At 41.8% G+C, this 66,906-nt stretch overlaps 1 protein-coding gene across 1 annotated transcript; it reads right to left on the bottom strand.

Annotated features, from left to right (window-relative positions):
• Positions 1 to 27,210: 27,210 nt before the first annotated feature.
• On the bottom strand, positions 27,211 to 61,055 carry LOC136876935 (uncharacterized). The gene is made up of 4 exons (XM_067150698.2): positions 60,910 to 61,055; positions 49,878 to 49,995; positions 33,239 to 33,403; positions 27,211 to 27,459 (listed from the first exon to the last, which is right to left on the bottom strand). Exons 1-4 carry the CDS (start codon positions 61,020 to 61,022, stop codon positions 27,211 to 27,213), a joined length of 645 nt encoding a protein of 214 aa, XP_067006799.2. The 5' UTR covers positions 61,023 to 61,055.
• Between the last annotated feature and the right edge of the window lie 5,851 nt (positions 61,056 to 66,906).

The raw sequence follows: 66,906 nt of genomic DNA, 5'->3' as shown, positions 1-66,906 counted from the left end.
GCCATCTTGCATCGCAAACCTCAGTGCTGCACTCTATGTAGTGACGACAAATTCCACGTGCTCTTGTTTGGAAACAAACCTATGCGCTTTTTTGTCAGCTATCATCCGCCATCTTTAATCTAGAGAGCACCGTGCTGCCCTCTATGTGGTGGTGGTAAATTCTACACCCTTTACAAACCCATGTGCTTTTCTGACAGCTGTCATCCGCCATCTTTAATCCAGAGAGAACAGTGCTACCCGGTGGCGGCAAATTCCACGTGCTCTTGTTTGGAAACAAAGCCACGTGCTTTTTTTGACAGCAGCCATCTTTAATCACCGTGCTGCCCTCTTTGTGGTGGCGGTAAATTCCACGTGCTTTACAAACCCATGTGATTTTCTGACAGCTATCATCCGCCATCTTTAATCCAGAGAGAACAGTGCTGCCCTCTTTATGGCTACTACCTTAAGCACGTAGTAGCGGGCAATTTGAAAAGTTCTGTTAGCTATCATCCGTCATCTTTGAGCGCCGTGCTGCCATCTTTAGTTGAAATGTGGTGGCGGATAATTTGAAAAATGCTTTTTTGACAGCAGCTATCTTTGAGCCCCGTGCTACCCTCTATGTGGTGGCGGCAAATTCTACATGCTTTACAAACCCACGCGCTTTTTTGACAGCTATCTTTAAGCAACAGAGTACAGTGCTGCCCTCTTTGTTGTGACGGCAAATTCCACGTGCTCTACAAAGCTACATGCTCTTTTGACAGCTGTCACCCGCCCTCTTTGAGCACTATGCTGCGGGCAATTTCGTTAGCTGTCATCCGCCATCTTTAATCAACAGAGCACCGTGCTGCGGGCAATTTCGTTAGCTGTCATCCGCCATCTTTAATCCACAGAACACCGTGCTGCCCTCTGTAGTAGCGGGCAATTTGAAAAGCTCTGTTAGCTATCATCCGCCATCTTTGAGCACCGTGCTGCCCTCTTTAGCTAGATACCTTCGAACTGTGGTGGCGGCAAATTCCACGTGCTCTTGTTAAGTAAACAAAGCCACGTGCTTTTTTTTGACAGCTGTCAACCACCATCTTTAATCAATAGAGCACTGCGCTGCAGACAATTTCGTCAGCTGTCATCCGCCATCTTTAATCTACAGTGCACCGTGCTGCCCTCTGTAGTAGCGGGCAATTTGAAAAGTTCTGTTAGCTGTCATCCGCCGTCTTTGAGCACCGTGCTGCCCTCTTTAGCTAGATACCTTTGAAAATGTGGTGGTGGCAAATTGAAAAATTCCACGCGCTCTTGTTTAGTAAACAAACTCACGCGCTTTTTTGTCAGCTGTCATCCGCCATCTTATATCGCAAACCTCAGTGCTACACTCTATGTGGTAGCGGATAATTTTAAAAAGAAAAATTCTACAGCAGCCATCTCTCGACGCTAATTGCACAAGATGGTGGCTATACATGACTCCTTAAAGGTGCTCATGCAAGATGATCGCTATACATAGACGCCCTTAGGATGCTTGCGCAAGATGGCGGTTATACAAGGCTCCTTATGAGGGATGCTTGCGCGAGATGGTGGTTGCTCTTATGAGGCGGCTTAAGGATCCATGGCTAGAGACGCCCTAAGGATGCTTGCGCAAGATGGCGGATGCAAGATGGCGGCTATACATAGCTCCTTATGAGACAGCCAGTACAACATGTGATCAGAACATTGATTGATGTGTTCAGAACACAAAATAAGTAGAATCGAACACTGTACTCGATACAACATGTGATTAAAACATTGTCTGGTGTGCTCAGAACACTACATAAGTAGAATCGAACGCTGTATTAGGGGGTACCTTTGTTTAGATTGAAACATAACAAGACTAGAATTGAACACTGCACATTGATTGATGTGTTCAGAACACAAAATAAGTAGAATCGAACACTGTACTCGATGTCGTTAACTTCAACATGTGATTAAAACATTGGCTGGTGTGTTCAGAACACTACATAAGTAGAATCGAACGCTGTATTAGGGGATACCTTTGTTTAGATTGAAACATAACAAGACTAGAATTGAACACTGCACTCGATGTCGGAAGATCAGATTGAAGCATAACAAGACTAGAATTGAACACTGCACATTGATTGATGTGTTCAGAACACAAAATAAGTAGAATCGAACACTGTACTCGATGTCGTTAACTTCAACATGTGATTAAAACATTGGCTGGTGTGTTCAGAACACTACATAAGTAGAATCGAACGCTGTATTAGGGGATACCTTTGTTTAGATTGAAACATAACAAGACTAGAATTGAACACTGCACTCGATGTCGGAAGATCAGATTGAAAACATAACAAGACTAGAATTGAACACTGTACATTGATTGATGTGTTCAGAACACAAAATAAGTAGAATCGAACACTGTACTCGATGTCGTTAACTTCAACATGTGATTAAAACATTGTCTGGTGTGTTCAGAACACTACATAAGTAGAATCGAACGCTGTACTCGATGTCGTTACATGTGACCCGATACAACATGTTAGGGGATACCTTTATCCTAAGAACCGAACACTGTACAACATGTTAGGGGATACCTCTGTTTAGATTGAAACTAACAAGACTAGAATCGAACACTGCACTCGATGTCGTTACATGTGATCCGATACAACATGTTAGGGGATACCTTTGTTTAGATTGAAACATAGCAAGCCTAGAATCGAACATTGTTTGATGTGTTCAGTACAACTTCAATGATTAACATACACACTGTGCATATATCGCATAGCTAAAAACACACTGTGCACATATCGCATACCTAACACTTCAAATGATTTGCTTAGTACGAAAATAAAAATAAAAAATCTATACCGCGTAGCTAACTCGTTCATCACACTGCTAAGACGCTTAGTAATTGTGAATACACTCATACGAAAATCAAGAAAGCACACTGCGTAGCCAACTCGCTCGGCACGAAAAAAATCTATACCGCGTAGCTAACTCGTTCATCACACTGCTAAGACGCTTAGTAATTGTGAATACACTCATACGAAAATCAAGAAAGCACACTGCGTAGCCAACTCGCTCGACTCACTCGCTTAGTAATTGCAACACACACGGATAAGAATGTTCCGAGATACTTACATGTTTTTTAAGGGGAGGGTGAAAGATCATAAATTATATGTACACACATGTTGTCTCCTCCAAGTTGTAAGATGAAATAGACGCAGTACTGCGAGTTTCCGCTCTAGCTGGCGAACGGAAGTAGCATGATATCTCAGCAAAAAATAAAAATACGCGTGAGCTTGCAAGTCAGACACAATGATGGATACCGCGATTCAAATCCTGGTAACTTATGCCGTCGGGAAGGGCATCCGGTGAGCATCTAGCTGTAAATCCCCGATTCTCGACAGATTCTTAATCCGAGTTCTTTGACGTCAGGAAGGGCAGCCGGTTAACAACAATTATCAAACACGCATCGCGAAGGTAGGAGTGTGCAGCGATATGCATGTTTAGACTTGCAGATTACGAAAGAAACATAACAAGACTTGAGTCTTAAAACAAATTCTTGCGATTTAAAATCTTAGTCGGGAAGGGCATCCGGCAGTAAAACAATAGTTCGTGATTTAAAATCTAAGAAGAGCATCTAGCTGAAAAACCCCCCGATTCTCGACAGATTCTTAATCCGAGTTCTTTGACGTCAGGAAGGGCAGCCGGTTAACAACAATTATCGAACACGCATCGCGAAGGCAGGAGTGTGCAGCGATATGCATGTTAGACTTGCAGATTACGAAAGAAACATAACAAGACTTGAGTCTTAAAACAAAATTCTTGCGATTTAAAATCTTAGTCGGGAAGGGCATCCGGCAGTAAAACAATAGTTCGTGATTTAAAATCTAAGAAGAGCATCTAGCTGAAAAACCCCCCGATTCTCGACAGATTCTTAATCCGAGTTCTTTGACGTCAGGAAGGGCAGCCGGTTAACAACAATTATCGAACACGCATCGCGAAGGCAGGAGTGTGCAGCGATATGCATGTTTAGACTTGCAGATTATGAAAGAAACATAACAAGACTCGAGTCTTAAAACAAATTCTTGCGATTTAAAATCTTAGTCAGGAAGGGCATCCGGCAGTAAAACAATAGTTCGTGATTTAAAATCTAAGAAGAGCATCTAGCTGAAAAACCCCCCGATTCTCGACAGATTCTTAATCCGAGTTCTTTGACGTCAGGAAGGGCAGCCGGTTAACAACAATAGCGTATGATGTAAGAGCTTAGATACTACCAGTTTTGCGTTAGGAAGGACAACTAGTCTTAAAACAAAACAGATTCTTAACCCGAGTTGTCAGGAAGGGCAACCGGTTAAAAAACTATAGTGTATGAGGTTAGATACTGCTAGTTTTACGTTAGGAAGGACAACTCAACACATTCATGCGATTTAAACACATTTTTATTCCCAAGAGAATCGAACCCGAGACTACTGGGTGAGAGGCATGCATACTGTAGGCTATAGATTTGTTCTACAGTCCATGAAGTCGTATCAGCGCAGAGCGAGCAGCGGAATGCGTATGTTAGCTGAAATTGTACACGTATCTTCCGGCTCGGCCTGAACGAGGACACTGATAAGCGACTTGTAACTCGCGAACGTCTTCTCAGCTGAGTCCCATGTAAGCTCTTAAAACACAGTACTAATTAAGGTTGTAAAATATTCTGAAATAGCCCTCCTCTGTAGTGCAGTAGTTAGCTGCTACCCTCGGAGGTCCGAGTTCGATTCCCGGCTCTGCCACGGAATGTGTAGCATTTAGCCTATGTAAGTTCCTAACGTAAACTATCATGATTGTACGGAGAGGTTAAAACACACACAGTACCTACTCCTATCGAAAGAACCTGCACGGTACCGGCATGTAGGCTTCTCCTGGTGAAGGAGCCTGCACATAGTTTAACGCCTCCTATCAACAGCCCTTACTTATTGCTAGCTTTTTTGCACACCCCGCCTCACACCATACGACCGGCTGCCCTTCCTGACTAGGATTTTAAATCGCAGTATACGTGATAAATTTGTTGTAGCGGGTTTTATAACTAGATATCCCGGTACCGATACATAGCCTACTCGACTGAAGAAGCCTGCACAAGGCTTATTGCCTCCATCCGACAAATAAATCAGGATCAACACGCTTGTACTCAAAAAATCATTTTCGAAGGAGTCTGCACAAGGTTTAACGTCCCCATCAACAGCCCTTACTTATTGCTAGCTTTTTTGCACACCCCGCCTCACACCATACGACCGGCTGCCCTTCCTGACTAGGATTTTAAATCGCAGTATACGTGATAAATTTGTTGTAGCGGGTTTTATAACTAGATATCCCGGTACCGATACATAGCCTACTCCACTGAAGAAGCCTGCACAAGGCTTATTGCCTCCATCCGACAAATGAATCAGCATCAACACTCTTGTACTCAAAAAATCATTTTCGAAGGAGTCTGCACAAGGATTAACGTCCCCATCAACAGCCCTTACTTATTGCTAGCTTTTTTGCACACCCCGCCTCACACCATACGACCGGCTGCCCTTCCTGACTAGGATTTTAAATCGCAGTATACGTGATAAATTTGTTGTAGCGGGTTTTATAACTAGATATCCCGGTACCGATACATAGCCTACTCGACTGAAGAAGCCTGCACAAGGCTTATTGCCTCCATCCGACAAATAAATCAGCATCAACACACTTGTACTCAAAAAATCATTTTCGAAGGAGTCTGCACAAGGTTTAACGCCCCCATCAACAGCCCTTACTTATTGCTAGCTTTTTTGCACACCCCGCCTCACACCATAGTTTTATACGACCGGCTGCCCTTCCTGACTAGGATTTTAAATCGCAGTATACGTGATAAATTTGTTGTAGCGGGTTTTATAACTAGATATCCCGGTACCGATACATAGCCTACTCCACTGAAGAAGCCTGCACAAGGCTTATTGCCTCCATCCGACAGATAAATCAGCATCAACACACTTGTACTCAAAAAATAATTTTCGAAGGAGTCTGCACAAGGTTTAACGCCCCCATCAACAGCCCTTACTTATTGCTAGCTTTTTTGCACACCCCGCCTCACACCATACGACCGGCTGCCCTTCCTGACTAGGATTTTAAATCGCAGTATACGTGATAAATTTGTTGTAGCGGGTTTTATAACTAGATATCCCGGTACCGATACATAGCCTACTCGACTGAAGAAGCCTGCACAAGGCTTATCACCTCCATCCGACAAATAAATCAGCATCAACACACTTGTACTCAAAAAATCATTTTCGAAGGAGTCTGCGCAAGGTTTAACGCCCCCATCAACAGCCCTTACTTATTGCTAGCTTTTTTGCACACCCCGCCTCACACCATAGTTTTATACGACCGGCTGCCCTTCCTGACTAGGATTTTAAATCGATATCCCGACATAGCCTACTCCTACCGAAGAAGGCAGCTTAACGCCTCCATCCAACAAATGAATCACACTAAAACACTCTTCAATCATTCTCGCTACTTCGGATGATAGCGGGTTCGAACTGGAAGCTGTAAATGCTAGGCGTGGGACCTGTGCGATCATCATTACATGATCTAGCCGGATGCCCTTCCCGACGGCATAAGTTACCAGGATTTGAATCGCGGTATCCATCATTGTGTCTGACTTGCAAGCTCACGCGTATTTTTATTTTTTGCTGAGATATCATGCTACTTCCGTTCGCCAGCTAGAGCGGAAACTCGCAGTACTGCGTCTATTTCATCTTACAACTTGGAGGAGACAACATGTGTGTACATATAATTTATGATCTTTCACCCTCCCCTTAAAAAACATGTAAGTATCTCGGAACATTCTTATCCGTGTGTGTTGCAATTACTAAGCGAGTGAGTCGAGCGAGTTGGCTACGCAGTGTGCTTTCTTGATTTTCGTATGAGTGTATTCACAATTACTAAGCGTCTTAGCAGTGTGATGAACGAGTTAGCTACGCGGTATAGATTTTTTCGTGCCGAGCGAGTTGGCTACGCAGTGTGCTTTCTTGATTTTCGTATGAGTGTATTCACAATTACTAAGCGTCTTAGCAGTGTGATGAACGAGTTAGCTACGCGGTATAGATTTTTTATTTTTATTTTCGTACTAAGCAAATCATTTGAAGTGTTAGGTATGCGATATGTGCACAGTGTGTTTTTAGCTATGCGATATGTGCACAGTGTGTATGTTAATCATTGAAGTTGTACTGAACACATCAAACAATGTTCGATTCTAGGCTTGCTATGTTTCAATCTAAACAAAGGTATCCCCTAACATGTTGTATCGGATCACATGTAACGACATCGAGTGCAGTGTTCGATTCTAGTCTTGTTAGTTTCAATCTAAACAAAGGTATCCCCTAACATGTTGTACAGTGTTCGGTTCTTAGGATAAAGGTATCCCCTAACATGTTGTATCGGGTCACATGTAACGACATCGAGTACAGCGTTCGATTCTACTTATGTAGTGTTCTGAACACACCAGACAATGTTTTAATCACATGTTGAAGTTAACGACATCGAGTACAGTGTTCGATTCTACTTATTTTGTGTTCTGAACACATCAATCAATGTACAGTGTTCAATTCTAGTCTTGTTATGTTTTCAATCTGATCTTCCGACATCGAGTGCAGTGTTCAATTCTAGTCTTGTTATGTTTCAATCTAAACAAAGGTATCCCCTAATACAGCGTTCGATTCTACTTATGTAGTGTTCTGAACACACCAGCCAATGTTTTAATCACATGTTGAAGTTAACGGCATCGAGTACAGTGTTCGATTCTACTTATTTTGTGTTCTGAACACATCAATCAATGTGCAGTGTTCAATTCTAGTCTTGTTATGCTTCAATCTGATCTTCCGACATCGAGTGCAGTGTTCAATTCTAGTCTTGTTATGTTTCAATCTAAACAAAGGTATCCCCTAATACAGCGTTCGATTCTACTTATGTAGTGTTCTGAACACACCAGCCAATGTTTTAATCACATGTTGAAGTTAACGACATCGAGTACAGTGTTCGATTCTACTTATTTTGTGTTCTGAACACATCAATCAATGTGCAGTGTTCAATTCTAGTCTTGTTATGTTTCAATCTAAACAAAGGTACCCCCTAATACAGCGTTCGATTCTACTTATGTAGTGTTCTGAGCACACCAGACAATGTTTTAATCACATGTTGTATCGAGTACAGTGTTCGATTCTACTTATTTTGTGTTCTGAACACATCAATCAATGTTCTGATCACATGTTGTACTGGCTGTCTCATAAGGAGCTATGTATAGCCGCCATCTTGCATCCGCCATCTTGCGCAAGCATCCTTAGGGCGTCTCTAGCCATGGATCCTTAAGCCGCCTCATAAGAGCAACCACCATCTCGCGCAAGCATCCCTCATAAGGAGCCTTGTATAACCGCCATCTTGCGCAAGCATCCTAAGGGCGTCTATGTATAGCGATCATCTTGCATGAGCACCTTTAAGGAGTCATGTATAGCCACCATCTTGTGCAATTAGCGTCGAGAGATGGCTGCTGTAGAATTTTTCTTTTTAAAATTATCCGCTACCACATAGAGTGTAGCACTGAGGTTTGCGATATAAGATGGCGGATGACAGCTGACAAAAAAGCGCGTGAGTTTGTTTACTAAACAAGAGCGCGTGGAATTTTTCAATTTGCCACCACCACATTTTCAAAGGTATCTAGCTAAAGAGGGCAGCACGGTGCTCAAAGACGGCGGATGACAGCTAACAGAACTTTTCAAATTGCCCGCTACTACAGAGGGCAGCACGGTGCACTGTAGATTAAAGATGGCGGATGACAGCTGACGAAATTGTCTGCAGCGCAGTGCTCTATTGATTAAAGATGGTGGTTGACAGCTGTCAAAAAAAAAGCACGTGGCTTTGTTTACTTAACAAGAGCACGTGGAATTTGCCGCCACCACAGTTCGAAGGTATCTAGCTAAAGAGGGCAGCACGGTGCTCAAAGATGGCGGATGATAGCTAACAGAACTTTTCAAATTGCCCGCTACTACAGAGGGCAGCACGGTGTTCTGTGGATTAAAGATGGCGGATGACAGCTAACGAAATTGCCCGCAGCACGGTGCTCTGTTGATTAAAGATGGCGGATGACAGCTAACGAAATTGCCCGCAGCATAGTGCTCAAAGAGGGCGGGTGACAGCTGTCAAAAGAGCATGTAGCTTTGTAGAGCACGTGGAATTTGCCGTCACAACAAAGAGGGCAGCACTGTACTCTGTTGCTTAAAGATAGCTGTCAAAAAAGCGCGTGGGTTTGTAAAGCATGTAGAATTTGCCGCCACCACATAGAGGGTAGCACGGGGCTCAAAGATAGCTGCTGTCAAAAAAGCATTTTTCAAATTATCCGCCACCACATTTCAACTAAAGATGGCAGCACGGCGCTCAAAGATGACGGATGATAGCTAACAGAACTTTTCAAATTGCCCGCTACTACGTGCTTAAGGTAGTAGCCATAAAGAGGGCAGCACTGTTCTCTCTGGATTAAAGATGGCGGATGATAGCTGTCAGAAAATCACATGGGTTTGTAAAGCACGTGGAATTTACCGCCACCACAAAGAGGGCAGCACGGTGATTAAAGATGGCTGCTGTCAAAAAAAGCACGTGGCTTTGTTTCCAAACAAGAGCACGTGGAATTTGCCGCCACCGGGTAGCACTGTTCTCTCTGGATTAAAGATGGCGGATGACAGCTGTCAGAAAAGCACATGGGTTTGTAAAGCGTGTAGAATTTACCACCACCACATAGAGGGCAGCACGGTGCTCTCTAGATTAAAGATGGCGGATGATAGCTGACAAAAAAGCGCATAGGTTTGTTTCCAAACAAGAGCACGTGGAATTTGTCGTCACTACATAGAGTGCAGCACTGAGGTTTGCGATGCAAGATGGCGGATGACGTACCACATTTCAAAGGTAAGTAGCTAAAGAGGGCAGCACGGTGCTCAAAGATGGCGGATGACAGCTGCACGTGGCTTTGTTTCCAAACAAGAGCACGTGGAATTTACCGTCACTACATAGAGTGCAGCACTGAGGTTTCGGATGCAAGATGGCGGATGACAGCTGTGACGTACCACATTTCAAAGGTAAGTAGCTAAAGAGGGCAGCACTGTGCTCTATGGATTAAAGATGGCGGATGACGGCTGTCAAAAAACACGTGGCTTTGTTCACCTCGCGCTAGTTAGGTTAAGTTGGTAGCACTAAGGTTTAGACCCGTCAAGATGGCAGCACTGCCGATGACAGGTGACGAAAGAGGGCAGCACGGTGCTCAAAGATGGCGGATGGCAGCTGTCAAAAAGCATGTGGCTGTCAAAAAGCACGTGGCTTTGTTTACCTCGCGCTAGTTAGGTTAAGTTGGTACCACCGAGGTTTATTCCCGTCAAGATAGCAGAACTGAGGTTTGCGATGCGTTGTTGTCTGTCAAAAAGCACGTGGCTTTGTTTACAAATCTGTCAAAAAGCACGTGGCTTTGTTTATCTCGAGCTAGTTAGGTTACGTTGGCACTACTGAGGTTTAGGCCCGTCAAGATGGCAGTACTGAGGTTAGCGATGCGTTGTTGTCGATGACAGCTGTCAAAAAGCACGTGGCTTTGTTTACAAATTCAAATTTCGCGCTAGTTAGGTTAAGTTGGCAGTACTGTCGCGCTAGTTAGGTTAAGTTGGCAGTACTGGAAGAGGCCACTGGCTGAGGTGGAGGCGGCCACTGGGAGCCGGAGGTGGCGGTGGCGCCAGAACTGTCCAATTATACTACTCTCCTATTATGGTTATATTGATTATGTCAGCTAATCTTCTGGTCAGGTAATTGCAATTCACAGTCCGTTTACGACGAAAATCTTCTTGCCAAAGTAGATAATAATAGACCGTTTTTCAATTATTTTTTTACGTATAATGGTTCATTTCTCATAGAGTTTCCTTTCCATCTCGCCAGGCACTGCCTCCTAATTGCGGTCAACTTGTCACAAAAAGTTATTCCGTGCATTCTTAACGCTTGAAGCTGATCTGCGCCATTTTTCTTCCGATTTATTTTCATGCCAACTGACGTCAAAATGTAACGTAATGGTACAGTACGTACATATATTAAACAGTGTTGGAATGAGGCAACAGCTTTGGACAACTAATGGATGATACGCATTACTTCACTTAATTTGTATCCCAGATCTACAGCAATTGTTATGCTCTTGAATACGTCCCAATCAGGTTTGTAAATTTCTCGGACGTTATTCTAAACCTGTATTTCACTTTCTTCTTCTTCTTTATTATTATTATTATTATTATTATTATTATTATTATTATTATTATTATTATTATTATTATCTATACATATAAAATCGTAACGAGCGTGTGTCTGTGCATTGACTATTTTGGCGAAATTTTCATTCATTTATCCGTTTCAGGTGTAATAATGACCATCTGCATATTTTTTAGCGTTGGTGTCTGTTTGTCAGAGTTCTTATAACTTGAAAACTATTGGGGATATTTCTACCAAACTTCATATTTAGAATCCACCTGTCCTTGGGTAGGTTTTAGGGCCGGTATTGTTTTTAAATCCCTGAACTGACTGGGGGTTTATACGAAACCGAAAACGGAATTTCGCCCGCTGGAGTTTTGGTAAGGTTCAGAAAAGCAGCAACATAGAGTAGTCACATTTATGCACCTCCAGATACCATCTATCTCAGCTGGAATCAATCCCCCTCCCTTCCCCTATTTTTGGTAGGGTGCCGGGAGGTGGTCCTCTCCACTCTCCCAAAAAAACCGGTTGCTAACCAGACCCAGTGAGGTTAGGTTACCGTCCGTGTTTGCAGGGTTAGGTTAAGACGTCATCATGACGTCATAACCTCACCTGTGTGAGGTCAGGCCAGCTTACTTAGGTAAAGTTTGACGTTATGATGATGTCATTGACTACGGGTCAATGACCTTTCCTGCACCTGAAAAATTCTGACTCCGCAAAAATTTAAATTTCCCACCAAAAGCATAAGTAAACGCTGACGCAGTACCGATTGTTTTAGAACATACTTTACTATTCTACTGACGTGAACATCCGTGACATGATGTGCAATATGATCGCTGTCTATTTCGTACAGTGTGGAAAAGGCATAGAACATCTTTCTGGACAGGTTGGAATGCGACACGGTAAGTGTGAGCTCATGGAACGTGATGGTGTGTTTACACCTTAAGATTGAAAAAATGTGTGTGATCACATAAATGAGTGGTTCATTAACCAACTGGTAATTGAGAGAATGATAGAGTTGTGAGAAATTAGGAATATATGTACATTTAGTACATTCTTATAGATGTGTTTTGTAAACTAGGTGAATATTGTGAATACTATCTAATTTTAAGCATAGATCTATAGGTCGGCCGGCGTAAGGTTGCACATGACAGCTGCGCACAATATTGGTGTCACTGCAATGGCGCACGAAGCGATGTTGCCGCCGTAACAACAGCTGATTGCACGACACATGTGTTTTTAAAAACACGGGAGAAATGTTTTAATGGCATCGCGATGATGCACAATACAAATGAAATCTGCCGACAAAAATTGAACTTTCAACCCACCGATTATTCATCACACAAAATTATACGAGATAAATATACTACGAAGTTCTTCTTATCGCGATGTTAGAAAACACGGAAGAAATCGGCCGACAAGGATCTCACTTCAAATACACCAATAAATGTTAGAATAATATACACCGGTGCTAACACAAAATGTTTCAAGTAAAATCTATAAAATTTACGAAAATTCAGAAACCTTATTTTAATACCTGATTCACAAAGGCAGAGGCTCGATACCCGCCAGTTCACTGCCATCACTACCATCGCCTTCGTTGTCACTGTCATCATCGTCTAGGCAGATCATCAACTCCTGAGAGTCACTGATGATGCCATGTATTACCATTGCCGAATTAATGAATGTTGTGACATGGATAAATTTCTTCCTGCACAAAGCCGCATCCATTCGAGCAATACTCTCCCGGAACAGTCCTTCCACTTCAGTAACTGTGAAGGACTTGTTATAAGTGCGTACGTAATGTTTTACTTCACCCCAGACCGTACCAACTCAATGAGGTTGAAGTGACAGTGGTATGGCGGCAACCTAATAACCTCTTGCCCTTGTTCCTTCGCTACCTCATCGATTTTTTTTTTTTTTGCTATTTGCTTTACATCACACCGACACAGATAGGTTTTATAGCGACGATGGGACAGGAAAGGCCTAGGAATGGGAAGGAAGCGACCGTTGCCTTAATTAAGGTACACCCCCAGCATTTGCCTGGAGTGAAAGTGGGAAACCACGGAAAACCATCTTCAGGTCTGCCGACAGTGGAATTCGAACCCACTATCTCCCGGATGCGAGCTCACAGCTGCGCGCCCCTAACCGCACGGCCAACTCGCCCGGTGTCGACGAATTTAGTCATACACATATGCGCTGGGATATTTCTTTACTGCAGCCATTCCACTTACAGTTCTTTACGGGCGCTCGAAGAAGGGGTCTTGTCCATTATTACGGAGTGGTAACGTGTATTGTCCATAACAATGACAGAAGGGACTTTGAGCTGTAAAAATCGTAGGCCTACTCGTGTCTTCGTATTGCATCAGCCTGGAAAGAATTAATTCCTGTTACAGGAGATAGCTTAATTCGTTTCTTTCCCGGAGTGCTGTGAAACAAGTCCCTACTATCAGTCCCGTTTTTGCTACTGCTATGTACCCCAGTCACTTTTTCCTTCTGTTCTTGGAGGTGAACACCTGTCTGAATGGCAGTACGCTTTGAAAGCCCTAATGTTTGAGATATGCGATCCACAACATGATCTACAGGAACGGAGAGACGGCTATACAAGCTTACAAATTTCCTCCCCATCTCGTAAAACTCACGAGTTCTCCGCACTAATTCTAATGCCTGACTATTAAGGGACACTCCACTTCGCGCTTCATGACTATGTTGTCATTTCTAAGGTACTCGTCCACGATGCAACAAAACTTGCATGCCACTTTTGTGTTGCGCAAGAAAAATGGCACGCACTGTTTACACACAGCACGCAAGTTTGCCTCTTTTCTTGTTGCGCAACACGAAAACTTGCGCGCCGAAAGAAATGTTGCACCGAGTGTTTACACCATGCTACTTAAGTGGCGCAAGTTTTCTCGCATGCAACTTCCCTAGTCAGCTGTTCTAGCGGATGTGAGTGTTGATAGTACCAAGCATGTCTTCTGGTGAGGTGTTATCGGCGGCTTGCTTATCGCTGATTTTATTACGGCGACGAAGAAAAAGACGAGAAAGAGCGATACGGAAATGTTGGGTGAGGGAATGGATTTTAGGTCGTGAACATTGTGGAGTTGTTAATAACTTGCTACAGGAATTGTACATGGGAGACCAAGTCTTCTACAAGAATTTCCTACGAATGTCAGCGACTGATTTTGAATATCTGCTGAGAAGAGTAACGCCGTTGATACAAAAGGAAGACACACTAATGAGAAAATCAATATCACCAACGGAACGGCTTGTGTTGACATTGAGATATTTAGCAACAGGTAAGGCGACTTTTAAAAAAATATGGATTTTTATACAGTACACATAAGGTACCATTTCTCTTACCTCGTTGTAATTTCCTGCATTTTGTTTTGTTACAGGTGACAGCTATCAATCATTGATGTATCTATTTCGGGTACCGACATGCACTATTTCACGTGTAATACCTGAAGTTTGTGATGCTATTTACAGCGTGATGAAAGAAGACTACATAAAGGTATATAAATGTTACTTTATTGTCATTGTGGATACATTTTAGACTATGATTTTACTGAATCTGTTCGTCTTCCTGTTGCACAACATAATAGTCATGTAAAGGTAGAACATTTACATCTGTTGTTGTCTGTGACGTCAGAACTGTCGGCAGTGGAGCTGATACGCCAAACCTCTTTGCTGCATATTCATTATTAATTTGTAATATACATTGTTGTATGCCAGTTTTCAGTTTGTACCTAAAATAATCGTCAAGCTGTCGCATTTCATTTGCCACGTATTCTCCAAAGACACTAAATTCATCTTTTTTACTAGCATTCTGTAGAAACGCCATACATTGGTTAATAGCAGCCTGTTCTTGAAATTCAGAACTGCGGCGTCGTTTTCTATCGCTCCTTTGGGAAACACTAGAAGTGCCCGGACTAGGTGATGGAGACAAACAGCTATTTTGGGAGAATGAATCATGATTGACAGTTGATTCATTTCCTAAGTCTGCGTCACAGTCATAATCGATGTGCTGTTCCTCGATACTTGGACTTCTCTCTGGAACCATTCCCTGTAATAAACCAAGTTTCAGTTGTTACAACAATGATGATGATAATGATATGAACAACAATAATACATGACTATGAAACCAGTTATATATTAGGTAGTAAAATCAATATAACATCCTACTCATAAAAAACCCCTACCACCTCGAAAGTAGCCAGTTACCTAGAAGCCCCTTGTACAATATTTTGGGAGCAAATCGCTAACCCATGTAGTTGGAAGTCAGGTTAATGCCAGTACTTATTATTATTATTATTATTATTATTATTATTATTATTATTATTATTATTATTATTATAATTTTCTTTCTTTCTAGGTCCCAAACACAGAAGATAACTGGGTAGAAATAGCCAAAGATTTCCACGAGAAGTGGAATTTCCCTAACTGTATTGGAACATTGGATGGAAAACACGTCAACATTCGAGCTCCAGCAAACAGAGGCAGTTTGTACTTCAACTACAAAGGTGCTCATAGTATAATTTTAATGGCACTAGCAGATGCAAACTACAAACTAATCTACATTAATGTTGGTTCTAAAGGCAGAGATTCTGATGGAGGGGTATTCGACAGGAACTGTTCTCTGTCGAAAGCCCTTGAAAGCAACACATTAAATATTCCCAGTGCAAAGCCTTTGCCGGGAAGAACAATTCCAGTACCACATGTCATTGTTGCAGATGATGCATTTGCACTAAAACCCCACACAATGAAGCCATTTGCTTTCAGAAACCAAAGTGTCCAAGAGCGAATATTCAACTACCGTTTATCAAGGACTAGAAGAGTTATAGAGAACGTCTTCGGAATTATCTCTGCTAGATTTCGATGCCTCAGAAGAACAATGGAAGTAGAACCTAATAAAGTGAAGACAATCGTGTGTGCTGTTTGTGTGTTACACAATTTTTCAATTACACGTTCAGCTGCAATATATGCCCCAAGGGGAACATTCGACAGGGAAAATGGAGATGGAACTGTTACGGAGGGTACTTGGCGCAGTGAAGAATATGAACTGGTGCCATTACAAAGAAGTGCTGCTAAAAATGCTCATGCATCAGCTAAAAACATTCGGGAGGAGTTCAAAGAGTATTTTTGCCGTGAAGGAGAAGTTCCTTGGCAATACAGATACATATAAGGCAAGAGTACTTACCAAAGAATCCACTGTGTCATTGTCAGTGCCGGTGTGGCGAAACATAAACTGAAGTGCATCGAAGAATTCCCACTTCGTATGGTATTTATCATTTGCGCCACTTCCTGATTTTGTTGTTGTCATTTTCTTTCTCTCGTTGGTGTATTGGGACCTCAGTCTGTGGATCTTCATCTTAATCTCATCCGGTGACATGTTGAACTCTTTTCCGATGTCACTCAAAGCTCTCTGACGTTTTTGTTTATTTCTATAGTCTGTTGCCTCAACCTTCCATAAACATTCCTGTGCTTCAACTAAATCTATCAGCTTTCTCGTCATCTCCCGTGTCCATTTCGTGTTCTGAGACATTGTAACCTGTAAATGAAGTTACATAAATTATGCAGTTATTTTATAGTAAGATGGGTACCCCGGTATCTAGTTTGAGGCATGTTATATTTCATTCACAATAAATAATATACAGGTACGCACTTACCTTAATTTATTCCCGAGTGTGAACCTCTCAAACACCAGTATGATGCCACAGCAGACGACCACGTGAGAAAGTTGCGCCACAAAAATGATCTAAACTTTCCACGCCACTTTCAGATGGCGCAACTTCCTCTCTTCCGCTGTGTACACGATGCCACTTTTGACATTGCACGCAACTTGGAAGTTGCGCAGAACTCGAGTGGCACGTGCAACTTTTCGAATTGCATGACTGTTTACACGAAGCCACTCAACTTTTCTTGCTCAAATCGAAGTTGCATGCCATTTTAGTTGCACCGTGGACGAGTACCTTAAGACATTGCACTGCATTCTTTAAAATAAAATTTCACAATTATCTCACAATGAAAACAAAACTTTCATAAACGCGCGAATCACACCCGACCACGTGGTAGCGGCGACAGACAAAACGGCAACACTTCAATACAGTAGTCAAGCTACTTATAGATGGCACCACTATACTACCTATATTGCCAACAACAATCAACTAAAAAATAGTTCGTATTTATTTTGTAGCTCGCTTAAACCTTATAATATCCTTTAAATGCTCATATTTGTGTAAGCAAATAAAAGATTATGAACACTACACGGAATTAAATACGAATTAACATGAATAAAATGCGTAACTGTATCTGACATAAAAAGTAGTGGATTGGTGATTCTGACTGACGGGTGACTTTCTTCATTTGATTTTTGTAGTGGTGCCAACATGACTTACAACTGTCTAGCGCAACCTTGTGCCAGCCCACCTATAGGAAGCATTTTGTATGTACGTGAGGCTTACTCTTTTTTCCACTAGACATTCCCTATTTCTGTTCACAATGGTAATAAATAAAACATAATACTAAAATACTTGTGGTCTAAAATCACGTATCTATTAGGCTGTAGAGCAGGGCCTCTCAGGGTGCATGCGCGTGGTGCATGCACTGTGCACGGTGCAAAAGACGACTTGGCTTGGTTGACCAGAGTGCAGACCCCCCACTCCTCGATTTGGAGCAATAGCGCTTACTCTCTCTTTCCTCACGCCTGTCTCCCTCTGCCCCACTTGCGCCGTAGCGCTCCAAATCCAAGCTGACTTGAGCCGAGCATAGGTGAGTTGAGCCGAGCTTAGCCGAGTAGCCCAGAGACGAAGCGTTGATCCGAGCCATGCCGAGCGGCAGCGATGCACAGTGCACGGAGCTCTTGCGCCTCTATCTGCACGCGTGAGATTTTGGGCGTTTGAGATGCCCTACTGTAGAGAGCCGTTCAAATCGAAGCTTAGTCAGATTTAGCTATGTTTGAAGGGTACTTCCCAATGGGATTTTATGGTGTTAAGATATTGTGGTATTCTTTTCCGATTCCCTGGGGTCAGCAGTAAACGTCTGTTTGGCCTAGTTTTACCGTCGGATGCCCGCTCTTACGCCGACCGTATTTTGAAGGATATATTCACTATCCCGTGTCTTTGTTGCACGGTTTATAATAGTTATATTACTTAGTTATTCTGGAACCATAGAACTGAATTGCAGCATTTGCAACTCAGGCCACTAGTATGCATTTACAATGTCTTATTTGGAGCTGGTAATCACTTTAATGAAACAATCACCACCATTATCACCTTAGCTTATTTGCAAAGTGGGCAATTTTGATATCGTACGTCGTTAAAAAATTCAATACAATTAACACTGTAAGTCCTGTTTTTCAGATTGGAAAATATAAAATTTAAATTATACTTCAGTACTTTTTAGCTTTCTTTATTACATGTTATAAACCATATTCAGGAGAATATTACAATAAAGACATTTGTTATGCACTTTTCTTTCTTTATTCATTTTTCTGTATTATATTTTACAAACCATAGTACAATAAAGACATGTTTAATGCAAAGAAGACATTGACTTATGCTTGATATATTCTGAACTAGGCACTTTGAGTCAAATTACTCTTCTGTACAATTTATTCAATAAACAATGATCAAAATCATTGTTGAAATAACCCTTCAATAACGCTTCAAAACCATCTTCAATATTTCTGATATTTTCCTTCATGTGGATGGACATCTCCACACACTCGTCACGAATGAAGTCTTGAGGAAGAATTACATTTATTATTACACGGTTTGTTGAAAAATAATTATAACAAAACTGCTATTTGATTTGTGCATCAGAGAGTTAACAAAACTTCCAATCCAGATGCCATCTGTCACAATACCAAATGTACAGTATATCTACTAAATTCAACAGAACACTTTATTATTTATAAAGAACGAGTATTTTAGAAATTGTTCTCTTTTTTTTTTACAGAACTTCATGTTGAATTCCTCTTTTCACTGTTGCAGCCGATTATTGCATTGTTTTGCCCTAATCGTCACCATATTTTTATTGTTGTTGTCTAGAACGCTTAGCTCTGTGGATTTGACGCTTGATCAAAAATAATGCTGTCATTTGCTGTTCTTTTCCTTTCTATTTTCTGTAATGTATAAAACTAGAACACGGCCATCTTGAAATATAGAGGCCTGCTACCAACAGTTGTGACGTCACGCATATAGTGCTCAGTCTCCGTCGTCGCGTGTAATCCCTATATTGCTAATACGATACTTTTCCTTACAATGTGACAAAGGAAATGCAATAATGCTATATACACATAACATAGAAGAAATACTATCAAAAGAATACATACGAATGCACAAATACTGTAAGTATCGTAAAATGTTTCGACTGAGGGGTACTCACCTGGACTGTACGCTGATGGTGACTAAGCGAATAATTTTCTCTCAAAATAATGTCGTTCCTTTATGCCTGTGTGAGCACATGATTTTGTTAATTATTTATGAATAAATGTTAAAAAAGCATTTCCCAAAATATAACAGATCTTAGTCACAACACTCATTAACTGAGCAGCACATACCCACGCTTGTCACAGGTTTTTCGACTTTCCTTATTAAAACATTAAAAGAAACATCCCTACGATTTCCACTGTTTAAAAAGGCACCTTTCAATCAGATATCAAGGTCTGAGTTAATGTGTAGCTTTCCACAATTTGAAAAAGTAGTATGACGGTCACTAGGCAAACTGTTGCTGTCTCTAAAATATACTCATATTACACTTATTTGAGCACATAGAGGTATTAATTATTTATGAATAACAGAAAAAAATATCCGCAATGATATGATAGATATTGGCCACAGCACTCATTAACTCTACTGTACACACCCGCACTTGTCACAGAAATTACCAGGTTCTTCAACTTTCATCATCAAAACATTGAAAGAAGCATCCCTACGATTTCTACAGTTTAGAAATGCATCTTTGAATCAGGTATCAAGGCCTCAGTTAACTTGTAGCTCTCCACAACAATTTGAAAAATACAGTAGTATAATGGTCACTAGGCAAACTGTTGCTGTCTCCAAAATACCATTATATTACACTTATTTGAGCACATAGTCTTGAAAAATATCCTCTCTCCTTTCTTCTGGCGATTTTCGTTTGACAGGCGTTGGTTGAGATATAATATGACGGCTGCCCAGGAAATATAGTTGTCACAGCATCGTCAGTTAATTTTGGCCTTTCCCTGGGTACAGTTAAAACGCAACCGTCTGGTCTTTCTGCAGTGTCAACTCGAATTATGTGATTTTCGGGAAAATGTTTAATACAGGCACAGGCATATTTGCTGGGATCAAAATTAGCTTGGTGTATAGCATGAATTCATTTAGCTCACTTCTTCTTATCGCTAGGAAACGCAAATATTGAGATAGCCACCTCCTTATTTGAACGGCAGTTGGATGTACATCCAGGCACACTACACGTTTGTCCCATTTTGCAAAAAAGGAGCATACACTATACTAACACAAAATAATAATAATCATACGTAAATAATAAACTTAGAGTACTTTAGACAATTCATAATAGCTCATTGAGTTCACCTAACCTATCACATAACTTAGCAATACTTCCTGACACCAGGCTGCCGAAATTACAATGCTACAGTATTTAACACATACTATTGCAGAAAATACATCTTTTACTGATGCGTTTTCATACAGTTATCACTTGGAAACACGAACGAACACCTCTAATAATGTTGAAATAATGACAACGTGCTACCAAACCACCACGAAAACAAAACTCGTACCTCCATACCAATGCACTAATCGGCTGACGTCATCACTGTCATGTGTAGCAGGTCGGAACTTCGAGTTAGCCGTGACTAGAAGCATCAAGTTTTAACATAGGTGAAATTAGGCTATATTAAAGCATAAAGAATGATTATCAAAATAATATACTATACACTGGAACAACTGTTTCTTATGCTATATTTTTTAATACTTCAAAACAATATTATAGTTTACTTTTGCAATTAATCCACTTAGTTGTAATTGCGGCTAAATCCGTAGCAGTTGTGCAGCATGGTATGGCTCAGGGTTGTGGTGTCTACGTTGCCGGTTGGGTCAAAGGCGATGACAGATGGACCATTCATACTAAGAGTCATTCATTTATAAATTCAAATCGAGCTGTGCTTCTGTGGGTGGATTTTATTCGATTTATATTCCTTAAATTGTTCGCCTTTTCCCAAAGAAAGACAAAATATTTCTTTGGTTTGACATACCGATGGTTACTGAAAGCGAACTCGTTATACTTAATTCGCGATTGAGAGACAGCAGACAACTGTTTACAAACGATGCAATGTCGTCTGCTCGTTTGCACCATTACGCGCTTACTGGTTAACCAAGATTCCTGGTGGCGAAAATGATGTATACATCTGGTTGCACATGTTTATCAGGTTAAGTTCTAACTTGTAAAATTATAACTATGTAAAGAATTCGCAAAAACAAAGTCAATAAAATAAAATAATTTGAGCCATTCATTGTAGAATGCAAATTTTTCGGCGATTTTCTTTTGAATTCTGTCGCCCATGTTAGGGCCGGTTGGGTTCTACCACCTACGGGTAAAGCAGCGCGTAACATGCCCTCCGTGTAAAGGACATTTCCGTTCGACCACTCCCAGGCAGCGCTGTCGGCAGCATAAATCGTAGTTACCCGGCGCGTAATTTATCGGCCACTTTTGAGGGGCCGATAAGACTTCTGCCGGGCAAGTTTTGAGAGCTGAACATTATTAGCTGTATTTCTGGTGACATACGGCTTAAATACGCTTAGTATCTTGATAAAAGCATGATACCGTAACAGTGATCGATATTAATACTTCTCTTGAGTTGCAACAAATACGCTTAGTATCTTGATAAAAGCATGATACCGTAACAGTGATCGATATTAATACTTCTCTTGAGTTGCAACGGCCACGCCAGCCTCTCGCATCGACAGCGTCGGGGACACATTTTATACGTCAAGCTTTCGCAAAGAAACTCTACAAGGATATATAATCAAAACCTATTTGGAAATCATCTCAAATGGGCTTTAATTTTCTAATTTTAATTTTTCAGTTTTCAGACACCAGGTATAAGTTAGTATATTATGTATATCAATTACCCCAAGCAGGAACACGACGTCCAAGGTCAGGTTCAGAGGTGAACTATCCGAAAGCTTTCTAATCAGAACAGGAGTTAGACAGGGTGATAGTCTCTCCTGCATTCTCTTCAACTGTGTCCTGGAAAAGATCATTAGGGAATGGAGAAAGATGCTACCACCGGGAGCTGGACTGAAGCTTGGGTACAAGAGAGACAACCTCATTGTTCCGTGCCTAGCATTTGCCGATGACCTCTTTCTACTGGCAAACAATATAGAGGAGGCTACCTACAACTTACAGAGTCTTTATAGTGTAGCGGTTAAGACTGGTCTGAAGATCAGCATCCAGAAGACTGAATTTATGACTAATATCAAGGAGGCCCCTTCTACAATTACTCTCACAGACGCTACCATACGAAAAGTACATGCAGTTTTAAGTACTTAGGAGAATGGATCTCTGCGAATCAGAGCGAGAACCTAGCCTAGATACCAGATGTACCAAGTTTGAAAGGGTTTATCACTCGTGTCGTAGTATCTTTCATCTAAGTGCCTCTCCAAGAACTTCAAACTCAGACACTACAACTCGGTAGTCAAACCATCTGTTCTGTATGCTTCTGAGTGCCTTGTAATGGCTAGGAAGTGCCCACTCAGAAAGCTGGAGTTAAAAGAGAGGAAGATCCTGAGGAGATATTAGGACCAATCAGAGAGGAAGGAGGCACTTACAGAATCCGCCATAATGATGAACTGTATGAACGCCAGGAGGACGTCGTCACGTCTGTAAGGAAAAGGCGCCTGACCTTTTATGGACACTTGGCCCGTCTGGATTCCAAAAGACTCGCCGACAGGATGTTCACAGTAACAGGAAGAGGCGAGGCTTGTAAGAACAAATGGATTCACGTCAGTTAAGTCGGATATGGAACAACTGGATATCCCACTGGGACAAACTCATGACCGAATACTGTTCCGTCAAGCCATCCGACACGGAGTTTTCTCAACGTCCCTTACAAGTAAGAAGACTACAGGAACTAATTGGACAGAGGAGAGAAAGCTGGCTCATAATGAGCAAAAGAAGGAGTATTGGAAGAAGAAGAAGAAAGCAACAACTTTACCGAAGAGTAGATACGAGCCCCGTGGTCCTCAGTAGGCCTAAACGACAAAGAAGGAGAAGAAGAAGAAAAAATTACACCAAGCGTTCTCGTAGCGTTATGGCTACCGTGCTGGTATGCAGGTTCGAGTCTTCATTATGCCGAATATTTTTTTTATTTTCCTTATTAGTGTTGTATTCATCTGTATGCCTGTTTTCATACGTTCTTTTGTTAATAATATATTTCATTGAAATGTTGAATCACTATTATGTCTACTAGGAAAATGCTTTATATATGTGCTACTTATAGAAAGTGATGTCATGATTCATTCCAATCTTCATTATAGTAGTAAACCATATAGCATATAGGACTGTCGCCCTGGTAGCAGATTCCCTATCAGGTGTTTACCTAGTCTTCTCGTAAGTGATTTCAAAGAAATTGGAAACTATTCCATTCCCGAATTCCTCTTCCTATGAATGGATATTTACCCCGATTAGTTCCTTACATTTACAGTATCTTCCAGATTTATCTTCATAAAGTTACACATTAGAATGCAATGAATTGTCAATAAATGGAAGCATGTGGAACTAAACGAGGTCTCGGAGCTAATTGCCAATTCAATTCACAGAAGCCTGCAGATACAATGCTCTAAGGCAATCAATCCATAAGGAAGATGTGTGTGTATACGTATATGAAAGCGCGTAAAAGAGAGTTAAGAACAACGACAGGGAACAAAAATAATGTAAATTAGAAAGACGAAGAGGACCTGCGTACCTTCTATTACGGAGCGAACGAGTTGACCAGTCTACTACGAGAATACTTTCCAAAACGTTGCCGTACATGACAGGTTATAACTGGCGTAAGAAAATGTAATCTCGGGATTTTAATCCCAATTAGGTATTGATTTTGAAGATCGTAGGTTAAAGTCACGAAAGCTTGACATAAATCGTTGTCCATAACTCTTAAGACTCCTCTTTTTAGGCTTTTTGGTGAGAATCAGCACATGCAAGCACAGGAAAATAAGACAATCGAAATGAGCTTCATACATCTAACGATATATAGCACCTCACTCGAAAACGAGAAGTCGCTGAAAATCAGTCTAGCCAACCCCGTATATCGGTGTCCAGCTCCGGGTAGCTACCTAGCGCTTGCGCGGAGGTGATTGCACGCAAGCTGATTTACACCCCCAGGTAGTTTACCTCCCGGGCAGCTGTCAGCCAGTTTACCAGCGGATGTTCGAACCGGGCCTTAGTGGAATAATTTAATCATTTAGATGCCCGGGGCGTGTGAGTGTCCGCTTATTTTCACCCCTGCCATAAAATGTTAGTAGAACGCCGGAAAGAACTTCATTCTTTCTTGAACTCTACCAGTTTCGAGTCGGCAAAACCCAGGAACAGAACCCCTGCGACGTCCTTGGTTCGCACACTGGAATTCACAATGACGATTAATCTCCGGCAATCACTCAAATGCGATTCAACCACGGAAGTTTCAGAAGTCACCTTTACCGCATCAATCTAGCAGACACACCATATTGTACATGTGGTGGCCAGTCAAGTCAGGACTTACATCACATGTTTATTACCACAAACAGCAAAATGGTTTGATCAAGTCTCTTGTTCACGTTAATCAACATTTACCCTACAGCATAGTTTTACACTGCTAGCGTCTAGAGAGTGTTTTATATTATTAAGAACTATTTAAAAGAAACTTGCATACAAAATGGAATGTTTTAATTTGGATCCTTTTGTAATATAATGTGGAGAAATTGGGTTCATTACATTTGTGATACCATATTGAAAAGCAATCTACGGACATCGTCGAGGGAATATCTGCGCATTATAGAAATGTCGAAGGTAATGCTGTATCAGACGGGAGAGTCGGTACAATATAACGTATAAAAATAGTAATAGACAAATATGTGTGACAATGAAATGCGATGTATAAAAACCGAATCAACATACTGGCGCTACATTGAAAAGTAAGAGTAAAATGTCGCAGTTTCAACGGAGCTTCATTAAAATGCAAAATGTAAACATTGGCGGAATATATTTGCGACTTCTTGCATTGTGTAAGAATTGTTATATTATTTTAAGCACACAGAAAGGGAATGTTGTAATGGTTTTGCATATATTTGTGAAACATCGAAAGGTAAAATGTAAAAACAAATGTATATACAGTTAGATATCCTTGACATATATTGTACAAAAATGTTGCTGAAATGTAATTTCGATCTCATAGGAAGATACAGTAACATAAATTGGGTATGTATATACACATGATTCATAGAAAGGTAGCTTAATATGAATTTTTTTTATATGTTCAAATTTGTTTCATTGAATTGTAATGTATAACAAATGTACAGTATTTTGTAATATCCAGATGGTTGTTTGGTCTGTCAAGGATCTAAAGCCAAATAAACTTTTAAAATAATTAAACAAAACGCCCAGGAAATTCCCGCGCCGCTGGTATGGGTAATTCCACAGTAGTCCATGGATTCACTGCCAGTAACGCTGCAAATAGCGCTACTTGAAAGTAGTAATACTTTTTGTAGAGAAGTCTTTCTTCCAAACACAGTAGAGAGAACAAGTATTGAAGTTGTTTGATGTTATCACTAAAGAGATCCGCTGCACTGCAATTTATGACCTTTACCATCAGGGAACAAGATGTCTAGAGGACGTAATAAACAGATCAGATCACGCTGAGTAAAGCCGCAGTGAGTTATACTCTTATTTCAGGTACTGCGGAATTGCAGGGAGCACGCTGCTTCAGTTCCGCACGCTTCAGCGTTTCTCCGCCCACCATCCTTTCAGTCGAGCTTGCCCTTACCGGCCGTTACAAGCGAAGTTGACGGAAGACGGAAGGTAGACCCCCACCTTGCGAGCGTGTGGGGAAGTGTTTTATTTGAGTTCAATGAGTATGATCAACGAAGAACTGCTTACTGAAGTCGTAAAAAGACATCCTGATATGGCAAGGTGAAAATCAAGTCAATCGGCAAGAAGTGATAATGGGGCAGCAACTCCGCCCACGGTTTCTATGCAAAAAAAGAGATCAAATACCTCTGTGGCCAATGAGTAGGGCAATTTTTTAACTGACAAATATGGAAAGCCAGCGGATTCCCGACAAAATGTTTTATCAAACCGTGGAATAAATAGTGAAATTTTTAGTCCTCTGCTACAAATTGAATTTAAATCTAAAATAACTACTCTAGTGACGGAATATGACAGACGGTACACTGGCTTATAGTATTATACAATTCTAATTACTTTGACCATGTATTGTTAAATAAAATATGAAAGGAAATCAATAGTTACTTCATTGTTACTGCTAGTCGCTCACCAGGTGATATTGGTTTACTGAAATTTGACTTTTTTAAAGGGGTAGAACGCTTAGCAACTCAAAAACTTGGAGATTGATATTCTGAAATATTTAAAGAAGTTGTGCTCATCAAGTAGCAAGTCCGGAAAGTGAAGGTAATATTCACCACAGTGTTCCCTTTTAAAATGTATTTCATGTATACAAAGAGCTCGACATTACTACAGGCGCTGTTCCAAGCCGGGTTCACTGACAGCTACCGAAAGAAACGGAAGGTATGTGCGGCAGGCGAACTGATGCGAACGGACACGCGGGAAACTGAACTGAACTGAACCGAGCGGGACGGATGCAATGTGCTCCCTGCTTTAGACGACTGTGGATTTAGGCTGAACCTCCCCATCATGCGTAAGTTAGTAGTCAAAGATGATGATGACCCCATTTCAGCTCTTTTGATGTTTATCACACTAAAGCATCTTGAAGGTTCTCCTTAACGAACAATACGCGTCGGCCAAGTAGAGACAGAAGTTGAGGAAGGTGAGGATGCTTAAAGAGACGAGAGTAATGCGCTGTTTCTTTATCGCTGCCTTTCCGTCTTCATTCAGCGCCTCGTCTATCTGTCCTTCCCAGTCTATCCAAAAGACCATTATGTTCTGTACCAGGATGAGACACGAGCATATGTAAAGGATGGCGCCTAGGACGTTGAATTGCCGCATCTGGAGAAGAAGAAGTCCACATTTGAGCTCCTTTGAAACAATACTTCTGTATTACAATGGCTCATGATTAGAGAAAGCACATAATTATTCCTTCCTAAACTACGACACCGCCTTAGTCTCAACTAAAACTGTGTGTGTTCAAGCAGGGAGTCCACGTTCTTGAAAGTCAGTGGTAATCAGGGAGAAGTCAGGGTAATAAATTTGATCATGAAAAGTCAGTGAAATCTCCCCAGTGATCGAACTTGAGGGGAAGAATGCTGTAGCCTGCTATAACCCAGTTGTTGCAGCATATTTTGTTTTCAGATGTGCAACGCAGGTGAATTAATTTAGTGACTTACCTGTATGAATGCACTCGTGCAGTGCTCTCATTGTACGACGAAATTTCGCATCATACTGCCGCCGGCCGACTCACGCTCTGTGGGAAGTCAGGTGTACAAAACGAGGAAATTACAGTGAGTTTCTTTCATCGGTTGGCCGGCAGGTGCGGCCAGCTTATCTGCCTGCCATTGACGCACCACTTCCCGTTACACACCGCAGCGACAGCACGGGAATGCCCACACTGCAGTTCAGGTCCATGCTTAGAACGTGTAGGCCTATTAAGTGTTGATGTGTATAGAGTAATAAATAAGTTACAAGACTGCGAGCGACTCCAACATGACCTCGATAATGTTGTGAGATGGACAATAGGCAATGTTATGATGATAAACGGGGTTACAAGTCAGGTTATGAGTTTCACAAATAGGAAAAGTCCTCTCAGTTTTAATTACTGCGTTGATGGGGGTGAAAGTTCCTTTTGGGGATCATTGTAAATATCTAGGTGTTAATATAAGGAAAGATCTTCATTGGGGTAATTGTAAATAAAGGATACAGATCTCTGCACATGGCTATGAGGGTATTTAGGGGTTGTAGTAAGGATGTAAAGGAGAGGGCATATAAGTCTCTGGTAAGACCCCAAGTAGAGTATGGTTCCAGTGTATGGGACCCTCACCAGGATTACAGTACTTGATTCAAGAACTGGAAAAAATCCAAAGAAAAGCAGCTCGATTTTTGATTTCCGACAAAAGAGTAGCGTTACGAAAATGTTGCAAAGTTTGGGCTGGGAAGAATTGGGAGAAAGAAGACGAGCGGCTCGACTAAGTGGTGTGTTCCGAGCTGTCAGCGGAGAGTTGACGTGGAATGACATTAGTAAACGAATAAGTTTGTGTCTGTAAAAGTAAGAAAGATCACAATATGAAGATAAAGTTGGAATTCCAGAGGACAAATTGGGGCAAATATTCATTTATAGGAAGGGGAGTTAGGGATTGGAATAACTTACCAAAGGAGATGTTCAATACATTTTCAATTTCTTTGAAATCATTTAAGAAAAGTCTAGGAAAACAACAGATAGGTAATCTGCCACCTGGGCGACTGCCCTAAATGCAGATCAGTAGTGATTGAATGATCTGTCGCTCCAACTGTTCTCGAGTTGTGAAGTGTTACTTCGGAGTATAAATCTCATAATGCCTCCACATGTGTGTACGGTAGAGGAAAGGTTATTTATGTACGACAATTATGTGGAAACATAATCTTGCAGGAAAGTCGTTAGGCGATTTGTAACAATTTCTAGGTGTACGCCCTCTACATACGGAGACCGTGTGGAAACTCGTAAACAAATTGAAAGGAAGTGGTTCTTTACTCGATAAGAAGCGAAGTGTTAAAAAACTTGGTATTTAACGAGAAAAAAATGTAAATGAAATCGCAGACAGATTAGAACATACGCCCACAAAATCCCTAAGAGGACTTGGATAAGAAGCTGGGGTTTCAAAGAGCTCAGAATGCAGAAGGAGAACATTTTCAACATCTCATGTCATAAGGTTTGAGTTTATTTTCTTAATTCTTAATTGCTTATTATCTTTAATTTTAATTGTTATGTCATGCACGGATAAAGTGAGCGAAGTGTTGTCCTTGTTGCTATGCCGCGGAGCGGGGAGTGCTGAGTCAACGGGAGGCAGGTAAGCTGGGCGGCCCTGACGGCCAACCGATGAGAGAAACTCACTGTAGATTACAACGGAACCCCGGCTCGCACTTTTCTAGTGTCGTGCTCGCCTCGTCAGACATAAACATTAGCTGTAGAGGTGGGGACGGAGCGAGTAATACCGATGAGTAATCCGGTTGTAGCGGTAGAGCGCACCACCGATCCCCTCCGCTTACAACTGCGAGTACTCGCGGAGGACCTGAGCACAGTGTAGCGCACAACACACGTACGAAAGTACCTGTATTCAATCTGTGTTGTTTCGAATGTACGTATATATTTCCTACGCTTGTTATGTTTTGTAGATAATGTAAAGTCTGTTAGATTATATTTGTGGTGTTAGTGTGATATTTAAACATATTCGTAGATAGTAGTTATATTTTTAGAACATTTAAAGGAATTTAAAGAAATTTTTACAGAAAGTTGTTCCACAATGGCCACGAAAACCGTCGGATGCCTGGCAGTTTTTTGACATCACTGACAATAGGAAACACGCAAAATGCCAATTTTGTGGCCGCACATACGCGACGGGTGGTGGCACATCAAATATAATATTATATAATATTATATAATAAACTTCCAATCCCCTTGTATACAAACCGTTTCGGTAGGTATGCGCCATACTTTGTTTCACTATTCGAATGAGTTAACTATACGAGTTACTAACATTTATTCCACATACTACCTCCTACTCCCTAGCACTTACGTATATAACAATTATAGTGAATATATATGCAGTTATTTACGAATGTTACGTTGTGAGAGAAGGGTATTAATAGAGGGATGCAATACCTTCGCAATGCATACCTATAACGTGTTTAAACGTCCCGCGTCAGGACATTTACTCGGTAGTTCACTCGGTACTACCGGGTGATGACGTCACAACAACTGCTCCGCTCCGTCCCCAGCTCTAATTAGCTGTGGATCCAAATTTCCATTGGAAACACTTTTCACAAAACCATTTACAGAACGTTGTTCTTGCCGCAAAACCCCCTGTGGGACGCAGATGAAGAATACACCCATGGCATCTGTTGTATACAAGGAACTTGGTATACAGTGACACAACATACAGTTTGTTTCAATGATTTGATACAATATATATAAGAAATAAAACTGAATTCTTCTTGAAACTTGTTTGAATGCACGAAGTTAATGTCGAAACTAAATCTTAAATTGAATGTCTGTTGCATATGTACAATTATACAATACGAGAGTTCTATATACACTTAGTTCTATCTTGAGGAGGTAGTCTGTTTCACTAATAAATTGTCCTGATAGTCGAAAACTATCTTCTGTGAAATTACAAGTGTAACTTGTAGAGAGGCAGAATGCTGGTACTGGGTGTATACTTGCAAGGAACTTGCATTAATTTATTCAAATAGCAGAATGCTAAGGTGGACGTCGGAGCACTGGTGAGGACTAAAGGGAGTAGCAGAATGCTATACTCGGGGCTCGACGTGGCTACGGGGATCAGGATAATGAGGCAATGTTCAGAGGTGAAACTTCAACGGCCAGCAATTTGTCCACCTGTTCAAAACACGTTTTTAAGAGGAATGCCTCCGTGTCTGACTTGCGGTGTGGACTGGTCGTCGAACATTGGGGTAGTCCTGGAGAGGCTCGTTTTTTTTTTTGTTTTTTTTTTTGTGGGCGCCGAAATGGAGAGTCCCAGGGCGAAAACTATGCCCTTTTACTCATCTGTTTCCTAGGAATAGCCGATGAGTCGGAAAATCGCAATCATGCACTGGCGGGGGAGAAAGCGATCTGTCTTGTAGGCTTGGGAACGAAGCTCCTTATATATCACTGGCTGACGTCATCGGTGTGCGAGCCATGGCGCAGTGAAGACACCTCGTAGCTGCTAGAAACTTCGGTGCTGCGGCGGGTTGCGGAGCGTGTAGGCGCAGAGCTTTCGATGCGGAGGACACACACAACAGTATCCCTTACCTGTCGTAAGAGGCGACCAAGGGAAGATGGATTTGGAACTATGAGTTTACTTGTGATCAGTACTATTACGTGAGGAACACCATGGGTCGACGTTACCTGCGATTAGTACCGCTATGTGAGGAACACCATGGGTCTACATTACCCGTGATTAATACCACTATATGAGGAACACCATGGACTACGTCACCTGTGATTAGTACGACTATGTGAGGAACACCATGGGTCTGCGTTACCTGTATGTAAGTAGTACCATTTATGTGAGGAACACTATGTGTTCGCGATTCCTCTGAGTAGTACCATTATATGAGAAATACAATACCGGGCGAGTTGGCCGTGCGGTTAGGGGCGCGCAGCTGTGAGCTTGCATCCGGGGGATAGTGGGTTCGAACCCCATTGTCGGCAGCCCTGAAATTGGTTTTCCGTGGTATCCTATTTTCACACCAGGCAAATGCTGGGGCTGTGCCTTAATTAAGACCACGGCCGCTTCCTTCCAATTCCTAGACCTTTCCTATCCTATCGTCGCCATAAGACTTTTCCGTGTCGATACGACGTAAAGCCGATAGTGAAAAGAAACACCATGGGTCTACTTTACCAGTGATTAGTACCATTATGAGGGGCCGATGACCTTGATTTTCGACCCCTTTGGACAACAAGCTTCGTCTCAGAAAATAAGGCATTGCGAATAGGATCCACGGATTGTTTTGAATTAATGGCCATTTTTCATTATCATCATTTGTTTTAGATTCTAGTCAGTGGATACAATTTGAAATGTTAATTATAGTTTCATTTCTTTGCACCTCGTACCATTAGGTGTCGGTGACCTAACTGTTAGGCCCCTTTAAGCAACAATCATCATCATCATCATCATCATCATTATCTTGATCTTGCCGCAATATTTGTGTGGTGAATTTCCTGCACAAATCTTATTTTATATGGTCCAAATTTCAGCATTCTGCTCGCTTTGTGAACCGACCGCATGGATATGTTCGTTTCCTGTATTAGGCAGTTAAGCGATTTTCTGGGACTTACTTCTAACTGCAGTTAAAAAGTGTATTTTCTCCTTTCTCTGTATGTCACAAACTAAACCTGTTGTAACCACTTTTTTATCAACTTCGAAACTCAATATTTTTTTTAGGAATGCTAGAGTCAGGATGTTTACGAGCATATATCCGAACGCATCTTCTCTTTTCAAGTAGCATTCCACGTGATAGATTTGCTGTTCATCCGAATACTTCATTTTTCAGTAATACAGAAACAACAGTCACACACAAATTCTCTGAAGCAAATAATTACCGGGACGTTTTGTACTCCTGGCTTCTCACGGTGAGATCGGGAAAAGTGGGAAATCGGCCGGCGGCAGAATGATGCGAAGTTTCCTCGTGAAATGAGAGCACTATTTCGTGTTTCTGTGGTGGTTTGTAGTGTTGTGTGTTGCATGTAAATGATGTGTATTAAGACGATAACGCACAGCTTGCCCCCCGAGCTGGAGGAATTAACTAAACACAGCTAAAACTCCTGGCCCAACCGGGAATCGAACCAGGGACCCTGTGAACCGAAGGCTACTGCTGTGACCATTTAGTCAAGGAGCCGGTTTCATTTAACCAATCGTGCAGAATGATTGAAATTACACCAAAGGTGTATTTATTAGGTAAAGACGTAACGGGAATAAGCAAAAATGCCCACAGATGCATAGTAAGGGAGAGGCGGTCAACATCAACGATCGAGTGGTAGTGGTTATAATTTATTTTAAGGGACATAAAAAGAACAAAGGTATTATCAGTCCTAGTACAACGTTGTACTTAGTAGAGATATCTCCTCCGTACGTACCAGGAACTCGCGCATCTTCTTGCCTATGAAGTAGGAGATGAGAATGACGAACGTGATGATGACGTAGGACGAGTAGACGATGTAGTGAAAGTACACCGTGGCAGCATTGTGTTTAAGAAGGAACCTTCCGTACGAGATGCACCATATACACACAAATGCCAGAACCTGTATAGAAAATAAGTATCAGACAGTTCATTTATAAAATGATAGATTTTGTTTGTTGGCTGTAATTTCCTTTTCTCACAAAGGAACTGTTTGCGCTGGACCAGACATATTTCAATAAATCTTAGGCGAGTGATCAACTAACATATCTTAAATTTAATGGCAACAACCATTTTGCCGTTATATAAACGGAAATGTTATAGTTAATTGCTGACAAACAACTGCGTGCCCAAGTGCAGTTAGTTGATGATATCATAGAATGACCTTGCCTATGCACCAATAGTTCTATTTTCAAGTTACATAAAACAAATTTGACTTAAATGAGAGTGTGACAACATGAACGGAATTTCATGTTCTAGAAACCTGTCTTACCACATAAAAATATTAGGGTTTTAATACGTCTGTATCGTTTATAGTGGAAGCTAATATAGGCTATTTAATATGAAATCTTGATCATCTGTATACAGTATAAACGTGCATGCTATGAATATAATATTAGTACAAACGAGGACATTGAAATATTGCTGTTCACATTCATTCATTCATTCATTCATTCATTCATTCATTCATTCATTCGTTCACACCGAGCTGGATAGCTGCAGTAGCTTAAGTGCGGCCAGTATCCAGTATTCGGGAGATAGTAGGTTCGAACCCCACTGTCGGCAGCCCTGAAGATGGTTTTCCGTGGTTTCCCATTTTCACACCAGGCAAATGTTGAGGCTGTACCTTAATAAAGGCCACGGCCGCTTCCTTTCCATTCCTAGGCCTTCCCTATCGCATCGTCGCCATAAGACCTATCTGTGTCGGTGCAACGTAGGCCTAAAGCAAATAGCAAAAACAAAAAAAACAAAAAAAAATCATTCATTCATTATGTGCTACTGTGAGGGATCACTTCTATGTTTACTTCAACAGTCCCTCCGGATACATAAGGTCATGAAAGGTACTTTTTATACATAATAAACATAGCGGTAACGAAGCGATGGGAATGTACTTCAAATATATTTTCGATAACAATACTTAGAAAATGTAGTGCTATTTTAGGCAATAAACATACTGAAAGCTATACATTTGCACTTAATTGTGGATCCTATTGATTGGGCGATTTCCTCCAAAGTCTTCTCAATCACTCACCTATTCACATAATTTCCATATCTTTTGTCCCACAAACATTCTTCCGCGTAGACGAGAGAAATAAACTCCTCTTTATTATCAAACTGGCTTGCTATGCTCGCTGTGGTGTGCGGTGCTTAGCCACGTTTGTTTCCATGGTAATAGAGCGCAACGCTTCCATTTAGGACATAGCCTAACGCAGGGAGTCGTGCAGCAATGCTTTAATTGATCATCCTACCAAGTTTCATTGATCCAATACAAACAGTTCCCTTGTCAGATCTATTTTGTGGAGTTAGTGTTTTATGGTGCTAACGATGTATTAGCCTATCGTCACAATTGACAGAGGATTAGATAGGATTTACATATACTAAGTTATTTTGTTTCCTATCTAATCTTCATCCTTTGCCAATTGTGACGATGCGCTGATACGTCGTAAGTATGTAATGAAACTGTGTACTACATTACAGAAGTCCGCATTTTTTTTCATGGTTTCAAACTCGCTGAAGAAAATAGAATATAGCTACAGAGTACAATACACCCATCCTGTTCAATGTCAAGCTTATGTCAGTCCATGGCACAAGGAGAACCAATGTTCTTTTTTAAAATCAGACTATTCATTCTCCCTGGTAGCTCCAAAAAAGCAACCGTATTGGTTCAAACACATACAGACCTCCATGTTAGTATTAAGTCACTTCAAGTTTAAGGTATAGTTCATGTAATAGATATAAAAAGTTATATCAAGCCAAACCTAATTTGCGATTACGTATACTCGAGCACATTAATACCGTATACTACTTTATAATATACTAGTTTAATAATTCAACTGTTAGATGTTTCTAAACTCTTTATTAAAAGAAAATTAAAGCATTATATATTTTAACTCCCATCGTTTTGACGTAAATTGCGTGTCGCGGGCCGAAGATGGCTTCCTACTCAATGGACTTACAGTCCGAGGAATACTACTTCACCCGCGGCATGCTCAGTCATATGGTGGCTTCAATAATATTCGTCATCAGTTTCAGTGCCGTGTTTATTGCAGAGGGAAGGATTCATATTCCTGAGAAGGATAATCGGTGCCACAATCGTCCACCCCAAGATGTTCGAGGGTACTCCAGGTGACTCCAAATTGTTAAAAATCTCTGTCGTGTAGTTGACAGCCTCATCTGTATGACATGTCGTGTCGATAGACTTTTCAGTTTATAGGAAACCGGATAATTCTTGTGAGTGTTGCTTGTCGATGACGTTGGCAGCTTCATGTCTTGGTGCAAGAATTGCTCTCAGACACAGCCATGCGTCTTAGGTGAAAACCTGTGCCCACCTATGACAAACATTTTAGATCTTTGTTTGCCGTGGATTTGGCTGGGCATCGCACACATGAACACAGACAGACAGACAGACAGACAGACAGACAGACAGACAGGCAGACAGACGTCATGGATTGAAGGAAAATGGCTTCCAATTCCACGGACTTACAATGGCATCCTGACTGATATATGTATTATTTCTTGTTTATTATTATCGTCTGTCTGGTGTCATATATGTTTCTTCTAAATGTATAAGTGTCCAACCCTTCTCCCCTTTCTCTACGGGGTCTGGGTATGAAGTGATATGAATCTTCGTAGCGAATTTTTACGACCGGATGACTTTCATGACGTCAACCTAATCAGGTGAGTTAATGAGATGAAATGAATGACATATGATAATAAGAATGAAGAGGATGAAACCCGGCGCCGGCACATAGCCCACTCCTCTCGAATAGATCAAGACTTTACGTTCCGATCCGACGGACGAATCACCATCAACAGCGTCATATGCCTTCACACCATATAAGACCGAAAACGGTTTCCTACGCCCATGGCTCCTTTGCTCTCTACCTATTTTATGTACGTTGCCTAGCGACAGCGACTCTATGCATTTAATCTTGGTGACAGCACGTTGGATTGTCATAACCCAATGCACGTTTCCGATGGGGTTTCGTTCACAACTCACCAACGAAAGCGAAAATGAAAATTCCGGCTTCGAGGTGCATTCGGACCCCTTTCCATCTACCTATGTTCAAAATTTCAGATCTCTGCGTGCTGTAGATTTTGCTGGGCATCGCGCACAGACAGACAGACACACACTTACTTTTGTAATTATAGATAGATACACCGAGCTCGATAGCTGCAGTGCTTAAGTGCGGCCAGTAACCAGTATTCGGGAGATAGTGGGTTCGAACCCTACTGTCGGCAGCCCTGAAGATGATTTTCCGTTGTTTCCCATTTTTGACACAAGGCATTTCTGTAAATAAAGTCTTAGATAGAACTGCAGCTCCGGTTATAGTAAGCAAAAACACTGTAGGTAGTTAAATTAGGACAATACAAGTATGATTATTGAAAACGGGCAACTGTCGTAGGGGAATTATGTAGACCTGTAATTATATTACGTATATTATTGATAAATATTTGTTCTTGCCTCAAGTACTGATCGTAATCATGCATTACATTTGTTTATTTTTATATTTTACTTTGAATATCTGTTTGAATTCTTTAAAATACACCTAACGCACGGTACTAACTTTGCCGCCGCGAAGAGGACTTCGTTGTGTAATACGACGTGGCAACACGGAGCATCTAGCTCTCTTAAATGTCAATTCCATTCTAGTACCGCGCGGACTACAGTTGTAATAAAATTGGCGTCTCGCCGTCTTTCCTCATTCTTTTCTCACTGCGCTTGGCGCTCTGATGGCCGAGGGTTTCACATGGCTCCCATTGCAACGAATGCATAGTGCACGAATTGCGGCGTGGACGAACATTTCTGAGAGTCATAGCACATCTAGGGGTGCCGCAGGTCCCCTTAATTACCCCCGATGGTTACTGTTAGTGACTGATTAGATTCTGGTTTACCGGAAAACGCTATTAGTGACTGGTATAATTTAGAGTTCGGTTAGGTCGTGCAGCGACCTTATACGCATTACTGTCAGTGTCAAAATTACTGATAGGGAGGGTTAGGTTACCGTTAGTGACAAAATTACTAATGGTGACGGTTAGATTATTGTTAGTGACAACATTAATATTAATGATGGTTAGATTACTATTAGTGTAAAATTACTGACAGTGATTGGTTAGTTTCTGGTTTACCAGAAAGCACTGTTAGTGACAGGTTAGATTTCGGTCAGGAGCAACTCGTTGCTCGCCGAGAGAACATGACAGCCTCAGTTTCTGGAAGCGAATTGGAAGACAGCAGTCAATCACGCCCTGCACCCTGCTGAGTTAAGGACTTCTAAGTTAACCTTGTTTGTTGTGGAGAGGTTGCCAAACCACTTTCTTCCACACTCTTCGGTCTTTACACTTTCTTCGTGTCGAGTGCAGCAGACGATTTGGCTACTCCGGCTACAGTAGACGTAGTAAATCCTGTAAGCCGCTAATAGACACCGGACCGCCACCGGAGAGTAGTGGTGTGAGAAGTCGTCATGTTTTGCCCCCAAGTACATCACCGCTATATCATTCGTGCTGCAGGATGCCTGGGTGGAGGAAGCACGTTCGGACCGATGACCTAGGTGTTAGGCCCCTGTAAACAACAAGCAAGATGAAGCACGTGAGATCAGTGTTGCTACTGTCAGCCATGTGTTCCTGCGCCAGTCAGCCAATGTTCTGAGCAACACGAGGGAGACTTCGGTTTCTTTGTGACATTGAAATGTTCTTGATGTCGATCAGATTGGGTGATTACGTGATGGCTTGTAGCAAAAAGTTTTTCTATATTAAGCTCAATATCGTTATGTTCTTGATCTGTGCGTCCCTTTCTCTAGCCGATAACGTCATTCTTCTTGACATCAGAACTACTTCTTCTTCTTAGTGATTAATGTGTAATATCAATACCCCTTAAACTGAAGTAACATATTCATGATATTAAGCTATTGAATATCGCTACTGTTGTTCTACCTGTCAGTTCTACTACCTATCAGTGGTGATGGTGGTGGTGATTTTGTTGCTATTTCAGTGCATTTACATAATTATTTTTCTTTTCAGGTAAACACTGATGCGGTCATATTACTACCCAGTCTCTGTGTTCTCGAGGGTCTATTGTGTTATTGGGTAATATGAAATAAGGAACGTGTCCTATACATACCACTTCAGTCTAAAAGTAAGTGTTAGTTGTTATATCCATGGCGTAGTTTGTCTGATTTGCACGCCTCTGGCGAAAATATCGTACATCGTTACATGTTTTTCAGTGGTAGGCTACACTGTAGACTTAAAACAGCTGTTGATGAACTGCAGTAGAGGAGAATATTCTGTTACATTGCATATAGTCCTAAGTTTTATTTACATCATGAAGAGCTGAACTGTATAGAAGACAATGTATTGTTATAATGATTATTATTATTATTATTATTATTATTATTATTATTATTATTATTATTATTATTATTATTATTATTATTATTATTATTATTATTATTATTATTATTATTTGTATCAATTTAGGAAGGCTCGGCTTGTGCTGGTAACATAATGGGCTGACTCGGCCTAAGCAAGGAGTCACCCTCTTGATTATGAAACTACAGGTACATATATGTACAAATATTTACAACAGAAATAATTACAACATATACATTTATACAATAAATACAAACAACTTCAGACTTCTTATGTCCCCGTTTTGGGAATCTGTTCTTCAGTATTACTGGAACTTCGGCCTGGATCTTCATGCTGTTGGGCGTGGGTCAGGGAAAAGTCGTTCCTAGGAACTTTCTAACAATGTGGCAAGTGCTCAGGAGGGTGACTTTCCGTAGTTCTACGTATGTGTGATGATGCAGGTTTAATGCGGCCAGAGAGCTGTGCAGGCATTTTGGAATAACACCGGTACATGATATTACTATTGGAACTGTGGTGACTGATTCTAGTTTCCACAGGCGTTGTATTTCTATTGCCAGTTCTGTGTATTTTGATATCTTTGTGGCTATTGTTGTTTGCAGATTTGAGGTATTTGGACAAGCAATTTCTATAAGGGATGCGGATCTTTTTGATTTATCGATTAGAATAGTATCTGGCCTATTGTTGCTGAGCGTGACATCGGTTATGACTTCTCGGTCCCATAGTAGTTTATATGAAGAGTTTTCGAGAATGGGTGGAGGTGTATATTTCCAATATGATGACTGAAGAAATCCACATTTTACAGAAAGTTTCAGGTGAATGATTTTTGCTACCTGATCATGTCGGTGCTTATAATCGGTGTTGGCCAAGTATGGGCAACCAGAGATGACGTGCTGTATGCTCTCTGTAGTTCTGGAACAGCGGCGGCAGATGTCTGAGACAACTGTTGGATCCTTCATGATAAATCTACGGTAGTTCCGTGTAGCAATTACTTGATCTTGGATGGCCAGAACAAATCCTTCTATTTCTGGGAAAAGATCGGAGTAGGTCAGCCAAGCGTGCGACGCAGGTTTGTCGATATGAGGCTGATCCAGTTCATGGGGGTATTTCCCGTGAAGAGGTTTTTGCTTCCACATGGCCATATTCATCTGTTTTGTAGGTGGGGTAGAAACAGGCATTTCTGGCGACGACAGATTGAGAGGTGTATAGTTTATATCAGCTCTGCAAACAGCATGATGAAGACACGATGTATCAGCTCTCGAGTGGAAATATTCTCTTAGACTCGATATCAGATTGCTATGTAAATTGACAATGGATAAGAAGCCCCTACCACCTTCTGATCTCGGGAGTGTAAGTCGTTCGGTTGCAGATTTAGGATGGTGCATATGGCACCGGGTGAGTGAAACTGCTGTTTTCGTTTGTAACTGCTGAAGTTCTGTTTGGGTCCATTTTATGATACCAAAGGAGAATGTGAGCAGTGGTACGGCGTACGTATTGACTGCTTTGGTAAGATGTTTAGCTGTCAGTTTTGATGATAGTACCTTGTTGAGACGTGTTATATATTGCTGCGTGACATTTCTCTTGATGTCGGCATGTTTCATACGAGTGCTCTGATGAAAACCGAGGTATTTGTATTTCTTCTTCCTCCAGCTGTTGTATGGATTCGGCGCTTAAACTCGAAGGTGTCCCTTGTGCTGAGTAGGATCCTCTGATGACAGTTTGGGTTCTGCATTTGTCCAATCCAAACCGCATGCCTATATCTGAAGAAAACGTCTTGGTAATTGAGAAGAGATGTTGGAGATGGGGTTTGGTAGAGGCATACAGCTTAATGTCATTCATATAGAGTAGGTGGCTGATTTTGAATAGCTCTTCTCGCTTATTCTTAATGCTAAATCCATACCCACTTGTGTTCAGTAGGTAGGATAGTGGATTTAATGCCATGCAGAACCATAATGGACTCAGTGAGTCCCCTTGGAAGATCCGTCGTCGTATTGGTATGGGTCTTGTTGCAACACTGCAGTTTCTTAGAGAAACGTGAAGTGAGGTGTTCCAGTCTGCCATTACCGTCTTCAGGAAGTGAATGATTGAGGGGTCAACTTTATATAGTTCCAGAACATGTATGAGCCAAGTGTGTGGTACTGAATCAAAGGCCTTTTGGTAGTCAATGAAGCTCGTGTATAGGTTGCTGGATTTATGGTGTGCTTGTTCCAGGACCACAGTGTCGATGATCAGTTGCTCCTTGCACCCCTTGGTATTTTTCTTGCAACCCTTTTGCTCCTCAGCAATGATGTGGTTTTCCTCGCAGTATTTCAGAATTCTATTGGCTATTATAGATGTAAATATCTTATATAGAGTAGATAGTCATGTTATAGGCCGATACTTCGCTGGATTTTGCAGATTTTCATCCTTTGGTTTCAGATTTGTGATGCCAGTGCACAGAAAAAGCTGGGAATGTTGCCGGGTTGTCTAAAAATTTCTGGAAATGTTGAGTCAGAAGGAAATGAGTACATGTAAATTTCTTGTAGTAATAATTGTGTATACGATCAATGTCTGGGGCCTTCCAGTTCTGCAGTTTCTTGATGCTCTGTTGTATTTCTCCGATCTCAACAGCCTTGGTTGCCATATGCTTCACTTCATTAGTTCTGTCTTTCAGTTCACTGATCCAATGGGCTTCCGCATTGTGCTCTGTTGGGTTCGACCATACTCCCGACCAATAGGTGTGAATTTTTTCTTCGCTGGACGTATTTCCATCTTGTGCTGCATCTTGTGTTCTCTCGTTCAGATTGTTGTAGAACTGTTTCTCATTTCTTTCGAACATTGCGTTCTGTGATTTTCTCTCTGTGGTGTTTTGGTATCTTTTGAGGCGCTTGGGTAATGCGGCCAACTTTTGCTTCATGGTTTCGAGGGTTTCTTGTAGTACTGTGCTTCCAGGTTCCTCCAGACTCTGCCTTGAACTGATTTTCAGAATTCGAATAATTTTGTTATTAAGGCGTTTCCCTCTTACTCCATTCTTGTATTGCTGCAGGCGATTCACGTTCTGGCGGATTTGGATGATGCGTTCTTTCAGGCGTTTTGCCCAAGGTGGTTCTCTCAATTTTTCCTTGACAGACTTATTGTTAGGCAAAAATAGCTTTCCATTGTTCAGTCGTACTGCGGCAAGTGTTGCACAGTATATAGCGGTATGTACTTCAGGGAACGTCTGATGCTCTTTCAGATATTCTGGCAAGACTTTCGAATTAAGATCTTCAATGATTTTTCCAAACTTTTTGGATGATTGCTGCCTTGGCAGTATGGGTCGTTGTGTAGGATCGGTACCAGAATATTCTAGAAGGGCCTTGTAGAATTCAACATGTGTCTTGTCATGGAGGTCAGAGTTATCTGAAAGTATCACTTCGGGAGTACTTGTATGTACTGTTATATCAGTATCAGGTGGACTGTTAACCGTTGAGTTATTAGCCGTTATTATTATTATTATTATTATTATTATTATTATTATTATTATTATTATTATTATTATTATTATTACTTGTTGCTGTTTCTAGCCTGGCAAATCCCTTGTAAAGCAGACCTCAGTGGGCAACATCTGCCGTTTATGGGAAACTGCGTGTTAGTGTGGTAGAGGATAGCGTGTGCGGTGTATGTCTGTATGAGTTGCCTGGAAGTTGGGGACAGCACAATCTGCCTCTGTGGATCAGCGGCAGTGTGTCTGCCTCCGGATCCCAAGATAGCGGGTTCAAACCCGGCAGAGGGAGTCGGATTTTTGAAGGGCAGACAAAAAGGTCCATTCGACACTCCATGTCGTACGATGTCGGCATGTAAAAGATGTCTGGTAACACATTTGGAGTTCACCTGACAAAATTAATTAAATCTCGGCCACAGACACCCAAGAGAGTTTCGGTTTACTCGGTCTGCCATCTAGTAGGCCTACAGTAAAACAAAACGTCGAAATTGTCGAGCAGTCAGCCAGATGGCGTCATATCGAAATGTCTGTACACGGTAGCTGAGGCCGTATGATTATTATTATTATATTGGGGACAGCACAAATACCCAGTTCCCAAGCCAAGGGAATTAACCGTTTAAGATTAAACTATCTCGACCCGGCTGGGAATCGAACCCGAGACCCCAAGAACAGAAAGCCAACCACGGAGCCGGACAAAAGCGAATAATGAGAACGGACGAGTTTACCAGTGCGAAGTGAGAATGAGAGGGAGACGGTTTTTATCTACTGGTTGTTGTCATAGCAACGTCGCTACTAAACTAGCCGAAGATATTGCTCGCTTTGCCAACAATTAGACTACCTATCAGTGGGGATGGTGTTGGTGGTGGGGTGATTTTGTTTTAAGAGGAAGTACAACTGGGTACCCATCCTCTATGTAACACTAATCAGAGGAAAAAATGGAAGGGGTCCGACACTTCGAAAAATGAAGATATCGGCCACGAAGGGCGTAAAAATGAAAGACTCCGTAGCCGTCGAAACGTAATAGTGGCGGGGTCGGAAAACAACAAGAGTTGACCACGGAAGATCAAATAAGATAGATGAAAGTGAGGAGCCTGGCACAAGTAAGTGGAAGCAATGCCAAGGCTCAGCTCAGGCCCCCGTGGTCGCCAACCCACGCTCCCAAGTTGAACGCTCCTGGAGCCCTTTTAGTTGCCTCTTACGACAGGCAGTGGATACCGTGGATGTCATTCTACCACCCCCTTTCACAGGGTGATAAGTACCTAACAGCTCCTGGTATTGATCAGTTAAAAAAAGTGTTTGGGTTCGTTGAGATGAGCACTGACACTCCAGACGCCGTTCAAGTCCAGGTTCATTCCCTACCCGCATGGCATGGGAGGGGAGGGGGGTGAGGAGTGAAAAAGAAAATGTCCAATATGATCGAGATTATGGATGTATCTGTGTATGTGCCAACATAGCTCTCAACCAAACTTGGTATACATATGACTTATGATCTGGAAAAATATACTGTGAGGGTAAGACACCCCTAGGGGTGAAAATGGTGTGACCTGTAAAAGTACTCGAAAACGACCGACATTAATGTTGAGTCCATCGCTTTCGAGGTCACTGAAATTAATAGTGACACTCACGTTGCGTTTTTATCGAAGTTCAGTCCCCATTGGCATGAAGGTGAGAAGGGGTCCCAAAGACAGTTGAAATCATGTACATCATATCTATATTTATTATTCATTTGAAAGTATCACCCACTCTTCGGACAATCTGGGCTGCCATCATAAGGTCAACGTTTAAAGCGAAACAAAATAATCAGAAATTATAACTTAAAATTAAACACAGGAAAGTAACTCTAAAACTGCCAAACAGTTCGTAAAATACGAAGGACGTACTATATTGTTTTACACTTATTCTTTCCTCCCCAAATGAAGTACATTACACATCAGTTGTTACGTCCACCTTCTCAACATAATCTCCCTGTAACTGTATGCACTTTTGTCATCAATGCGTCAGTCTCTCCAGATCTTCCTGAAACCATTCTTGCGGAGTGCTGCGTACCGATGCCTTGGCAGCTGTGTCCAGTTCTGCAAAATCCGCAAAACGGCGACCACGCCGAGGTTTCATTATGTTCCCGAACAGGTGATAATCACTAGGTGACAAGTCGGGAGGGTATGGTAAGTGTGGCAGCACCGTGAATCCCATTTGATCAATGGCAGCGGTTGTCTCTCGGCTAGTGTGGGGCCGGGCGTTGTCATGTTGCAGAAGCACACCTTTAGCCCATTTTCCTGGCCGCTTAGTTTGAATGGCACGACGTAAGCGCTTAAGGGTTGCCATATATACTGCACTGCTAACCGTGGTTCCATATTCCAGCCAGTCAATGAGAATGGTGCCCTTTGTGTCCCAGAACACTGTCGCCATTCACTTGCCAACTGATGGCACTGTTCAACATTTCTTTGGCTGTGGACTGCCCCTATACTTCCATTGCATCGATTGTCGTTTCGTTTGTGGCTCATGGTAATGGAGCCATGTCTCATCACCAGTCACAAGCTTAGCCATGAAGTTGGCTGGATCTTGATCATGGCGTTGCAAATGTTCTCTGCACACGTCCACACGCCTCTGCTTTTCGTCTACAGACAAGAGTCTAGGCACCCTCGTGGATGACACCTTCCCCAACTGTAAGTGGCCGTGCACGATCCGCTGCAGGATGTTTCGACTAATTCCCGTGGCTGCCTCCATTTCCGTAAATATGATGCATTTGTTTTCTTGCATGGCCTGTTCGACCCGGACAATGTTGGCTGGTGTTGACACTGTCACATTCCTTCCAGAACTGGTTCCCTTGTCCACCGATATGCGTCCTGTTTTCCAACATTCCACCCAGTTGTAAATTGTTTTCCGTGACGGCGCATGTTCTCCACAGACTGCCAGCAAGCGCCGATGAATTTCTTACCATAGGAACCAAGTCGTATAGCGCTGTCCCTGACGGTTGCTTTCCATGTTGTCTGCTCCTACGCTGACAGTGTTGTTATGAAATCGTTATGACGAGTGCATTCGTTGGCCCCTGTACGTGTGCTGCTACCAAACGGTGGAACTAGGCACTAGTTACACGTCACCACCTTCACAAGTGACACGTGAACCATACCCGGACGTAAAAAAAAAAAAGAAAGTGTAGAACAATATAGTACGCCCCTCGTATTAATCAACGCCAAAGTAAGGAAATCGACAAAAATGGGTTTACACAAAATTAACAGATAATACAAATCCTAAAAGTAAACATCAAAAAAGTCCCCGGGCAGCGCGGGGTACTACTGCTAGTCTTGTGATAAAATACAGTGTTGATTATTAGAATAAGAAGTGTGTTAAGTTAACGAGAAAATTGTTAAGCTGTGAGATAATACTAAAATGCATTTGACAGATTTTTAGCCTATGCTACAAAGGATATTGGTTGTACGAGTACTAGTTGCACGTCACGTGAAAATGCAGTAGGCTCCCCAGTTTTCAACTTGAGAAATCGGGTAGGCTTAAACTTATTATCGGACAAATTAACTTACTTTGGAGCAGGACATTATCTTGTGATGCTGTGGTCGGACAAATTTGCGGTGAGCATAATTCACTACTAAACGTTGCTTGCCACTTTCCTAACATGGTAGAAGCACGGAAGTTCAATGGCAAAGTGGGAACTGGACAAATGCATTTCGTTTAGCTTGTAGATGATTTCAAGACCCAATTAATAGACATGGCAATCTTTTAGGGTTATACTCTGTGAAAGAGATGGATGAACTGCTGGGAATCTTTACGTTTCTGATTTGTTTTATTCTATTAGCTTCCTGAAAATTATTAAGGCTGACAAAGGGACAAAGCGTAAGAAGACACAAAATATGGTTACACAATTGCTGATAAAAGATAAGAAAATTGTAGAAGAGATTACGGACAATAACACGTTATTATGTAGCATATAAGTGTCTTCGTAATTTCGCGACAGATCCCTTAACTGCCAAGATTTATCTTTTATGGTATTATTAGGAATGCCTAGCATTTTGCAGGTCATTACAAAACGGCTCGGTATAGTTCCACGAGCACCCACCATCAATCCAGTCATCTCAATACATTCAAGCTTGTATTTGTTTTTATAGTGGGACACTAGGTTCTTAGATAGCCTTCTTCTCATTGTCAACCTGGGTGGTTGGTCTGAACTCATTTCAAAACCTCACGGTTAGATCTAGTATATAACCAGTTTTTGAGTAGGCTTTAAAGGCTATGATGTCTATTCGCCTCATGCTCCCTTGTATAGTGATTCCACAGATTTCTTCATGAGTGGTATATCCTCTCCTTTGTAAAGTGTCGGACTGCATGTGACGAATAGTGTTGTGACGGGCATTGCAAAGAGTTTCACCTTGCGGGCAAAAGCCAAGGACGTGTGGAAGGGTTTCGATCTCACTGTGGCAACGCCACCAGACAAAACTTACTCACCCTTAGTGCGCTCGCACAGATGGATCGTTAAGCCTGTATAGATAGCGCAGCGTACGAGTCCCGTTCTCAACCGCACGCGCACTGCCTCTGCGTGAGGATAAGGCAGTAGCGACCAGTGAAACACCAATGTTTCAAACGGACATTGTACGTAACATGCTTGATTGAAGAGTGGCAATAACGGGTAATCGTGTTTGGCCGTACCCATGGCCATACGTGCATGAAGTTGCTGGATTGTTGGTGTTTCACAGCAGACTGTTCAACGTGTCTACAAGTAGTGGTGTACTACATGTGGTCACGAAACACGACGTCAGAATTGTGATCGGAAAAAGGTCCTGACTGAGAGGGACCGGAGACGCGTTTCACGGCCTGTGAATCAAAATCGCTTCCAAACCCGACAGGAACTGCTGCAGTCAGTGAATGAAGGTCCATCCCAATCTGTTAGCGAGAGAACATTGCGACGGAAACTGCATGCCGCGAACATTTGGTGTTGGTCACCTAGCAAGAGACCATTGCTCAGGAGGGCACAAAAAGCTGCACGTCTTCAATGGGCTAGAAATCATTGAACGTGAACGGTAGCTGACTGGCGGGACGTAATGTGGTCTGGTGAATCACGTTTTTGCTTGTATTCCAGTGATGCACGTCATCGAGTGTACCGAAGGCCAAATGAAGCATTTCATCGTAGAGTGTGCAAGGTCAGGTTCAAGTCGGAGGTGGGTCTGTGATATTTTGGGGGTATTTTGCGTATCATGGATTGGGTCCGCTCACTTAGGTGACCAATAACAAGAAGCAGAATGTTTAAATAAACATTCTGGATGATCAGATGTTGCCTTTCAGTCAAGATCTGCATGACGAGTATGCTAATGTCACCCCGATTTTTCAAGATGATAACAGCAAAGTTCATAGGGCTGGACGCATGTGCGACTGGTTTCATGAACACTCCCCCATCCTGTTACATCTCGATTGGCCTGAAATATCACCTGACGTATTGGGACAGCGGGTAGAAGTCTGGCATCAGCATCCCCGCAGTTTGGTAGAATTACGCGATCAAATCCTCAGCGAGTGGCTTAACCTGGATGCGACGTACCTGCACAACCTTGTGGACTCACTTCCTAACAGAATCCAGGCGGTTATCAAGTCCAGAGATGAAGTTACACGGCATTAAATGATGCTTGTAATGATTTCTCCAGGGGTGAGTAATTTTTTGTCCGGTGAGCTTAGTTTACACCATGCTTGATATTCCATGTCACGGCGCTCATTCTCCGCGAAACATCAAGTTTTCCTGCAATTTGTTTCGTTCACATGAAAAAAAATCTTAGAACTTAGATTATATTCAAGGAGTATATTGCGGGAAGAGGTACACAGTGTTTGACAATTATTCTTCCTACAAGGGTCTGCTCAGCTTTTATGCCAGAAAGTGTTCTGTGATTTACCTCTCAGTAATTATTGCAAGATATAGCAGGTCTGCCATTAAAATGAAATTGCTAGTAAGATTACCATTTATTATGGATGACTTTCAGTGTATGAAGATGATGGAAGTAACTAGCAAAGTGAATGATTATTATTAATGAGGACTCCAATGGTTAGTGGTCGTTTTGATGAGTACATTCAGTCAACCATCCTCTCGTAACATTGATTGAAAGAAAAAGAGGAAAACTTCTTACCCTTTGAAGAATGACATCCACAAAGGATGTGGAATTAAATACTGCCTTGCAGTTGGTGTCGGAAGAGTCGAAGCGGCGGCCGGGCGTGGGCGCTGTGGAGGCCATTTTGTGAACTGGCGGACCCCCTTATTACCCTGAGATACACGCCGCCCGATACACTGAGAGATCATCCTGTATGTTTTCTCTTCTTGTTTTCCAATCTTTCCTGAGAAGATATTAACGAACAATAATCATCATAAGAAGGAAGGAGGCCGGATAGCGAAGATGAAAGTAAGGAGACTGAAAAAATTAAGTGCAAGCAATGTCGGACTCAACTGGCGGAGGTGAGGTGGTGGTGATGATTATTGTTTTAAGAGGAAGTACAACTAGGCAGCCATCCTCTGTATACCAGTAATCAGAGAGAAAAAATGGCAGGGATCCGATATTTCGAAAAATGAAGGTATCAGCCAAAGAAAGGCAAGGGACATGAAGGGCGTGAAAATGAGACTCCCTAGGCCTCGAATATTCTAATACCGTCAGAGTCGGAAAAGAACAAGAGTTGACCAAGGGAGGTCGGATAGGATAGATAAAAGTGAGGAGCTTGGCACAAGTACGTGGAAGCAATGCCAGTACCCAGCTAAGGGGCTTGTGGTTGCCAACCCAAAATCCCAAGTTGAGAGCCCTTGGGGCCGCTTTTAGTCGCCTCTTACGACAGGCAGTGGATACCGTGGGTGTTATTCTACCGCCCTCACCCACAGGGGGGAGATAAAAGGGAGGAAGCTGAAACGAGTGGAAGCAATGCTGTACTTAGCGGGGGTCCGGAGGTCATGGTCCAAAGTTGAGAGCCTCTAGGATGTCCGCTTTTAGTAGCATTTTACAAAAGGCCGGAGATACAGTGGTTGTATTCTTTGCTTCCAGCCACAGAGCAATGACGCTAATTGGGTGAAGAGGATGGAGTTACGAGGTAAAAAGCTAAATTACTGACGAAATGCATAAATGTGAGTGTGATAAAGTAAGAAACACATATTCAGGAAGAAGATGGGGGAAGGGAGGAAGTGCCTGTTCCAAACGGACATTGCTGTTAAAAAGTTAAAAATGTTCCTTAAAATGTCTGAGAGATAATAATTGTGGTTAGTCAGTTCTTGCCATTCGAAGTTAAAAGTGTGGAGCTACGATCTCTTGTAATTATGTAAATTGGTTAAGGAATGATTGCATGTACACACTGTTCAGATCACATAGCTGTTAGCTTGCATTCGGGAGACAGTGGCTTCGAATCCCACCGTGAAGATGGTATTGCGTCGTTGCCCATTTTCACATCAGGCAGTCTGGCTAAACTTGATTAAGACCACGGACGCTTTCTTCTCAATTATAGCCCTTTCCTAACCCTTTTTCTCCTAAATACCTGAGTCTGTGCGACGTTTAAACACTTGCAGAAGATTCAGAAGACTGTATGTACGTACCAGTTGTAGCTCCTTGATGACCACACTAGGTGCCGTGAGACTCTGTTCATATTGTGGTCTGCTCTCTTCTTCTCGGAGTGCCGCGTTGTATGATTCAGAGTGAATGCTGGGATCCATGCTGTGAATGAGAAGATCGGTCATACATGAATGGAATCAATCAATCAATCAATCAATCAATCAATCAATCAATCAATCAATCAATCAATCACTGCTGATGTCAATTTAGGGCAGTCGCCCAGGTGGCAGATTCCCTATCTGATGTTTTCCTAGCCTTTTCGTAAATTATTGCAAAGAAATTTGAAATTTATTGAACATCTCCCGTGATAAGTTATTCCAATTCCTAAATTCTCTCCCTGTAAACGAATATTTGCCCCAGTTTGTCCTCTTCAATTCCAACTTTATCTTCATACTTTTAAAGACACCACTCAGACTTACTCGCCTACTAATGTCATTCCACGCCACCTCTCCACTGAACGCTCGGAACATACCACTTAGTCGAGCAGCTCGTCTCCTTTCTCTCAAGTCTTCCCAACCCAAACCTGGCAACATTTTTGTAACGCTACTCTTTTGTCAGAAATCACCCAGAACAAATCGAGCTGCTTTTCTTTGGATTCTTTTCAGTTCTCGAATCAAGTAATTGTGTTGAGAGTCCCATACACTGGAACCATACTCTAGTTTGGGTGTTACCGGGCGAGTTGGCCGTGCGCGTAGAGGCGCGCGGCTGTGAGCTTTCATCCGGGAGATAGGGGGTTCGAATACCACTGTCGGCAGCCCTGAAGATGGTTTTCTGTGGTTTCCCATTTTCACACCAGGCAAATGCTGGGGCTGTACCTTAATTAAGGCCACGGCCGCGTCCTTCCAACTCCTAGGCCATTCCTATCCCATCGTCGCCATAAGACCTATCTGTGTCGGTGCGATGTAAAGCCCCTAGCAAAAAAAAAGTTTGGGTCTTACCAGAGACTTATATACCCTCTCCTTTACATCCTTACTACAACCCCTAAATACTCTCATAACCATGTGCAAAGATCTGTATCCTTTATTTACAATCCCATTTATGTGATTACTCCAATGAAGATTTTTTTTTCTATTTGCTATTTCTATCGCACCGACACAGATAGGTCTTATGGCGACGATGGGACAGGAAAGACATAGGAGTGGGAAGGAAGCGGCCGTGGACTTAATTGAGGTACAGCCCCATCATTTGCCTGGTGTGAAAATGAGAAAGCACGGAAAACCATCTTCAGATGCAAGCTCACAGCTTCGCGACCCTAACCGCACGGCCAACTCGCCCGGTAAAATGAAGATCTTTCCTTATATTAATACCGAGGTACTTACAAGGAACTTTTACCATATCAACGCAGTAATTAAAACTGAGAGGATTTTTTCTATTTGTGAAACTCACAACCTGACTTTTAACCCCGTTTATCGTCATACCATTGCCTACTGTCTATCTCATAACATTATCGAGGTCATTTCGGAGTTGCTCACAATCTTGTAATTTATAACTCTATACAGAATAACATCATCCGCGAAAAGCCTCATCTCCGATTCCACTTCTTTACTCATATATTTTTTTTTTTTTTGTAAGAAAACATAAAGGTCCAATATTTAGAGCCCTGAACGGATGCGGATAATCCGCGGATATCCGCGAAGTTAGTGTCTTGGCGGATACAAACTGAATGGCAGTGCGGATAATTTTGCTGATAATTTCTAAATAATGACGTTTATTGATTTTCACTCTGGTGTACTCTTATTTTTCTAGTGATTAGGCGACTCTCGTCAGTGGTATGGGGGAATGGTGATATGCAAAGAGCCTTGAGACCATAAAGGCGTAAATCTGACCTGAGCCTACCTGGCTCCTGCCCGCAATTGATGGATGGAAGGAACGAACAAAGGCCAATACGTCGGGAGTTATAGCAAGAGGAAATCCCTGATAAACCTGTGATTGTAGGGGTTCTGGTGCCAGGTGTCAGGTGTGTTGTGTTAACAGATCTATCAGTCCCAATGCCTTGGGTGTAATACACTGTAGTTAAATATTTTCACTATCCGCGGATAACCTATAATAATAATGCTATTTGCTTTACGTCCCACTGACTACTTTTACGGTTTTCGGAGACGCCGAGTTGCCGGAATTTAGTCCCGCAGGAGTTCTTTTACGTGCCAGTAAATCTACCGATACGAGGCTGTCGTATTTGAGCACTTTCAAATACCACCGGACTGAGCCAGGATCGAACCTGCCAAGTTGGGGTTAGAAGGCCAGCGCTTTAACCGTCGTAGCCACTCAGCCCGGCGCCCGCGGATAACCATTCGCGGATGCGGAAGAAGGAAGTGCGGATGCGGAGCGGATATTATTTTGTATGTCTGCGCAGGGCTCTACCAATACTACTGCCGTGAGGAATTCGCCGTTTTGTTTTATAAATAAGTGGTTTCCCTGACGTTGTTCTGATGTCTGACTTCTTAACATACAAAGTTCTTTAGTTATGTATCGTAAGCTAGCTGGACATACCGTCACTGACGGGTTTTAAAGGGATCAAGGTACAGTTACTTAACGTTGTGCTACTCGATAACACACTCAAACATACTCTCTTGTTCGTAAAAACCAGAACACCTTTTAAGACTAGAGATAGGAAGTTCATATTCACAGGACATGTGCATTAGTATGTTCTGAAGAAATTATTAGCATTTGATCCATGTCTGCCCTCAGCTTCAAGGTCCAGATCGATATCTCGGCGCACCACCACCGATTGGTAAAATGTGTCTGCGGCTCTCGTTGTCGCTATAAACTGAATGTTTCCGTCCAATGGGCGAGTTTGAAAGAGGGTGCATTATTGGCGTGAGAGAACGTGATGCATCCATCCGGGAAATTGCTGCTCATGTGGGACGAAGTGTGTCAGTAGTGCAGCGGGAGTGTACAGAATGGTTCACAGAATGCCGTAGAACACGATGAGATGGGTCTGGTCGTACCAAGAAGGTCACCCCCGAGAAGATCGACACCTCATCCGAATGGCATTGCAGGACAGATCTGCGTCATCCTCGGTTCTGGCGCAACAGTGGAACATTGTAACACATCGTACACTATTAGGAGTGACAATTCGTCTCCGTTTATTACTGTCTGGGTTACCGCTACGTCGTATAATTCTCCGCCTACCTTTGACTAATCTGCATAAACATGCTAGACTGCACTGGTGTGTGGAACGATGTCACTGAGGACAGGAATGATAGCAGATAGGGTTTTAGGACGAATCCAGGTTCCGTTTGTTTGAAAATGATGGCTGCATTTTGGTTCGCCTCAGACAGGGGGAGGGGCATCACATTGACTGCGTTCGCACAAAACATACAGCGCCAACTCAAGGCCTTATTGTGTGGGGTGTTATTGGGTACAAACACAAATCACAGTTGCTGGGTGTCCAGGGCACTGTGACCAGTTTGACGTACGTGAATGACATCCCGCGACCCATAGCCATACCCTTTCTGCACGACACCCCAGAAGCCATATTTCAGCAGGACAATTCGCGATCACATGTTGCTGCACAAACATGTGCCTTCTTGTTGTCACAGGATGCCTGACTGTTGCCCTGGCCCGCCTGGTCACAGGACTTGTCGCCAATCGAAAATGTGTGGGATATGGTGAAACGACGGGCGCGGCGCTGTGACCCAATGCCAACCACCAAAGATGAACTGTGGAACCAGGTGAATGCAGCATGGATGGGTATATTCCAGGATGCCATTCGCGCCTTATACGCGTCGATGCCATCACGCATGAAACAAGTTATCTGTGCGCATGGGGGACCCAGTGCCTACTAGGCAACAGGACACTCCTGCTGAACCTTGGTGGCTGAAATGCTGATCGTTTCTGCAGAACGTACGAATAAAAATATCCTATGATTATGAACTCCATATCTCTAGTCTTTCAGGGTGTTCTGTTTTTTATGAATATGAGTGTAGCTTGTATAATGACCTCTATACTTCGTAGTAGATAACGGTTGTTTTTCTCATAAAAAGTGTCGATCTGCTGCTGACCCAAGTTTGCTCTTACAGTGAAATTGATAGTAAGGTTAAAACATTTATTATGAATGACCCAGGCTGACACGGCTCTCTCTAATTATGGCCTAGTTAGCCATTTGTGGCAACCCCACAGCCCTTCTTTCAGCTAAGATGTGTGCCGTATGACGGCATGCAAGACACATTCCGCGCTTGCATGTTTGTATCGGTTGTTTCGTTATTATGGTGTCTGTAGTAATGTGAAAATTGCATAATCACTCCAGAAAAATGTGCTGTGTCGTGATGCGAAAGCGACGCACTAAATTAAGTCAGTAAAATTAGAAGGTTACGTAAGTTGCTTCCGATTTCTTAAGGATTCGGATCTTCGTGGCAAATTTATTAATTTCGTCTCACTCGCAGACTGGCCACCAACCAATAGATCAGTCGTGTGTATTAAACTTTTTCAGGACAGTGGCTTGAGCGTTATTAGAAAATATATCGACAAGGACAGAAATACGTGTTTCTGTAGACTGAATCATACAGTTTTGTGTGAATGTGCAATTACGGAAGTGTTTCCAATTGTTCCTTCATATCTAAGTAGGCCCTAATAGAATTGATGGAATCAAACTCAAAATTCCGAAAGAGAGGAAAGAAGAATTTGATATTCGCCATTTTGTTAAAAAAACAGAGAAACGAAGAATATTATGCTGAAGAGTTTCCTCATTTGTCGGAAATATTTTAAAGAACTGTAAAAAAAACTGGTTTAGCAAGATCTGTTTCTTGCTGCTTAGTGTACAAATAAACATAACAAATACCACAATACAACTTTAACTATTTGAATAAACAGCGATTGTATCGTGGAAATGTATGCGAACTGTGATGTCTATCGGATGAAGTTTTAAGTGATAACATTTCTAACTTGTTGATCTTTAGAAATTCTGTACTTGCAGAACGGCGTCAGCTTTCCTCTCTCATCTCTTTAAACAATATTATGTTAAATTATTATTCCAGGGCTAGGAAAGAATAATTCGTTGACAAGTGTAATAAAGAAGAAAATTACAGATCGTCATGAGGTCTCCAGGGAAACTCAACCGTATATTATAAATAAATAATCAGTGACATTGTACGTATGTGTTTCATTTGTTCCGTAGCAAGTTACAGATTTTATGCCGCAAGATTTATTTTGTAGACATTGAAATATAATTATCATATATGACTAAATAACTGAAATAAAATATATTAATTAAAATAATTGATCAAAATATCCGTAGTATGGGTGCCAGAGTTCACCAGAATGGAACCTCACATTTGAATAGAGCATGGTAATTCTCTTTCCTAGGGCGTGTACATAAAGCTGCGTACTGGTACATCTGCTTCAGGCCTTATAAAACCTTCTGAAAACGACTAAAGTAGGAACTGCACCTTGGTTCATCAATAACTCCACTGATTCTAAAATAACTATATTCTAAATAATATCCCTGCATGAGCACCATATCAACACACCATAAAATACAGACACAAAATTATGCTGGAAGACTCCATATTTACACAATTATCTAACAACAACAACAACAACAACAACAACAACAACAACAAAACAGTTGGAAACGAAAAGCGAGTACTAAGCTACCATTTCTAGTCAGCCCGATGAACGTTAATTTCAAAGCATATATATGTGTAGACAAATACCCTTCATTATATCTATGTACAACACAACTTGCATATTCTCATAATTGGCACTTGTTATATCACATTGATACTGTACCTTTATAATTCTGTGTTCACTGATTCTAACACTGGTTTAAAGATACGTTCACTTGAGCAACACACGCTTGTTGTTTCAGAACATAAAGTTGGGAAGTCTGAGGTACAATACCCAATAGCTTTCACCAACATACAAGACACCAAACCGCCACAAGTGGTAAAATACCAACTGCCTCAGCACTCCGCAGTTTGTAGGTCTTTACCACACATCACATTCCACTCCACAAAATTTCTTTTCATCCACGTTCCACAAAAGTTTTAAGGCAAGTCTGCAACACCAACATTTTAAGTTAACCTCACCAAAGTTACATCTCATCTCTTCCGCTGTTTTAAGTCAAGTCCTCTCCGCCGTTTACTCACCTGCCTAAATAGACCTCAGCTTCCCCTTACCCTCAGATGATACGTCTAGATTGATCCTGATCATCTAATCACGAGTGGAAGATCCTCTTGCCGTACCAAGACCACGCCCCGACCCTCTTCTGGGTCCCAAGACAATGACAACCAGGCCGCGTCATCGGACTCTGGACTGTTCCACATGAATCACGCAAACTTTCTGAGTTGTAAATAGCAGTGTTCTTCCATCTGCTTATACAAAAACAATTACTCATCTCACATAGAATAAATATACCTACAAATGAAATAATAATACGAATAAATGAAAATCCACAGCCAGTCATTCAACCGGATCAGGAATGGCATGAATGAAGCCCCATCTAGCGGCGAGGATAGGAATTGTGCCGGCTGCCGAAGCCTGTCGCACTCCTCTGGGGCAATGATTAATGAATGACAGGTGAAATAAAATGGTACTGGAGAGTGTTGCTGGAATGAAAGATGACAGGAAAAACCGGAGTACCCGGAGAAAAACCTGTCACGCTTCCGCTTTGTAATAATACGAATAATAACAATAATCTCTCTTACTTCTGAATACAGTGCGAGGGTGTGGTATATGTACTGTCACAACATCCACCGTTCAGATACATTTCTACGCTAATATTGATTAAATAAATATCAGCCTACCTCAGCTGAGTTTGCCCTCAGGAAGGGATTTGCAACCGTAAGAAAACGTGACGACATAACATTTCTCGCCTCGTCCTCGACCCTGTATCAGAAAACGGGGCTAAGGGATAGACATACACACATTTTCAGCTTACAAGACAATGTTGACAGTGATATAGGTCAACGATCGTTCATAACAGGTGTGTGCATAAGTTTCTACCGTTTTTTGTATCAAAGAAAACACGTAATTTTCAAGGGAAATCCATTTTTTGTTTATTCAAAATATTGGCCATCGGCTTCTACACACTTCGCCCATCATTCAGGTAAGTTATGAATAACATGCCAGAAAAACTGCTTGCCCTTTGCGGCATACCATTCGTGGAGCCATTTTCTAACTTCCTCGAAATTGCTGAGGTGCTGCTCTGCGAGCGAGTGCATCATTGACGTGAAGAGGCGATAGTCAGATGGCGCCAGATCGGGGTAGTACGGCGGGTGCGGAAGGTATCCCCATCCAAGCGATTTCAAGGTGTTTTTCACTGGTTTTGCTGTGTGAGACGGCGCATTGTCATGTAACAAAATCACGTTGCCATGTCTTCTGGCCCATTCCAGTCGTCTTTCGATCAATGCGTGATTTAAATTAATCATTTGTTGGCGATAGCGCTGTGCATTAACGGTTTCGCCGGGCTTCAAAGCTGATCTTCTTGCCGAAGCGATTTGTTCTTGGTGTTGAAGGACCGGCTTCGCCAGGTGACAGCCACGGTTTTCTCCGCTTCAGGTTTTCAAAATAAATTAATTTTCCGTCATCCGTCACAATTCGGTACAGAAATGATTTTCTTTCGTGGCGTTGAAGTAGCTTTTTTCAAGTGACTTTGCGATTTTCCATTTGCCGTTCACTCAAATCGTGTGGGACCCATTTACCGAGTTTATTCATCTTCCCCTTTGCTCGTAAACGTCTGCTGATTGTTTCTTGTGACACATTTATTGCTTGTGCCAATTGCTGTTGAGTTTTGAGTTGGCTCATCATCCAATAACGCCTGCAATTGCTCGTTTTCGCACTTTTATGGTCTACCAGAGCGCGGACTGTCTTTCACATTGAAATCACCACGTTTAAATTGTCGAAACCATTTCTCACGTGTTCTAACTGATGGAGCGTGTCCACCATATGTTTCTACCAGCAAACGATGACTTTCCACAGCCTTTTTCTTTTGAATAAATAAGGAAAACTATGCGTGCCGCAAATGTTCTTTTTCAGGCACAAACGTCGACATGATCACTGAACGATACAACACAGACGCTAGTGTTTGGTGGTCTCAACTTGTGTGTTGTTAGGTTAATGTCGGACGAACAAACTGACGTATGTATCAAATTCATACTCTGCGTACTGTTCGCTGGCGCCATCTCTTAGTGAAACCGGGAAAGACTTATGTATACACCTGGTAATTGTTTTGAAATACAAGTAGCTGGGCCTTGATTTTATCCTCCGCTGTTTGTAGTTAAAGGGCGGTAACCAACTCCCTGTGCAACGGTGCTACGTAGTGTGAGCCACTGAACACTGGGGTACATGTAGGGTATGATGCTCATGTAAATAATACTATACCGAGCGAGTTGGCTGTGCGGTTAGGGGCGCGCAGCTGTGATCTTGCATTCGGAAGTAGTGGGTGGGTTCGAACCCCACTGTCGGCAGGAGTTGTTTTTCCGTGGTTTCCTATTTTCACACCAGACATGGCCGCTTTCTTCCCAGTCCTAGTCCTTTCCTATCCCTTCGTCGCCATAAGACCTATCTGTGTCGGTGCGACATAAAGCAACTTGAAAAATAATAATAATAATAATAATTATTATTATTATTATTATTATTCCGTAGTTCCCCATCAAGCAGATGCTGGGGCTGCACAGTACTTTCAGTCTCAATTTCTGCCTTCCCAGTCCTCATCTCTTTTTGTCTCAGCATCGCCGAAAACTTCAATGATTTTGTGCGACTTGAAAATAATTAACAAAAGAACAGTACGCCTTGTTGTACGGCTGATGTGAAATTTTACTGCAAACTTCCTGCGTATTTAAGTAAAGTTTCGGATAAAACAAAACCAGTGCAATCAGTTGCATACTAGAAGTGAGACCAATATAATGCTCAGTTATTCATCCTGAATTATCGAACTGAAGAGCACATTCAGACATGCCAATTATCCCAACTTAAGCGGGAGGCTCCCAGGTTTCCATTCTTCCTCCCACTCTCCTGATCGCTAAGACCGATCTCCCGATTTTGAGAGCAGGTTTTGGATTCCTGAATCGGTTAAACATCCTGTGCTTTTTCACGGTTCCTTCGATAGTTGGAGAGAATCGATGTTTACTGGACATTGGTTCAGGGCAGATTAAATCAACTGATGGTTTTTTTAAACATGACCGAGTGGTGGTGGTGCTGGTGGTGATGGTGGTGGTGGTGGTGGTTATTGTTTTAAGAGGAAGTACAGCTAGGCAACCATCCATATCATATTAATCAGAAAGGGAAAAAAGAAGGGTTCCGACACTTCGAAAAACTGAAGGTGTCGGCCAGAGAAAGATAAGGGCCACGAAAGGCGTGAAAATGAAAGACTGCCTAGGCCTCGAGTTCTCTAATACCGTCGGGGTCGGAAACGAACAAGAGTTGACCAAGGGAATTCGGATAAGATAGGTGAAAGTGAGGAGCCTGGCACACGTAAATTGAAGCAATGTCAGGACTCATCTAAGGGCCCCGTGGTTGCCAACCCACGGTCGCTCCAAAGTTCAGAGCTCCCTTGGGGAAACGACCGACTCTCTTAGGCAATGGAGGATGATTACCTCGTTGTACTTCCTCTTTAAAAAAATTACCACCTCCACCACCACTCTTAGCCAATGCTTGCCATTTTCTCAATTCCACACAGCAATGCTAAGTGTGATACGATTATTAGCTTATGTAGAAAGTTTGGAAAATAATGAATATCGATGCTTTATGAAACTAAAACTTCGGAAAAACTTTTAATCTTACCATTTGCTCTGCAAGGCAAATTCTTTGAGCGAACATTTATGTAAGTTAGAAGTGCTAAATTAGCCAGGGTGTTGAAGAACGATTAGCAATGGTCACTTGAATTTTTTTCCTAAGAGTTATGTATTATAAATCTCAGATGTATGCCTACACTATTTTAGTATTTGTAATAGGATAGTATGTTGTGTTAAATATTTTTGAATTGATGCAAGTTGGGTACGTCACCATCAAAGCGTCGTAACACGTCCTGATATGTCGGCACGCCTGCAAATGTAAGGTAAAGACGTGGATGTTTCTCTGTCATCTGCTTATTCCTCTCGTGTAAATTAGTAATGTCAGCCTGTATCAGTAAAATGATATAAATAAGCTACATTTTGTGCTGTAATCACTGCTGGCACCTTTGAAAAAAATTATGGTAAAATGAATTACTAAATATGACTCATCTAGAAACTAGAGGAAAAGGGGGTAAGTTAGTAAATGGACCGAAATATACATGGACACTTATTCATAATTGCCCGATTGATTTAGTTTATAAGGTTTAAACTGCAAAGTAAATCGGTGTCTGATCACTCATATATACATATAAGATTATACCGACGATGATACAAGCAAGGAAGTCAGGAAGTCAGTCAGTCCTAAACAGTGGAAAAACAAGCGGAGGATTCAAATTATGGAACTAATATGAATGAAAATGTTCAACTCCTATCAGGTCGCCTACATGAATAATGTTACATGTGGCAACAGTCTCTGGCAGTGATTTTTGTAGTTTATTATTGTCTGTTGTTGAAACAGTATTGCGATGTTTTGGCAGTAATAAACCACGAACTACTTTGTAAAGTTTTTGGAGACGCCGAGGTGCCGAGAAATTCTGTCCAGCAGGACTACTTTTGCGTGTAAGTAAATCTACCGACACGAAGCTGACGTATTTGAGCTCCTTAAAATACATCCGGAGTCGGCCAGGATCGAACCCGTCAAGTTGGGTTCAGAAGGCAAGCGCTTTACCGTTTGAGCTTCTCAGTCCGGCAAAAAGTAATGAACAAAACAGTAATAATGTTACCTGTTTTACGACCCACTAACTATTTTTACGGTTTTTGGAGACGATAAGGTGTCGGAATTTTGTCCTGTAGGAGTTTTTTATTTTGCCAGTAAACCTGCCGACACGAGGCTGGCGCATTTGAGCTCCCTTGAGTATTCCAGGACAAAGTCGAGATCGAAACTGCGCATGTGAGCTCAGAGGATCAGTACTCTACTGTCTTATCTACACAGCCCAGCATTAAATAAAACTATATCACTTACCTTATTGTTCTGGAATAGACAGGCTTTCTGTTAGCTTTCGGAGTTATCGGTGGTCCAGTAACGATCTCCATATCAAACACCGAATTGTCATCTTGAGATGTTTCTCCTGACATGATGTAACTAGATTATCACTAGAAAGTCGTATGTTGACGTGACGCACAGCTAACAATAAAGTACGTCACCCGCGATACCGCCACATCCTTTCTAGACTGCTGGTCGTTTTTTGCGTTGACTTCCTCCTTGTGGGAATGGAGACATTTTATCCTTATTTCCAGGTTTTATTTATAAGAGGTTTCCTGATAGCGAAGGCTGTTATTGGAAGCACGTTTATTATAATTTTGGTAAACATTTTGTGTACCCTTTTGGCTTATGCTGACTACACGGTCTCGAATTTTTTAGTTTAACGTGCCTAAAGTACTATTTTAAGAGGAAGCGCAACTAGGCAACCATCCTCTGTTAAACTAATCTGAGGGGAAAAAATGAAGGGGTTCGACACCTCGAAAAATGAAGGTATCGGCCAAAGAAAGGCAAGGGCCACAAAGGGCGTGTAAATGAAGAACTCGCTACGCATCGACACCTAATACCGTCGGGGTCAGAAAAAAACAAGAGTTTACCAAATGAGATCTTATAGGATAGATGAAAGTGAGGAACCTGGTGCAAGTAAGTGGAAGCAATGCCAAGACTCAGCTAAGGGCCCCGTCGTTGTCAATCCGCGTTCCCAAGTTGAGCCCCTCGGCCCCTTTTAGACGCCTCTTACGACAGGCGGGGGATATTGTGGATGAATTCTACTGTCCCCACCCACAGGCGGTTAACATGCCTATGGCACGTCTAATAATAATAATAATAATAATAATAATAATAATAATAATAATAATAATAATAATAATAATAATAATAATAATAATAATAATAATAATAATAATAATTGTACCCGGGGTACATCTTCCCCTGCTATTTAAACTGCGCGCCTTCTCCACTACCGGCAAGGCCATCTATGACAGTGACCAAGAACTTGTGATACTTTATAAAACTTTCTTCTCCGATGGTTAGATGGCTCTAGCATCTATTTTCTAGTGATCTCTAGTGGGCTAAACCCAAATTAATGTTAGAAGACATTTATTTTTTTGTAGTTGGTAAACCATTTTCTGGTAATTTTTTGTATGCCGAAGTTGTCAACACTTCACCTGGTTTCTCCTCTAATGTAATTTGCCTATCACCTGCCTGTAACTACGTTCTCTAGCAAATCTTAACCCAGGGGTGTGTATGAAAATTTATCCTATCAGCGCTCTGGATTTTAATTTAATCTAGAACCTTCCCTGCGGAGCTATTTAAGGAGAGTGCTTTAAGGCCGTCTTGTCTTATTTGCTCCAGTGTTTGAGTGTGTGACTTGACGGAGGTTAGAGGGATCCAGGAGGCAGGGCACAGCCGGCTTGAAGAAGATCCAGCGCTAACAGGTAATGGCAGAATTTATCTAAACATGTGATTGTGGCGGTGTGTGTTTCGAGGGGAAGATTTCAGCAGTTTTCCTTAAAATTTAATATGTAATCTTTCCTCTTTTTTGGGGGGGTGGGGGTGAAATGCAGGTCCTGCTGCGCAGTCTTCGGACTCTATTTATATTCCTTACTGGGAATATTTTTAATGTAAGGGAGCACGAGTGGTGATCCTCGGAACTCTCCCCTTGTACTTTTGAGCCGGGTGACTAAAGTTTTCAACCTCTAAATTTTATAAATTTGTTTCGGCCTTCAATCATTCATCTTTAGTCACTTTTTTAAGCAGAGGATTAGCCTCTCTGTCGTTGTGCCTTAAGCCCACTTAGGTTCTTGTCTTTTGCAGAACATTCGCCTCCTTGCCTTTTGTTCATGGCCTGTTTTGTTGTAACCTTTTCTTTTCCCTCTTAAGGCCTAGTAGAATGGGTAATATGCTCTTGTATCTTCTTGTATGTTTTACGGCTAACCGCGTCTACGTTTAGATACCCTTGGGGAACATTACTTTAACTGGTTGTGAAATTTTGTAATATATAAGCCAACCATTGGGCAACCTGTGTATGAATAATGTGAAGTGGGTTCACCCTAGGGGTTACCAGTGTAATTGAAGTTGTAAATAGCAACTAACTGCTTGATTGAGGCTAGCCTCAATGTTTTTGGAGCTCCTACTCTGTAATGTTATCTGTTCGGAGCAATTATGCTCTTCATAATATTGTACCTGTCAGGAGCAATATTATTATGGTCTTTCATATGTAGGTTAACGACTGGAAGTTTCTCCCAATTTAACTCGTACCTCATTAAGGACTTTTAAGTCCAATGGATTGTTGGAGCTGACGAGCTCGTTGTTTGATGTGAATATGCCCAGGTAATATTTCAACTCTTTCTTGTTATATCATTAAATTACTCCTCTCTGAATTTTAAGAAAGGAAAGAAATAACATTTTAATTCTTTTTAAAGTACATTTTTGGTCTAATTGATCCACTGTCCAGCAATTCACCCCACGCGCTTCCTTACCTCTGCGTTCCACGATAAATCCCCGTATCAACAACAACAACAATAATACTATTAGAGGAAGAGGTGGGAATATGGAACCCCACTTTGTTTTAAAGCCATATATATTACACGATAAACTCGATTCATGCAAATATATGGAATTTTGTATCCATAATCTATTGACGTCCAATTCCTTAATTAATTCTTCGGTATACCAAACAAGAAATTTAATATTTAAGTTTTTGTGAACACACAGCAAACTCGCCTTCAGACTTAAAGGTGTGGGTAATATGGACCCCAAAGTTTTCATGTGGAAAACTTCAAATTAAACACATATAAATATTTGTAAATGGCACTTAATCACAAAATATTGTTAGAATTGTGAGTCTGATGACAAGTACAGAAGACATTATAAACTGATGACTGCCAAAAATGATTTACAGTACGTTCAAAACCGTTGTCCTTTTAACGGCAATAGTCACACACATACGCACTTCTTTCAGTTCCAGCACAATCATTGTGAGCCCACATCTCACAAATCATACATTGGACCCACAATTCCCATTTTCTGTCATCAGAAAATCTACAATCGCAGAACAAACAAGATGCATCTTCTTTATCAGGTGAGGCTCGCCGATGGGCAGTTCCAAAGAGCAATCAGAGTGATCTGAAGGAAAGTTTACAGATTCATCACGTGAATCCTCACTTGCGGATTTATCCTGTCGAGTCTGTTTTGTTCTTCCTCCTCGTCCAGATCCTTTACCTCCAGGTCCCTGTCCTTTACCTCGACGTCCACGTCCTCGGGTTGTAACTGGATTTTGTTTTTCACTTATTTTCTTAACTGAGGCCTCTAAATGAGCTTTGTGCGGTGATCCAGATACAAGGGTTGCGGGGCATGCTGTTCTACCCCTTGTCGATTTCTTCTTTCTTGAAATGGGCACAGAGCGGATATCTCTAGGTGAAACTGAGAGAAACTGGGATCGGCATTTTGTAGCAAGAGAGGATACTGGTGTTTCGTTGGGTAAGAAGTGGTGTGAACATCCAGGAATAGCAAGATCCAAATGCACGAGTTTCATAGATGGAGCAGCCGTGGTGGGTTCTTGGTCTGGTTTAGGAGGTTCTTGTCTTTCGGCTTCTTGCTCGGTGGCGAGAAAGTCAGCGTCAGTGAAGATCGTTCGATTGAATGGCCAGATTCCTGTTACCTTAAAGCCATTTATTGCAATGGCACCAGTTGTACACTGCAGGTAGGCTTTCCCAAAGAGTTCTCCAATATCATAGGGTCCAAGAGGTTTTTCATGGTGTACCATCCACTTCCGAATGTGTTCACTGTAGTGAGTTTTAAGGGGACCCATGAATGTACGGTCCAAAGGTTGGAGATTATGGGTCGTATGAGACAGCAGGGAAAGTAGATGGACGTGATGTCCTCTAGCCACGTCGATTATGTCAATGTTTCTCGTATGAGAATAATGTCCATCGAAGATCAGCAAAATCGGAGACGTCTCTGTTGGCAGTCTTTTCAATAAAGTGTTCAAACCAAACTGTGAATAGCTGGTTCTGTACCCATCCTGAGGGATGAGCCCTCCTGATTGATCCAGGGGGAGCCCCTCTCATCAGAGAGTCAGTCATGTTCTTTCTGGGAAAGATAATCATTGGTGGAATATATGATCCCCCCGCACTCAGCGAACATATCATTGTGACCAAAGAGCCTCGCTCAGCAGCAGTAAGAGCGCATATTTGACGTTTCCCTTTCAACCCAACAACTTGGGGAATTTTACTCTGCACTATGCTCAACCCAGTCTCATCCACGTTCCATACTCTGTCAGAGGGAAACCCGAACTGATTAGACAGCGCCTCTAGTAGATCATAAAATACTGCAACAGTCCCGCGGCTAACCCCTTAGCTCGTGCATACGACGTCCCAGTTTGTTTCCTGATGGCCAATTTGTCACAATGACGACGCATGAAATGGTCAAACCAGGCTCTGCCTGCACATTCGCCTCCAAAAGGATTCTTCACACCATTTCGGACTGCTGGTTGGAATGCCATTTTACGAACGTCCATGCGCGTGAATCCATAATATTAGGCTTCTATTAGAAGGAGGTAATCCACAAGTTCATTTTCTCTACACTCTGGAAGGAAAGGTTTCCTTCCTAGTTTCTTCACTACCACATTCTCAGGGGAAAGACGGTATCGAGGGCCAGTCTCCTTATGTTGTTTTTGGAACTCTCTTCAGTCCCATTTTCTTCTGTCGTACAGCCATAACAACCTCTTTCATCTCTTCCTTATCCCATAACTTCCTTTCTTTTTACAAGATTTCGTCTGAAGCGATGTTCGTGGTATCTAAAAAAGTATAAAGAACACCATTCGGATGGAGTTAAAAGAGTGTACTGTAGTATGCCTGTAATATGGAACCCTGCCTGTAATATGGAACCCACCCAGCATTGAAGGGTTCCATATTGTCGACATCCGCATGCTGAAATTAACACTATATATGACCTCAACAAATACAACTATAACATTTGGAACTACATAATGAGGCTAATTAAAGCCTGTGTAACAAGCCTTCACATTTACAAGATAGTTAAAAAAGGCCAAACACAAAGAAATAAACAAAACTTTACATACCTTTTAAAGTTTTATGAGGAGCCGAAAAATACGTCATGCTCACTAGAGATCTATTACTCAACTGGAGCTGCCACCAGTTCCACTAACCATTGGGCACGTAAACAACTAGTTCCGGCTGTCACAGCTAGGGAGCACCTTATTGTTCTCCTGATAATTAGGGGTTCCATATTACCAGCAGGGTTCCATATTCCCACCTCTTCCTCTATAATATAACAACAACAACAACATGGAGTTTGGCCTCCGGAGAGGCCTGATGGAGGTCTCTCTACTTGACGCCGTAGAGGCGACCTCGGCGTCTGTGAGGATGGAGCCCTGCCTAAGACGAAATCTAATACTGAAGGCGTCCGAAACACCCAACCCCCGAGCCACAGGAATTGACTATCGGTAACGAAAGTTAAAATCCCTAACCCGACTGGGAATCGATCATTGTAATTATTTTGTTTTGTTCAAGTACAGTTGTTTAAATTATATGTGACGCCCAATTGTGAGGCAAGTAGAAACAGTAAACTTACAAATGGCGATCAACATGATTGCAGTTATGTTACGAAGCATATACCTCAAGACTTCCCTCAGAGTTCCTACAGGGGTGAACAAAATCTGTAGCTAAGGACACCCCTGTCAATTGCTTATATTAATTGTATTTTAAATACTCAATTGTAACTACTGCGTTTCTATGTACACACCTTGCGATAAATATGTTGTAAATAAATAACACTGGGGAACACGATTTTTGGTGTCTGAGATACTAGTCCCTTTCTGGGGTGTTCTTGGGTCGTGGATTCTGAAAATGGTATTGGTTTTTGCATATCGGCTTTCCTTCTCACTTCATGACATATTAGATTATTAAATTAAGCCTACAACAAGACAAGGAAACAGATGTACTTCAGTAATATAAC

Source organism: Anabrus simplex, chromosome 7 (genome assembly GCF_040414725.1).
Source record: "Anabrus simplex isolate iqAnaSimp1 chromosome 7, ASM4041472v1, whole genome shotgun sequence".
Taxonomy (NCBI): Eukaryota; Metazoa; Arthropoda; class Insecta; order Orthoptera; family Tettigoniidae; genus Anabrus; species Anabrus simplex.
The sequence above is the reverse complement of the archived record's forward strand: the minus strand, read 5'-3'. Positions and strand labels throughout refer to the sequence as shown.

What these genes read in the sequence shown, in the direction of transcription:
- LOC136876935 (XM_067150698.2), bottom strand. Translation starts at nt 61,022, where the DNA reads ATGTCAGGAGAAACATCTCAAGATGACAATTCGGTGTTTGATATGGAG. An exon ending in TCATCAAGGAGCTACAACTG is followed by an intron (nt 33,404 to 49,877) that starts GTACGTACATAC and finishes TTTTCTATACAG; the next exon opens with GTTCTGGCATTTGTGTGTAT. An exon ending in AGAAGATGCGCGAGTTCCTG is followed by an intron (nt 27,460 to 33,238) that starts GTACGTACGGAG and finishes CTTCTTCTCCAG; the next exon opens with ATGCGGCAATTCAACGTCCT.